The following is a 68,352-nucleotide window of genomic DNA, read 5'->3' as shown; positions in this document are numbered from 1 at the left end:
ATTGCAGGAATTGATTCGCACATTTGAAAGTTAGTTTGACGACATCCTTTTCTTAGAATTAGAGTGGCAGTGAGGGAATAAAAAGCCATCTGTTGTAGTGGATCCGCGAAATAGTGACAATTTTTAAACACTTCCAGAGTTTGAAAACGCAACAGTTAGACACCGACGTAGGTCCAACATGATTCTATTGGTGCATGATAATAGAGAGTATTTAGTGTAAGGAGGTTAGATGTAGCGTCGTCACCGGTCTTTGTCGTGGTTGTTAAGGGTTGATAGGAGTTATGTACCATGCCTGTACTCTGAAAGCTTTCTGCACTCCAAATACATTGCAAACAGGTTGGAAAGAGATGTAAAAATGTGTCCTAACCGCTTCAATGACGAGAATGCTGATGAGCGACGCCAACATCAGATACAGCCGGATTGGGAAACGGCCAAGAACGGAACGGTGTGGTTGCTCAGCAGTAACAGGTGACGCCGACAATGGAGCTACGTCACGGCCTATTGTGTCCCCAAAGCTGTTGACATCACAGAACGATTACGTCAACAATCACTTGACGTCATCAGCAAATCAGGCTGTCAGCACGGAACACGGCAGGCGGGCTTGTTGCTGCCGTCAGACACGCCTGGTTTACACAGGCCATTACTGACAAGATATGGACTCGAGTTCGACTCAGGTAAACCAGACCCTCTATTCCCTGCTTGAAATACAGTTTAGAGTCGCATCTGAACAAGACATACACGCTATAAACTGGCATGAGCGTGTATCCAGGGCTTGGTCATGCGTCTGTCGGTGGTGAATCGCGCTTGTTGCGCATTTGTCCTATTGTGAAAACATGTTGACAAATTCGACGTGGATATCTGTTTATAAGCCCAGTCTGAAACATTGTTGTTACCGGCAGGGCAGGGCATGCTTACCCTTTCGCGAACACCTGGTGTCATCATTGATTTGTAGTCATCCATTCATATAATTTTCACCACTAGTTTGCCATTTACGCTCAATGGAATGTGTTTCGGCGAATAATTGAGACTGATTGTTCTCTGGCGTTGACGTTATATATTTACACGTTTGTCCAACTATTTGCGCTTATGAAATCATGCATCATGTGATAATATTAATATAAAGTGATTACAGCAGCAGATGTGAGGAATATCTGTCTGAACAACTATGTACACAAGCTTGGTATGTTGTCACTATTGCAGGAATTGATACGCACATTTGAAAGTTAGTTTGACGACATCCTTTTCTTAGAATTAGAGTGGCAGTGAGGGAATATAAAGCCAACTGTTGTAGTGGATCCGCGAAATAGTGACAATTTTTAAACACTTCCAGAGTTTGAAAACGCAACAGTTAGACACCGACGTAGGTCCAACATGATTCTATTGGTGCATGATAATAGAGAGTATTTAGTGTAAGGAGGTTAGATGTAGCGTCGTCACCGGTCTTTGCCGTGGTTGTTAAGGGTTGATAGGAGTTATGTACCATGCCTGTACTCTGAAAGCTTTCTGCACTCCAAATACATTGCAAACAGGTTGGAAAGAGATGTAAAAATGTGTCCTAACCGCTTCAATGACGAGAATGCTGATGAGCGACGCCAACATCAGATACAGCCGGATTGGGAAACGACCAAGAACGGAACGGTGTGGTTGCTCAGCAGTAACAGGTGACGCCGACAATGGAGCTACGTCACGGCCTATTGTGTCCCCAAAGCTGTTGACATCACAGAACGATTACGTCAACAATCACTTGACGTCATCATCAAATCTGGCTGTCAGCACGGAACACGGCAGGCGGGCTTGTTGCTGCCGTCAGACACGCCTGGTTTACACAGGCCAATACTGACGAGATATGGACTCGAGTTCGACTCAGGTAAACCAGACCCTCTATTCCCTGCTTGAAATACAGTCTAGAGTCGCATCTGAACAAGACATACACGCTATAAACTGGCATGAGTGTGTATCCAGGGCTTGGTCATGCGTCTGTCGGTGGTGAATCGCGCTTGTTGCGCATTTGTCCTATTGTGAAAACATGTTGACAAATTCGGAGTGGATATCTGTTTATAAGCACAGTCTGAAACATTGTTGTTACCGGTAGGGCAGGGCATGCTTACCCTTTCGCGAACACCTGGTGTCATCATTGATTTTTAGTCATCCATTCATATAATTTTCACCACTAGTTTGCCATTTACGCTCAATGGAATGTGTTTCGGCGGATAATTGAGACTGATTGTTCTCTGGCGTTGACGTTATATATTTACACGTTTGTCCAACTATTTGCGCTTATGAAATCATGCATCATGTGATAATATTAATATAAAGTGATTACAGCAGCAGATGTGAGGAATATCTGTCTGAACAACTATGTACACAAGCTTGGTATGTTGTCACTATTGCAGGAATTGATACGCACATTTGAAAGTTAGTTTGACGACATCCTTTTCTTAGAATTAGAGTGGCAGTGAGGGAATATAAAGCCATCTGTTGTAGTGGATCCGCGAAATAGTGACAATTTTTAAACACCTCCAGAGTTTGAAAACGCAACAGTTAGACACCGACGTAGGTCCAACATGATTCTATTGGTGCATGATAATAGAGAGTATTTAGTGTAAGGAGGTTAGATGTAGCGTCGTCACCGGTCTTTGCCGTAATTGTTAAGGGTTGATAGGAGTTATGTACCATGCCTGTACTCTGAAAGCTTTCTGCACTCCAAATACATTGCAAACAGGTTGGAAAGAGATGTAAAAATGTGTCCTAACCGCTTCAATGACGAGAATGCTGATGAGCGACGCCAACATCAGATACAGACGGATTGGGAAACGGCCAAGAACGGAACGGTGTGGTTGCTCAGCAGTAACAGGTGACGCCGACAAATGGAGCTACGTCACGGCCTATTGTGTCCCCAAAGCTGTTGACATCACAGAACGATTACGTCAACAATCACTTGACGTCATCATCAAATCTGGCTGTCAGCACGGAACACGGCAGGCGGGCTTGTTGCTGCCGTCAGACACGCCTGGTTTACACAGGCCAATACTGACGAGATATGGACTCGAGTTCGACTCAGGTAAACCAGACCCTCTATTCCCTGCTTGAAATACAGTTTAGAGTCGCATCTGAACAAGACATACACGCTATAAACTGGCATGAGCGTGTATCCAGGGCTTGGTCATGCGTCTGTCGGTGGTGAATCGCGCTTGTTGCGCATTTGTCCTATTGTGAAAACATGTTGACAAATTCGGAGTGGATATCTGTTTATAAGCCCAGTCTGAAACATTGTTGTTACCGGTAGGGCAGGGCATGCTTACCCTTTCGCGAACACCTGGTGTCATCATTGATTTTTAGTCATCCATTCATATAATTTTCACCACTAGTTTGCCATTTACGCTCAATGGAATGTGTTTCGGCGGATAATTGAGACTGATTGTTCTCCGGCGTTGACGTTATATATTTACACGTTTGTCCAACTATTTGCGCTTATGAAATCATGCATCATGTGATAATATTAATATAAAGTGATTACAGCAGCAGATGTGAGGAATATCTGTCTGAACAACTATGTACACAAGCTTGGTATGTTGTCACTATTGCAGGAATTGATACGCACATTTGAAAGTTAGTTTGACGACATCCTTTTCTTAGAATTAGAGTGGCAGTGAGGGAATAAAAAGCCATCTGTTGTAGTGGATCCGCGAAATAGTGACAATTTTTAAACACTTCCAGAGTTTGAAAACGCAACAGTTAGACACCGACGTAGGTCCAACATGATTCTATTGGTGCATGATAATAGAGAGTATTTAGTGTAAGGAGGTTAGATGTAGCGTCGTCACCGGTCTTTGCCGTAATTGTTAAGGGTTGATAGGAGTTATGTACCATGCCTGTACTCTGAAAGCTTTCTGCACTCCAAATACATTGCAAACAGGTTGGAAAGAGATGTAAAAATGTGTCCTAACCGCTTCAATGACGAGAATGCTGATGAGCGACGCCAACATCAGATACAGACGGATTGGGAAACGGCCAAGAACGGAACGGTGTGGTTGCTCAGCAGTAACAGGTGACGCCGACAATGGAGCTACGTCACGGCCTATTGTGTCCCCAAAGCTGTTGACATCACAGAACGATTACGTCAACAATCACTTGACGTCATCATCAAATCTGGCTGTCAGCACGGAACACGGCAGGCAGGCTTGTTGTTGCCGTCAGACACGCCTTGGTTTACACAGGCCAATACTGACGAGATATGGACTCGAGTTCGACTCAGGTAAACCAGACCCCCTATTCCCTGCTTGAAATACAGTCTAGAGTCGCATCTGAACAAGACATACACGCTATAAACTGGCATGAGCGTGTATCCAGGGCTTGGTCATGCGTCTGTCGGTGGTGAATCGCGCTTGTTGCGCATTTGTCCTATTGTGAAAACATGTTGACAAATTCGGAGTGGATATCTGTTTATAAGCACAGTCTGAAACATTGTTGTTACCGGTAGGGCAGGGCATGCTTACCCTTTCGCGAACACCTGGTGTCATCATTGATTTTTAGTCATCCATTCATATAATTTTCACCACTAGTTTGCCATTTACGCTCAATGGAATGTGTTTGGGCGGATAATTGAGACTGATTGTTCTCTGGCGTTGACGTTATATATTTACACGTTTGTCCAACTATTTGCGCTTATGAAATCATGCATCATGTGATAATATTAATATAAAGTGATTACAGCAGCAGATGTGAGGAATATCTGTCTGAACAACTATGTACACAAGCTTGGTATGTTGTCACTATTGCAGGAATTGATACGCACATTTGAAAGTTAGTTTGACGACATCCTTTTCTTAGAATTAGAGTGGCAGTGAGGGAATATAAAGCCATCTGTTGTAGTGGATCCGCGAAATAGTGACAATTTTTAAACACTTCCAGAGTTTGAAAACGCAACAGTTAGACACCGACGTAGGTCCAACATGATTCTATTGGTGCATGATAATGGAGAGTATTTAGTGTAAGGAGGTTAGATGTAGCGTCGTCACCGGTCTTTGCCGTAATTGTTAAGGGTTGATAGGAGTTATGTACCATGCCTGTACTCTGAAAGCTTTCTGCACTCCAAATACATTGCAAACAGGTTGGAAAGAGATGTAAAAATGTGTCCTAACCGCTTCAATGACGAGAATGCTGATGAGCGACGCCAACATCAGATACAGCCGGATTGGGAAACGGCCAAGAACGGAACGGTGTGGTTGCTCAGCAGTAACAGGTGACGCCGACAATGGAGCTACGTCACGGCCTATTGTGTCCCCAAAACTGTTGACATCACAGAACGATTACGTCAACAATCACTTGACGTCATCATCAAATCTGGCTGTCAGCACGGAACACGGCAGGCAGGCTTGTTTTTGCCGTCAGACACGCCTTGGTTTACACAGGCCAATACTGACGAGATATGGACTCGAGTTCGACTCAGGTAAACCAGACCCTCTATTCCCTGCTTGAAATACAGTCTAGAGTCGCATCTGAACAAGACATACACGCTATAAACTGGCATGAGTGTGTATCCAGGGCTTGGTCATGCGTCTGTCGGTGGTGAATCGCGCTTGTTGCGCATTTGTCCTATTGTGAAAACATGTTGACAAATTCGGAGTGGATATCTGTTTATAAGCCCAGTCTGAAACATTGTTGTTACCGGTAGGGCAGGGCATGCTTACCCTTTCGCGAACACCTGGTGTCATCATTGATTTTTAGTCATCCATTCATATAATTTTCACCACTAGTTTGCCATTTACGCTCAATGGAATGTGTTTCGGCGGATAATTGAGACTGATTGTTCTCTGGCGTTGACGTTATATATTTACACGTTTGTCCAACTATTTGCGCTTATGAAATCATGCATCATGTGATAATATTAATATAAAGTGATTACAGCAGCAGATGTGAGGAATATCTGTCTGAACAACTATGTACACAAGCTTGGTATGTTGTCACTATTGCAGGAATTGATACGCACATTTGAAAGTTAGTTTGACGACATCCTTTTCTTAGAATTAGAGTGGCAGTGAGGGAATATAAAGCCATCTGTTGTAGTGGATCCGCGAAATAGTGACAATTTTTAAACACCTCCAGAGTTTGAAAACGCAACAGTTAGACACCGACGTAGGTCCAACATGATTCTATTGGTGCATGATAATAGAGAGTATTTAGTGTAAGGAGGTTAGATGTAGCGTCGTCACCGGTCTTTGCCGTAATTGTTAAGGGTTGATAGGAGTTATGTACCATGCCTGTACTCTGAAAGCTTTCTGCACTCCAAATACATTGCAAACAGGTTGGAAAGAGATGTAAAAATGTGTCCTAACCGCTTCAATGACGAGAATGCTGATGAGCGACGCCAACATCAGATACAGACGGATTGGGAAACGGCCAAGAACGGAACGGTGTGGTTGCTCAGCAGTAACAGGTGACGCCGACAATGGAGCTACGTCACGGCCTATTGTGTCCCCAAAGCTGTTGACATCACAGAACGATTACGTCAACAATCACTTGACGTCATCATCAAATCTGGCTGTCAGCACGGAACACGGCAGGCAGGCTTGTTGCTGCCGTCAGACACGCCTGGTTTACACAGGCCAATACTGACGAGATATGGACTCGAGTTCGACTCAGGTAAACCAGCCCCTCTATTCCCTGCTTGAAATACAGTTTAGAGTCGCATCTGAACAAGACATACACGCTATAAACTGGCATGAGTGTGTATCCAGGGCTTGGTCATGCGTCTGTCGGTGGTGAATCGCGCTTGTTGCGCATTTGTCCTATTGTGAAAACATGTTGACAAATTCGGAGTGGATATCTGTTTATAAGCCCAGTCTGAAACATTGTTGTTACCGGTAGGGCAGGGCATGCTTACCCTTTCGCGAACACCTGGTGTCATCATTGATTTTTAGTCATCCATTCATATAATTTTCACCACTAGTTTGCCATTTACGCTCAATGGAATGTGTTTCGGCGGATAATTGAGACTGATTGTTCTCCGGCGTTGACGTTATATATTTACACGTTTGTCCAACTATTTGCGCTTATGAAATCATGCATCATGTGATAATATTAATATAAAGTGATTACAGCAGCAGATGTGAGGAATATCTGTCTGAACAACTATGTACACAAGCTTGGTATGTTGTCACTATTGCAGGAATTGATACGCACATTTGAAAGTTAGTTTGACGACATCCTTTTCTTAGAATTAGAGTGGCAGTGAGGGAATAAAAAGCCATCTGTTGTAGTGGATCCGCGAAATAGTGACAATTTTTAAACACTTCCAGAGTTTGAAAACGCAACAGTTAGACACCGACGTAGGTCCAACATGATTCTATTGGTGCATGATAATAGAGAGTATTTAGTGTAAGGAGGTTAGATGTAGCGTCGTCACCGGTCTTTGCCGTAATTGTTAAGGGTTGATAGGAGTTATGTACCATGCCTGTACTCTGAAAGCTTTCTGCACTCCAAATACATTGCAAACAGGTTGGAAAGAGATGTAAAAATGTGTCCTAACCGCTTCAATGACGAGAATGCTGATGAGCGACGCCAACATCAGATACAGACGGATTGGGAAACGGCCAAGAACGGAACGGTGTGGTTGCTCAGCAGTAACAGGTGACGCCGACAATGGAGCTACGTCACGGCCTATTGTGTCCCCAAAGCTGTTGACATCACAGAACGATTACGTCAACAATCACTTGACGTCATCATCAAATCTGGCTGTCAGCACGGAACACGGCAGGCAGGCTTGTTGTTGCCGTCAGACACGCCTTGGTTTACACAGGCCAATACTGACGAGATATGGACTCGAGTTCGACTCAGGTAAACCAGACCCCCTATTCCCTGCTTGAAATACAGTCTAGAGTCGCATCTGAACAAGACATACACGCTATAAACTGGCATGAGCGTGTATCCAGGGCTTGGTCATGCGTCTGTCGGTGGTGAATCGCGCTTGTTGCGCATTTGTCCTATTGTGAAAACATGTTGACAAATTCGGAGTGGATATCTGTTTATAAGCACAGTCTGAAACATTGTTGTTACCGGTAGGGCAGGGCATGCTTACCCTTTCGCGAACACCTGGTGTCATCATTGATTTTTAGTCATCCATTCATATAATTTTCACCACTAGTTTGCCATTTACGCTCAATGGAATGTGTTTCGGCGGATAATTGAGACTGATTGTTCTCTGGCGTTGACGTTATATATTTACACGTTTGTCCAACTATTTGCGCTTATGAAATCATGCATCATGTGATAATATTAATATAAAGTGATTACAGCAGCAGATGTGAGGAATATCTGTCTGAACAACTATGTACACAAGCTTGGTATGTTGTCACTATTGCAGGAATTGATACGCACATTTGAAAGTTAGTTTGACGACATCCTTTTCTTAGAATTAGAGTGGCAGTGAGGGAATATAAAGCCATCTGTTGTAGTGGATCCGCGAAATAGTGACAATTTTTAAACACTTCCAGAGTTTGAAAACGCAACAGTTAGACACCAACGTAGGTCCAACATGATTCTATTGGTGCATGATAATGGAGAGTATTTAGTGTAAGGAGGTTAGATGTAGCGTCGTCACCGGTCTTTGCCGTAATTGTTAAGGGTTGATAGGAGTTATGTACCATGCCTGTACTCTGAAAGCTTTCTGCACTCCAAATACATTGCAAACAGGTTGGAAAGAGATGTAAAAATGTGTCCTAACCGCTTCAATGACGAGAATGCTGATGAGCGACGCCAACATCAGATACAGCCGGATTGGGAAACGGCCAAGAACGGAACGGTGTGGTTGCTCAGCAGTAACAGGTGACGCCGACAATGGAGCTACGTCACGGCCTATTGTGTCCCCAAAACTGTTGACATCACAGAACGATTACGTCAACAATCACTTGACGTCATCATCAAATCTGGCTGTCAGCACGGAACACGGCAGGCAGGCTTGTTTTTGCCGTCAGACACGCCTTGGTTTACACAGGCCAATACTGACGAGATATGGACTCGAGTTCGACTCAGGTAAACCAGACCCTCTATTCCCTGCTTGAAATACAGTCTAGAGTCGCATCTGAACAAGACATACACGCTATAAACTGGCATGAGCGTGTATCCAGGGCTTGGTCATGCGTCTGTCGGTGGTGAATCGCGCTTGTTGCGCATTTGTCCTATTGTGAAAACATGTTGACAAATTCGGAGTGGATATCTGTTTATAAGCCCAGTCTGAAACATTGTTGTTACCGGTAGGGTAGGGCATGCTTACCCTTTCGCGAACACCTGGTGTCATCATTGATTTTTAGTCATCCATTCATATAATTTTCACCACTAGTTTGCCATTTACGCTCAATGGAATGTGTTTGGGCGGATAATTGAGACTGATTGTTCTCTGGCGTTGACGTTATATATTTACACGTTTGTCCAACTATTTGCGCTTATGAAATCATGCATCATGTGATAATATTAATATAAAGTGATTACAGCAGCAGATGTGAGGAATATCTGTCTGAACAACTATGTACACAAGCTTGGTATGTTGTCACTATTGCAGGAATTGATACGCACATTTGAAAGTTAGTTTGACGACATCCTTTTCTTAGAATTAGAGTGGCAGTGAGGGAATATAAAGCCATCTGTTGTAGTGGATCCGCGAAATAGTGACGATTTTTAAACACTTCCAGAGTTTGAAAACGCAACAGTTAGACACCGACGTAGGTCCAACATGATTCTATTGGTGCATGATAATAGAGAGTATTTAGTGTAAGGAGGTTAGATGTAGCGTCGTCACCGGTCTTTGCCGTAATTGTTAAGGGTTGATAGGAGTTATGTACCATGCCTGTACTCTGAAAGCTTTCTGCACTCCAAATACATTGCAAACAGGTTGGAAAGAGATGTAAAAATGTGTCCTAACCGCTTCAATGACGAGAATGCTGATGAGCGACGCCAACATCAGATACAGACGGATTGGGAAACGGCCAAGAACGGAACGGTGTGGTTGCTCAGCAGTAACAGGTGACGCCGACAATGGAGCTACGTCACGGCCTATTGTGTCCCCAAAGCTGTTGACATCACAGAACGATTACGTCAACAATCACTTGACGTCATCAGCAAATCAGGCTGTCAGCACGGAACACGGCAGGCGGGCTTGTTGCTGCCGTCAGACACGCCTGGTTTACACAGGCCAATACTGACGAGATATGGACTCGAGTTCGACTCAGGTAAACCAGACCCTCTATTCCCTGCTTGAAATACAGTTTAGAGTCGCATCTGAACAAGACATACACGCTATAAACTGGCATGAGCGTGTATCCAGGGCTTGGTCATGCGTCTGTCGGTGGTGAATCGCGCTTGTTGCGCATTTGTCCTATTGTGAAAACATGTTGACAAATTCGGAGTGGATATCTGTTTATAAGCCCAGTCTGAAACATTGTTGTTACCGGTAGGGCAGGGCATGCTTACCCTTTTTCGAACACCTGGTGTCATCATTGATTTTTAGTCATCCATTCATATAATTTTCACCACTAGTTTGCCATTTACGCTCAATGGAATGTGTTTCGGCGGATAATTGAGACTGATTGTTCTCCGGCGTTGACGTTATATATTTACACGTTTGTCCAACTATTTGCGCTTATGAAATCATGCATCATGTGATAATATTAATATAAAGTGATTACAGCAGCAGATGTGAGGAATATCTGTCTGAACAACTATGTACACAAGCTTGGTATGTTGTCACTATTGCAGGAATTGATACGCACATTTGAAAGTTAGTTTGACGACATCCTTTTCTTAGAATTAGAGTGGCAGTGAGGGAATAAAAAGCCATCTGTTGTAGTGGATCCGCGAAATAGTGACAATTTTTAAACACTTCCAGAGTTTGAAAACGCAACAGTTAGACACCGACGTAGGTCCAACATGATTCTATTGGTGCATGATAATAGAGAGTATTTAGTGTAAGGAGGTTAGATGTAGCGTCGTCACCGGTCTTTGCCGTAATTGTTAAGGGTTGATAGGAGTTATGTACCATGCCTGTACTCTGAAAGCTTTCTGCACTCCAAATACATTGCAAACAGGTTGGAAAGAGATGTAAAAATGTGTCCTAACCGCTTCAATGACGAGAATGCTGATGAGCGACGCCAACATCAGATACAGACGGATTGGGAAACGGCCAAGAACGGAACGGTGTGGTTGCTCAGCAGTAACAGGTGACGCCGACAATGGAGCTACGTCACGGCCTATTGTGTCCCCAAAGCTGTTGACATCACAGAACGATTACGTCAACAATCACTTGACGTCATCATCAAATCTGGCTGTCAGCACGGAACACGGCAGGCAGGCTTGTTGTTGCCGTCAGACACGCCTTGGTTTACACAGGCCAATACTGACGAGATATGGACTCGAGTTCGACTCAGGTAAACCAGACCCCCTATTCCCTGCTTGAAATACAGTCTAGAGTCGCATCTGAACAAGACATACACGCTATAAACTGGCATGAGCGTGTATCCAGGGCTTGGTCATGCGTCTGTCGGTGGTGAATCGCGCTTGTTGCGCATTTGTCCTATTGTGAAAACATGTTGACAAATTCGGAGTGGATATCTGTTTATAAGCACAGTCTGAAACATTGTTGTTACCGGTAGGGCAGGGCATGCTTACCCTTTCGCGAACACCTGGTGTCATCATTGATTTTTAGTCATCCATTCATATAATTTTCACCACTAGTTTGCCATTTACGCTCAATGGAATGTGTTTCGGCGGATAATTGAGACTGATTGTTCTCTGGCGTTGACGTTATATATTTACACGTTTGTCCAACTATTTGCGCTTATGAAATCATGCATCATGTGATAATATTAATATAAAGTGATTACAGCAGCAGATGTGAGGAATATCTGTCTGAACAACTATGTACACAAGCTTGGTATGTTGTCACTATTGCAGGAATTGATACGCACATTTGAAAGTTAGTTTGACGACATCCTTTTCTTAGAATTAGAGTGGCAGTGAGGGAATATAAAGCCATCTGTTGTAGTGGATCCGCGAAATAGTGACAATTTTTAAACACTTCCAGAGTTTGAAAACGCAACAGTTAGACACCGACGTAGGTCCAACATGATTCTATTGGTGCATGATAATGGAGAGTATTTAGTGTAAGGAGGTTAGATGTAGCGTCGTCACCGGTCTTTGCCGTAATTGTTAAGGGTTGATAGGAGTTATGTACCATGCCTGTACTCTGAAAGCTTTCTGCACTCCAAATACATTGCAAACAGGTTGGAAAGAGATGTAAAAATGTGTCCTAACCGCTTCAATGACGAGAATGCTGATGAGCGACGCCAACATCAGATACAGCCGGATTGGGAAACGGCCAAGAACGGAACGGTGTGGTTGCTCAGCAGTAACAGGTGACGCCGACAATGGAGCTACGTCACGGCCTATTGTGTCCCCAAAACTGTTGACATCACAGAACGATTACGTCAACAATCACTTGACGTCATCATCAAATCTGGCTGTCAGCACGGAACACGGCAGGCAGGCTTGTTTTTGCCGTCAGACACGCCTTGGTTTACACAGGCCAATACTGACGAGATATGGACTCGAGTTCGACTCAGGTAAACCAGACCCCCTATTCCCTGCTTGAAATACAGTCTAGAGTCGCATCTGAACAAGACATACACGCTATAAACTGGCATGAGCGTGTATCCAGGGCTTGGTCATGCGTCTGTCGGTGGTGAATCGCGCTTGTTGCGCATTTGTCCTATTGTGAAAACATGTTGACAAATTCGGAGTGGATATCTGTTTATAAGCACAGTCTGAAACATTGTTGTTACCGGTAGGGCAGGGCATGCTTACCCTTTCGCGAACACCTGGTGTCATCATTGATTTTTAGTCATCCATTCATATAATTTTCACCACTAGTTTGCCATTTACGCTCAATGGAATGTGTTTCGGCGGATAATTGAGACTGATTGTTCTCTGGCGTTGACGTTATATATTTACACGTTTGTCCAACTATTTGCGCTTATGAAATCATGCATCATGTGATAATATTAATATAAAGTGATTACAGCAGCAGATGTGAGGAATATCTGTCTGAACAACTATGTACACAAGCTTGGTATGTTGTCACTATTGCAGGAATTGATACGCACATTTGAAAGTTAGTTTGACGACATCCTTTTCTTAGAATTAGAGTGGCAGTGAGGGAATATAAAGCCATCTGTTGTAGTGGATCCGCGAAATAGTGACAATTTTTAAACACTTCCAGAGTTTGAAAACGCAACAGTTAGACACCGACGTAGGTCCAACATGATTCTATTGGTGCATGATAATAGAGAGTATTTAGTGTAAGGAGGTTAGATGTAGCGTCGTCACCGGTCTTTGCCGTAATTGTTAAGGGTTGATAGGAGTTATGTACCATGCCTGTACTCTGAAAGCTTTCTGCACTCCAAATACATTGCAAACAGGTTGGAAAGAGATGTAAAAATGTGTCCTAACCGCTTCAATGACGAGAATGCTGATGAGCGACGCCAACATCAGATACAGCCGGATTGGGAAACGGCCAAGAACGGAACGGTGTGGTTGCTCAGCAGTAACAGGTGACGCCGACAATGGAGCTACGTCACGGCCTATTGTGTCCCCAAAACTGTTGACATCACAGAACGATTACGTCAACAATCACTTGACGTCATCATCAAATCTGGCTGTCAGCACGGAACACGGCAGGCAGGCTTGTTTTTGCCGTCAGACACGCCTTGGTTTACACAGGCCAATACTGACGAGATATGGACTCGAGTTCGACTCAGGTAAACCAGACCCTCTATTCCCTGCTTGAAATACAGTCTAGAGTCGCATCTGAACAAGACATACACGCTATAAACTGGCATGAGCGTGTATCCAGGGCTTGGTCATGCGTCTGTCGGTGGTGAATCGCGCTTGTTGCGCATTTGTCCTATTGTGAAAACATGTTGACAAATTCGGAGTGGATATCTGTTTATAAGCCCAGTCTGAAACATTGTTGTTACCGGTAGGGCAGGGCATGCTTACCCTTTCGCGAACACCTGGTGTCATCATTGATTTTTAGTCATCCATTCATATAATTTTCACCACTAGTTTGCCATTTACGCTCAATGGAATGTGTTTGGGCGGATAATTGAGACTGATTGTTCTCTGGCGTTGACGTTATATATTTACACGTTTGTCCAACTATTTGCGCTTATGAAATCATGCATCATGTGATAATATTAATATAAAGTGATTACAGCAGCAGATGTGAGGAATATCTGTCTGAACAACTATGTACACAAGCTTGGTATGTTGTCACTATTGCAGGAATTGATACGCACATTTGAAAGTTAGTTTGACGACATCCTTTTCTTAGAATTAGAGTGGCAGTGAGGGAATATAAAGCCATCTGTTGTAGTGGATCCGCGAAATAGTGACGATTTTTAAACACTTCCAGAGTTTGAAAACGCAACAGTTAGACACCGACGTAGGTCCAACATGATTCTATTGGTGCATGATAATAGAGAGTATTTAGTGTAAGGAGGTTAGATGTAGCGTCGTCACCGGTCTTTGCCGTAATTGTTAAGGGTTGATAGGAGTTATGTACCATGCCTGTACTCTGAAAGCTTTCTGCACTCCAAATACATTGCAAACAGGTTGGAAAGAGATGTAAAAATGTGTCCTAACCGCTTCAATGACGAGAATGCTGATGAGCGACGCCAACATCAGATACAGCCGGATTGGGAAACGGCCAAGAACGGAACGGTGTGGTTGCTCAGCAGTAACAGGTGACGCCGACAATGGAGCTACGTCACGGCCTATTGTGTCCCCAAAGCTGTTGACATCACAGAACGATTACGTCAACAATCACTTGACGTCATCATCAAATCAGGCTGTCAGCACGGAACACGGCAGGCAGGCTTGTTGCTGCCGTCAGACACGCCTGGTTTACACAGGCCAATACTGACGAGATATGGACTCGAGTTCGACTCAGGTAAACCAGACCCTCTATTCCCTGCTTGAAATACAGTCTAGAGTCGCATCTGAACAAGACATACACGCTATAAACTGGCATGAGCGTGTATCCAGGGCTTGGTCATGCGTCTGTCGGTGGTGAATCGCGCTTGTTGCGCATTTGTCCTATTGTGAAAACATGTTGACAAATTCGGAGTGGATATCTGTTTATAAGCCCAGTCTGAAACATTGTTGTTACCGGTAGGGCAGGGCATGCTTACCCTTTCGCGAACACCTGGTGTCATCATTGATTTTTAGTCATCCATTCATATAATTTTCACCACTAGTTTGCCATTTACGCTCAATGGAATGTGTTTCGGCGGATAATTGAGACTGATTGTTCTCTGGCGTTGACGTTATATATTTACACGTTTGTCCAACTATTTGCGCTTATGAAATCATGCATCATGTGATAATATTAATATAAAGTGATTACAGCAGCAGATGTGAGGAATATCTGTCTGAACAACTATGTACACAAGCTTGGTATGTTGTCACTATTGCAGGAATTGATACGCACATTTGAAAGTTAGTTTGACGACATCCTTTTCTTAGAATTAGAGTGGCAGTGAGGGAATATAAAGCCAAATGTTGTAGTTGATCCGCGAAATAGTGACAATTTTTAAACACTTCCAGAGTTTGAAAACGCAACAGTTAGACACCGACGTAGGTCCAACATGATTCTATTGGTGCATGATAATAGAGAGTATTTAGTGTAAGGAGGTTAGATGTAGCGTCGTCACCGGTCTTTGCCGTAATTGTTAAGGGTTGATAGGAGTTATGTACCATGCCTGTACTCTGAAAGCTTTCTGCACTCCAAATACATTGCAAACAGGTTGGAAAGAGATGTAAAAATGTGTCCTAACCGCTTCAATGACGAGAATGCTGATGAGCGACGCCAACATCAGATACAGCCGGATTGGGAAACGGCCAAGAACGGAACGGTGTGGTTGCTCAGCAGTAACAGGTGACGCCGACAATGGAGCTACGTCACGGCCTATTGTGTCCCCAAAGCTGTTGACATCACAGAACGATTACGTCAACAATCACTTGACGTCATCATCAAATCTGGCTGTCAGCACGGAACACGGCAGGCGGGCTTGTTGCTGCCGTCAGACACGCCTGGTTTACACAGGCCAATACTGACGAGATATGGACTCGAGTTCGACTCAGGTAAACCAGACCCTCTATTCCCTGCTTGAAATACAGTCTAGAGTCGCATTTGAACAAGACATACACGCTATAAACTGGCATGAGCGTGTATCCAGGGCTTGGTCATGCGTCTGTCGGTGGTGAATCGCGCTTGTTGCGCATTTGTCCTATTGTGAAAACATGTTGACAAATTCGGAGTGGATATCTGTTTATAAGCCCAGTCTGAAACATTGTTGTTACCGGTAGGGCAGGGCATGCTTACCCTTTCGCGAACACCTGGTGTCATCATTGATTTTTAGTCATCCATTCATATAATTTTCACCACTAGTTTGCCATTTACGCTCAATGGAATGTGTTTGGGCGGATAATTGAGACTGATTGTTCTCCGGCGTTGACGTTATATATTTACACGTTTGTCCAACTATTTGCGCTTATGAAATCATGCATCATGTGATAATATTAATATAAAGTGATTACAGCAGCAGATGTGAGGAATATCTGTCTGAACAACTATGTACACAAGCTTGGTATGTTGTCACTATTGCAGGAATTGATACGCACATTTGAAAGTTAGTTTGACGACATCCTTTTCTTAGAATTAGAGTGGCAGTGAGGGAATATAAAGCCATCTGTTGTAGTGGATCCGCGAAATAGTGACAATTTTTAAACACTTCCAGAGTTTGAAAACGCAACAGTTAGACACCGACGTAGGTCCAACATGATTCTATTGGTGCATGATAATAGAGAGTATTTAGTGTAAGGAGGTTAGATGTAGCGTCGTCACCGGTCTTTGTCGTGGTTGTTAAGGGTTGATAGGAGTTATGTACCATGCCTGTACTCTGAAAGCTTTCTGCACTCCAAATACATTGCAAACAGGTTGGAAAGAGATGTAAAAATGTGTCCTAACCGCTTCAATGACGAGAATGCTGATGAGCGACGCCAACATCAGATACAGCCGGATTGGGAAACGGCCAAGAACGGAACGGTGTGGTTGCTCAGCAGTAACAGGTGACGCCGACAATGGAGCTACGTCACGGCCTATTGTGTCCCCAAAGCTGTTGACATCACAGAACGATTACGTCAACAATCACTTGACGTCATCATCAAATCTGGCTGTCAGCACGGAACACGGCAGGCGGGCTTGTTGCTGCCGTCAGACACGCCTGGTTTACACAGGCCATTACTGACGAGATATGGACTCGAGTTCGACTCAGGTAAACCAGACCCTCTATTCCCTGCTTGAAATACAGTCTAGAGTCGCATTTGAACAAGACATACACGCTATAAACTGGCATGAGCGTGTATCCAGGGCTTGGTCATGCGTCTGTCGGTGGTGAATCGCGCTTGTTGCGCATTTGTCCTATTGTGAAAACATGTTGACAAATTCGGAGTGGATATCTGTTTATAAGCCCAGTCTGAAACATTGTTGTTACCGGTAGGGCAGGGCATGCTTACCCTTTCGCGAACACCTGGTGTCATCATTGATTTTTAGTCATCCATTCATATAATTTTCACCACTAGTTTGCCATTTACGCTCAATGGAATGTGTTTGGGCGGATAATTGAGACTGATTGTTCTCTGGCGTTGACGTTATATATTTACACGTTTGTCCAACTATTTGCGCTTATGAAATCATGCATCATGTGATAATATTAATATAAAGTGATTACAGCAGCAGATGTGAGGAATATCTGTCTGAACAACTATGTACACAAGCTTGGTATGTTGTCACTATTGCAGGAATTGATACGCACATTTGAAAGTTAGTTTGACGACATCCTTTTCTTAGAATTAGAGTGGCAGTGAGGGAATATAAAGCCATCTGTTGTAGTGGATCCGCGAAATAGTGACAATTTTTAAACACTTCCAGAGTTTGAAAACGCAACAGTTAGACACCGACGTAGGTCCAACATGATTCTATTGGTGCATGATAATAGAGAGTATTTAGTGTAAGGAGGTTAGATGTAGCCTCGTCACCGGTCTTTGCCGTAATTGTTAAGGGTTGATAGGAGTTATGTACCATGCCTGTACTCTGAAAGCTTTCTGCACTCCAAATACATTGCAAACAGGTTGGAAAGAGATGTAAAAATGTGTCCTAACCGCTTCAGTGACGAGAATGCTGATGAGCGACGCCAACATCAGATACAGCCGGATTGGGAAACGGCCAAGAACGGAACGGTGTGGTTGCTCAGCAGTAACAGGTGACGCCGACAATGGAGCTACGTCACGGCCTATTGTGTCCCCAAAGCTGTTGACATCACAGAACGATTACGTCAACAATCACTTGACGTCATCATCAAATCTGGCTGTCAGCACGGAACACGGCAGGCAGGCTTGTTGTTGCCGTCAGACACGCCTTGGTTTACACAGGCCAATACTGACGAGATATGGACTCGAGTTCGACTCAGGTAAACCAGACCCTCTATTCCCTGCTTGAAATACAGTCTAGAGTCGCATCTGAACAAGACATACACGCTATAAACTGGCATGAGCGTGTATCCAGGGCTTGGTCATGCGTCTGTCGGTGGTGAATCGCGCTTGTTGCGCATTTGTCCTATTGTGAAAACATGTTGACAAATTCGGAGTGGATATCTGTTTATAAGCCCAGTCTGAAACATTGTTGTTACCGGTAGGGCAGGGCATGCTTACCCTTTCGCGAACACCTGGTGTCATCATTGATTTTTAGTCATCCATTCATATAATTTTCACCACTAGTTTGCCATTTACGCTCAATGGAATGTGTTTCGGCGGATAATTGAGACTGATTGTTCTCTGGCGTTGACGTTATATATTTACACGTTTGTCCAACTATTTGCGCTTATGAAATCATGCATCATGTGATAATATTAATATAAAGTGATTACAGCAGCAGATGTGAGGAATATCTGTCTGAACAACTATGTACACAAGCTTGGTATGTTGTCACTATTGCAGGAATTGATACGCACATTTGAAAGTTAGTTTGACGACATCCTTTTCTTAGAATTAGAGTGGCAGTGAGGGAATATAAAGCCAAATGTTGTAGTTGATCCGCGAAATAGTGACAATTTTTAAACACTTCCAGAGTTTGAAAACGCAACAGTTAGACACCGACGTAGGTCCAACATGATTCTATTGGTGCATGATAATAGAGAGTATTTAGTGTAAGGAGGTTAGATGTAGCGTCGTCACCGGTCTTTGCCGTAATTGTTAAGGGTTGATAGGAGTTATGTACCATGCCTGTACTCTGAAAGCTTTCTGCACTCCAAATACATTGCAAACAGGTTGGAAAGAGATGTAAAAATGTGTCCTAACCGCTTCAATGACGAGAATGCTGATGAGCGACGCCAACATCAGATACAGCCGGATTGGGAAACGGCCAAGAACGGAACGGTGTGGTTGCTCAGCAGTAACAGGTGACGCCGACAATGGAGCTACGTCACGGCCTATTGTGTCCCCAAAGCTGTTGACATCACAGAACGATTACGTCAACAATCACTTGACGTCATCATCAAATCAGGCTGTCAGCACGGAACACGGCAGGCGGGCTTGTTGCTGCCGTCAGACACGCCTGGTTTACACAGGCCAATACTGACGAGATATGGACTCGAGTTCGACTCAGGTAAACCAGACCCTCTATTCCCTGCTTGAAATACAGTCTAGAGTCGCATCTGAACAAGACATACACGCTATAAACTGGCATGAGCGTGTATCCAGGGCTTGGTCATGCGTCTGTCGGTGGTGAATCGCGCTTGTTGCGCATTTGTCCTATTGTGAAAACATGTTGACAAATTCGGAGTGGATATCTGTTTATAAGCCCAGTCTGAAACATTGTTGTTACCGGTAGGGCAGGGCATGCTTACCCTTTCGCGAACACCTGGTGTCATCATTGATTTTTAGTCATCCATTCATATAATTTTCACCACTAGTTTGCCATTTACGCTCAATGGAATGTGTTTCGGCGGATAATTGAGACTGATTGTTCTCTGGCGTTGACGTTATATATTTACACGTTTGTCCAACTATTTGCGCTTATGAAATCATGCATCATGTGATAATATTAATATAAAGTGATTACAGCAGCAGATGTGAGGAATATCTGTCTGAACAACTATGTACACAAGCTTGGTATGTTGTCACTATTGCAGGAATTGATACGCACATTTGAAAGTTAGTTTGACGACATCCTTTTCTTAGAATTAGAGTGGCAGTGAGGGAATATAAAGCCAAATGTTGTAGTTGATCCGCGAAATAGTGACAATTTTTAAACACTTCCAGAGTTTGAAAACGCAACAGTTAGACACCGACGTAGGTCCAACATGATTCTATTGGTGCATGATAATAGAGAGTATTTAGTGTAAGGAGGTTAGATGTAGCGTCGTCACCGGTCTTTGCCGTAATTGTTAAGGGTTGATAGGAGTTATGTACCATGCCTGTACTCTGAAAGCTTTCTGCACTCCAAATACATTGCAAACAGGTTGGAAAGAGATGTAAAAATGTGTCCTAACCGCTTCAATGACGAGAATGCTGATGAGCGACGCCAACATCAGATACAGCCGGATTGGGAAACGGCCAAGAACGGAACGGTGTGGTTGCTCAGCAGTAACAGGTGACGCCGACAATGGAGCTACGTCACGGCCTATTGTGTCCCCAAAGCTGTTGACATCACAGAACGATTACGTCAACAATCACTTGACGTCATCATCAAATCTGGCTGTCAGCACGGAACACGGCAGGCGGGCTTGTTGCTGCCGTCAGACACGCCTGGTTTACACAGGCCAATACTGACGAGATATGGACTCGAGTTCGACTCAGGTAAACCAGACCCTCTATTCCCTGCTTGAAATACAGTCTAGAGTCGCATTTGAACAAGACATACACGCTATAAACTGGCATGAGTGTGTATCCAGGGCTTGGTCATGCGTCTGTCGGTGGTGAATCGCGCTTGTTGCGCATTTGTCCTATTGTGAAAACATGTTGACAAATTCGGAGTGGATATCTGTTTATAAGCCCAGTCTGAAACATTGTTGTTACCGGTAGGGCAGGGCATGCTTACCCTTTCGCGAACACCTGGTGTCATCATTGATTTTTAGTCATCCATTCATATAATTTTCACCACTAGTTTGCCATTTACGCTCAATGGAATGTGTTTCGGCGGATAATTGAGACTGATTGTTCTCTGGCGTTGACGTTATATATTTACACGTTTGTCCAACTATTTGCGCTTATGAAATCATGCATCATGTGATAATATTAATATAAAGTGATTACAGCAGCAGATGTGAGGAATATCTGTCTGAACAACTATGTACACAAGCTTGGTATGTTGTCACTATTGCAGGAATTGATACGCACATTTGAAAGTTAGTTTGACGACATCCTTTTCTTAGAATTAGAGTGGCAGTGAGGGAATATAAAGCCATCTGTTGTAGTGGATCCGCGAAATAGTGACAATTTTTAAACACTTCCAGAGTTTGAAAACGCAACAGTTAGACACCGACGTAGGTCCAACATGATTCTATTGGTGCATGATAATAGAGAGTATTTAGTGTAAGGAGGTTAGATGTAGCCTCGTCACCGGTCTTTGCCGTAATTGTTAAGGGTTGATAGGAGTTATGTACCATGCCTGTACTCTGAAAGCTTTCTGCACTCCAAATACATTGCAAACAGGTTGGAAAGAGATGTAAAAATGTGTCCTAACCGCTTCAGTGACGAGAATGCTGATGAGCGACGCCAACATCAGATACAGCCGGATTGGGAAACGGCCAAGAACGGAACGGTGTGGTTGCTCAGCAGTAACAGGTGACGCCGACAATGGAGCTACGTCACGGCCTATTGTGTCCCCAAAGCTGTTGACATCACAGAACGATTATGTCAACAATCACTTGACGTCATCATCAAATCTGGCTGTCAGCACGGAACACGGCAGGCAGGCTTGTTGTTGCCGTCAGACACGCCTTGGTTTACACAGGCCAATACTGACGAGATATGGACTCGAGTTCGACTCAGGTAAACCAGACCCTCTATTCCCTGCTTGAAATACAGTCTAGAGTCGCATCTGAACAAGACATACACGCTATAAACTGGCATGAGCGTGTATCCAGGGCTTGGTCATGCGTCTGTCGGTGGTGAATCGCGCTTGTTGCGCATTTGTCCTATTGTGAAAACATGTTGACAAATTCGGAGTGGATATCTGTTTATAAGCCCAGTCTGAAACATTGTTGTTACCGGTAGGGCAGGGCATGCTTACCCTTTCGCGAACACCTGGTGTCATCATTGATTTTTAGTCATCCATTCATATAATTTTCACCACTAGTTTGCCATTTACGCTCAATGGAATGTGTTTGGGCGGATAATTGAGACTGATTGTTCTCTGGCGTTGACGTTATATATTTACACGTTTGTCCAACTATTTGCGCTTATGAAATCATGCATCATGTGATAATATTAATATAAAGTGATTACAGCAGCAGATGTGAGGAATATCTGTCTGAACAACTATGTACACAAGCTTGGTATGTTGTCACTATTGCAGGAATTGATACGCACATTTGAAAGTTAGTTTGACGACATCCTTTTCTTAGAATTAGAGTGGCAGTGAGGGAATATAAAGCCATCTGTTGTAGTGGATCCGCGAAATAGTGACAATTTTTAAACACTTCCAGAGTTTGAAAACGCAACAGTTAGACACCGACGTAGGTCCAACATGATTCTATTGGTGCATGATAATAGAGAGTATTTAGTGTAAGGAGGTTAGATGTAGCGTCGTCACCGGTCTTTGCCGTAATTGTTAAGGGTTGATAGGAGTTATGTACCATGCCTGTACTCTGAAAGCTTTCTGCACTCCAAATACATTGCAAACAGGTTGGAAAGAGATGTAAAAATGTGTCCTAACCGCTTCAATGACGAGAATGCTGATGAGCGACGCCAACATCAGATACAGCCGGATTGGGAAACGGCCAAGAACGGAACGGTGTGGTTGCTCAGCAGTAACAGGTGACGCCGACAATGGAGCTACGTCACGGCCTATTGTGTCCCCAAAGCTGTTGACATCACAGAACGATTACGTCAACAATCACTTGACGTCATCATCAAATCTGGCTGTCAGCACGGAACACGGCAGGCGGGCTTGTTGTTGCCGTCAGACACGCCTTGGTTTACACAGGCCAATACTGACGAGATATGGACTCGAGTTCGACTCAGGTAAACCAGACCCTCTATTCCCTGCTTGAAATACAGTCTAGAGTCGCATCTGAACAAGACATACACGCTATAAACTGGCATGAGCGTGTATCCAGGGCTTGGTCATGCGTCTGTCGGTGGTGAATCGCGCTTGTTGCGCATTTGTCCTATTGTGAAAACATGTTGACAAATTCGGAGTGGATATCTGTTTATAAGCCCAGTCTGAAACATTGTTGTTACCGGTAGGGCAGGGCATGCTTACCCTTTCGCGAACACCTGGTGTCATCATTGATTTTTAGTCATCCATTCATATAATTTTCACCACTAGTTTGCCATTTACGCTCAATGGAATGTGTTTCGGCGGATAATTGAGACTGATTGTTCTCTGGCGTTGACGTTATATATTTACACGTTTGTCCAACTATTTGCGCTTATGAAATCATGCATCATGTGATAATATTAATATAAAGTGATTACAGCAGCAGATGTGAGGAATATCTGTCTGAACAACTATGTACACAAGCTTGGTATGTTGTCACTATTGCAGGAATTGATACGCACATTTGAAAGTTAGTTTGACGACATCCTTTTCTTAGAATTAGAGTGGCAGTGAGGGAATATAAAGCCATCTGTTGTAGTGGATCCGCGAAATAGTGACAATTTTTAAACACTTCCAGAGTTTGAAAACGCAACAGTTAGACACCGACGTAGGTCCAACATGATTCTATTGGTGCATGATAATAGAGAGTATTTAGTGTAAGGAGGTTAGATGTAGCGTCGTCACCGGTCTTTGCCGTAATTGTTAAGGGTTGATAGGAGTTATGTACCATGCCTGTACTCTGAAAGCTTTCTGCACTCCAAATACATTGCAAACAGGTTGGAAAGAGATGTAAAAATAAGTCCTAACCGCTTCAATGACGAGAATGCTGATGAGCGACGCCAACATCAGATACAGACGGATTGGGAAACGGCCAAGAACGGAACGGTGTGGTTGCTCAGCAGTAACAGGTGACGCCGACAATGGAGCTACGTCACGGCCTATTGTGTCCCCAAAGCTGTTGACATCACAGAACGATTACGTCAACAATCACTTGACGTCATCAGCAAATCAGGCTGTCAGCACGGAACACGGCAGGCGGGCTTGTTGCTGCCGTCAGACACGCCTGGTTTACACAGGCCAATACTGACGAGATATGGACTCGAGTTCGACTCAGGTAAACCAGACCCTCTATTCCCTGCTTGAAATACAGTTTAGAGTCGCATCTGAACAAGACATACACGCTATAAACTGGCATGAGCGTGTATCCAGGGCTTGGTCATGCGTCTGTCGGTGGTGAATCGCGCTTGTTGCGCATTTGTCCTATTGTGAAAACATGTTGACAAATTCGGAGTGGATATCTGTTTATAAGCCCAGTCTGAAACATTGTTGTTACCGGTAGGGCAGGGCATGCTTACCCTTTCGCGAACACCTGGTGACATCCTTGATTTTTAGTCATCCATTCATATAATTTTCACCACTAGTTTGCCATTTACGCTCAATGGAATGTGTTTGGGCGGATAATTGAGACTGATTGTTCTCTGGCGTTGACGTTATATATTTACACGTTTGTCCAACTATTTGCGCTTATGAAATCATGCATCATGTGATAATATTAATATAAAGTGATTACAGCAGCAGATGTGAGGAATATCTGTCTGAACAACTATGCACACAAGCTTGGTATGTTGTCACTATTGCAGGAATTGATACGCACATTTGAAAGTTAGTTTGACGACATCCTTTTCTTAGAATTAGAGTGGCAGTGAGGGAATATAAAGCCATCTGTTGTAGTGGATCCGCGAAATAGTGACAATTTTTAAACACTTCCAGAGTTTGAAAACGCAACAGTTAGACACCGACGTAGGTCCAACATGATTCTATTGGTGCATGATAATAGAGAGTATTTAGTGTAAGGAGGTTAGATGTAGCGTCGTCACCGGTCTTTGCCGTGGTTGTTAAGGGTTGATAGGAGTTATGTACCATGCCTGTACTCTGAAAGCTTTCTGCACTCCAAATACATTGCAAACAGGTTGGAAAGAGATGTAAAAATGTGTCCTAACCGCTTCAATGACGAGAATGCTGATGAGCGACGCCAACATCAGATACAGACGGATTGGGAAACGGCCAAGAACGGAACGGTGTGGTTGCTCAGCAGTAACAGGTGACGCCGACAATGGAGCTACGTCACGGCCTATTGTGTCCCCAAAGCTGTTGACATCACAGAACGATTACGTCAACAATCACTTGACGTCATCATCAAATCAGGCTGTCAGCACGGAACACGGCAGGCGGGCTTGTTGCTGCCGTCAGACACGCCTGGTTTACACAGGCCATTACTGACGAGATATGGACTCGAGTTCGACTCAGGTAAACCAGACCCTCTATTCCCTGCTTGAAATACAGTTTAGAGTCGCATCTGAACAAGACATACACGCTATAAACTGACATGAGCGTGTATCCAGGGCTTGGTCATGCGTCTGTCGGTGGTGAATCGCGCTTGTTGCGCATTTGTCCTATTGTGAAAACATGTTGACAAATTCGGAGTGGATATCTGTTTATAAGCCCAGTCTGAAACATTGTTGTTACCGGTAGGGCAGGGCATGCTTACCCTTTCGCGAACACCTGGTGTCATCATTGATTTTTAGTCATCCATTCATATAATTTTCACCACTAGTTTGCCATTTACGCTCAATGGAATGTGTTTCGGCGGATAATTGAGACTGATTGTTCTCTGGCGTTGACGTTATATATTTACACGTTTGTCCAACTATTTGCGCTTATGAAATCATGCATCATGTGATAATATTAATATAAAGTGATTACAGCAGCAGATGTGAGGAATATCTGTCTGAACAACTATGTACACAAGCTTGGTATGTTGTCACTATTGCAGGAATTGATACGCACTTTTGAAAGTTAGTTTGACGACATCCTTTTCTTAGAATTAGAGTTGCAGTGAGGGAATATAAAGCCATCTGTTGTAGTGGATCCGCGAAATAGTGACAATTTTTAAACACTTCCAGAGTGGAGCTACGTCATGGCCTATTGTGTCCCCAAAGCTGTTGACATCACAGAACGATTACGTCAACAATCACTTGACGCCATCATCAAATCAGGCTGTCAGCACGGAACACGGCAGGCGGGCTTGTTGCTGCCGTCAGACACGCCTTGGTTTACACAGGCCAATACTGACGAGATATGGACTCGAGTTCGACTCAGGTAAACCAGACCCTCTATTCCCTGCTTGAAATACAATTTCGAGTCGCATCTGAAGAAGACATACACGCTATAAACTGGCATGAGCGTGTATCCAGGGCTTGGTCATGCGTCTGTCGGTGGTGAATCGCGCTTGTTGCGCATTTGTCCTATTGTGAAAACATGTTGACAAATTCGGAGTCAATATCTGTTTGAAAGCCCAGTCTGAAACATTGTTGTTACCGGTAGGGCAGGGCATGCTTACCCTTTCGCGAACACCTGGTGTCATCATTGATTTTTAGTCATCCATTCATATAATTTTACGCTCAAAGGTACGTGTTTCGGCGGATAATTGAGACTGATTGTTCTCTGGCGTTGACGTTATATATTTACACGTTTGTCCAACTATTTGCGCTTATGAAATCATGCATCATGTGATAATATTAATATAAAGTGATTACAGCAGCAGATGTGAGGAATATCTGTCTGAACAACTATGTACACAAGCTTGGTATGTTGTCACTATTGCAGGAATTGATACGCACATTTGAAAGTTAGTTTGACGACATCCTTTTCTTAGAATTAGAGTGGCAGTGAGGGAATATAAAGCCATCTGTTGTAGTGGATCCGCGAAATAGTGACAATTTTTAAACACTTCCAGAGTTTGAAAACGCAACAGTTAGACACCGACGTAGGTCCAACATGATTCTATTGGTGCATGATAATAGAGAGTATTTAGTGTAAGGAGGTTAGATGTAGCGTCGTCACCGGTCTTTGCCGTAATTGTTAAGGGTTGATAGGAGTTATGTACCATGCCTGTACTCTGAAAGCTTTCTGCACTCCAAATACATTGCAAACAGGTTGGAAAGAGATGTAAAAATGTGTCCTAACCGCTTCAATGACGAGAATGCTGATGAGCGACGCCAACATCAGATACAGACGGATTGGGAAACGGCCAAGAACGGAACGGTGTGGTTGCTCAGCAGTAACAGGTGACGCCGACAATGGAGCTACGTCACGGCCTATTGTGTCCCCAAAGCTGTTGACATCACAGAACGATTACGTCAACAATCACTTGACGTCATCATCAAATCTGGCTGTCAGCACGGAACACGGCAGGCGGGCTTGTTGTTGCCGTCAGACACGCCTGGTTTACACAGGCCAATACTGACGAGATATGGACTCGAGTTCGACTCGGGTAAACCAGACCCTCGATTCCCTGCTTGAAATACAGTTTAGAGTCGCATCTGAACAAGACATACACGCTATAAACTGGCATGAGCGTGTATCCAGGGCTTGGTCATGCGTCTGTCGGTGGTGAATCGCGCTTGTTGCGCATTTGTCCTATTGTGAAAACATGTTGACAAATTCGGAGTGGATATCTGTTTATAAGCCCAGTCTGAAACATTGTTGTTACCGGTAGGGCAGGGCATGCTTACCCTTTCGCGAACACCTGGTGACATCATTGATTTTTAGTCATCCATTCATATAATTTTCACCACTAGTTTGCCATTTACGCTCAATGGAATGTGTTTCGGCGGATAATTGAGACTGATTGTTCTCTGGCGTTGACGTTATATATTTACACGTTTGTCCAACTATTTGCGCTTATGAAATCATGCATCATGTGATAATATTAATATAAAGTGATTACAGCAGCAGATGTGAGGAATATCTGTCTGAACAACTATGTACACAAGCTTGGTATGTTGTCACTATTGCAGGAATTGATACGCACATTTGAAAGTTAGTTTGACGACATCCTTTTCTTAGAATTAGAGTGGCAGTGAGGGAATATAAAGCCATCTGTTGTAGTGGATCCGCGAAATAGTGACAATTTTTAAACACTTCCAGAGTTTGAAAACGCAACAGTTAGACACCGACGTAGGTCCAACATGATTCTATTGGTGCATGATAATAGAGAGTATTTAGTGTAAGGAGGTTAGATGTAGCGTCGTCACCGGTCTTTGTCGTGGTTGTTAAGGGTTGATAGGAGTTATGTACCATGCCTGTACTCTGAAAGCTTTCTGCACTCCAAATACATTGCAAACAGGTTGGAAAAAGATGCAAAAATGATATCCTAAACGCTCCCAGAGGGGGAATCCATGCAGTCAGAGCATGACATGTAAGTCATAGAGCAGGATATCCTGTTGGTTGGCAGGTATGGGATAGCGGGAACTATTTTCCCTCTTGTACAAGAAAGCTATAGTCCTCGCCACTTGAAATAAAATCATGACATACTGCGATGTTTAATTAATGAGTGAGGGAGTATGGTTTAATGCCGCTTTTAGAAATATTCCAGGAACTTCACAGCTCGGGATACCAGAAATGGGCTTCACACAGTGTACCCAAGTGGGAAATTGAACTCGTGTTTTCGGCGTGATGAGTGAACACTTTAACCACTAGGCTACCCTACTGCCCCGAGTAATTAGCGAAGATAGCTGCATAGACAATTATTTAAATGTACACTTTGCAATTTTGTGTCACTGCTGTAAGTAATGTGCCTTATCACCGGAATGGTTTGTTTTCACTTTATAAGTATTAGCACATAAGCAGCTTTCTTCATTAATGAATCATTGCGATATTTCGTTATTCACTTTCAAGTGGGGAGGACCAGAATGTTGTAATTTTCCAACAGCTTTGATGCAGCAAATTCATTCCATTGAAGGACTTCAATTATATCCACTACTAATGCCTCAAAATTGAGGCTCAAATTCTTGAATACATCAACAAGAAAAGAATAATTCTAAACCATTTTATTATCTTATTTTTAAGGTGAACAAAGACTCTGTAAGTGACCATGCATAAGTGAATACCCCTAAATAATCGTAACATAAATATCCGGTATGGAACCGGGAAATAGCCAGAGAAATGTCCAAATAGCACAATGAGGGGGATACAAGGGGAGGTTGTATGTACACTACACCCAACAGCAGCATATATACAGGAAACTATACAATTGCATCTTAATAACATCTTATATCACCTACAAAACAGATCGAAAAACCTTTGATTATAACGCAACTTGCCAAAACGTAAAATGAAAATTCCAATCCAGGTATGGAACCTATGAGGTTCGCAACAGCAGCTCCTGAGAACAGTCAACAAGGGCCAAGGCACAGTGCAGTCAGATTATCAGCCTCTACGATGTCCTCAGGAAACAGCAGCGATGACACGACGATCGTCACAGATGGTTGTCAAAGATGGCCGCCTTGGGCAGAATGAGCGTAAACTGGGCTAGGGATGCTCGTCTACTCCTCTACGACAGTTTCTTCAACCTCAAGCAAGAACTCAATTACCTCCTCCTCCATATTATCCTCATGGCTGTAGATCTCGTCTGTGTCTACGCCTGGAACGTGGGATATAGTGATTAGGGGTGAGAAAGCATGCAGTTCTATTGGTCTTGCTTCAAGAATACTGATGTGACATCCTATCACCTTCAAGGTGAAAAGTGACCTACCAATTTGAGAATATAAAAATGTTTCCTTTTAAATTCCCCAATATGCAAGTAATGATAGTGTTTCTTATTCAGGGCATTATTAGGATATGAAAAAATCCAATGACTCAAGACTTCATATTATCCCTGACCACACCTGAGGCAAAGAAATCAATAGTTTCTGTAACACCCTTAAATGCAGTTTTAGTTAAGCTTTCAGCAAAACAAACATCACACCAAATTCCTTTTACATCAGCATGACGAAACCTCAATATTGAAAATTGGAAATGCTGCCTTAGTTAGTGATAAGTTTTGCAAATACTTGCAAACCAGCAGGTTTTATAAACATTCACATATAAAGTCATTCTTATAATGTTGGACTCTTATGTACGATATGATATTGAACCCACCATCCCTGAGAGCTAGTCGCAAGTCCTTCTTGCCCTCATACTCCTCGGTTCTCTTGGCGCGGTACCGCTGGAAGTCTTCCATCATGGCGTGGCGCTTCTCCAGGAGCTCCTGCAGGAGGTAGTACATGTGTCAGTGTAGTGAAGGGGTCCTACTGTAGTCTTAGGTGTCATAATGCATTCATACTATCACTGGTGCCATACTGTAGTCTCTGTTGTCATAATAGTCATAGGCACTTTTCCAGTCATAACATTTTAACAGGTAACTATGCATGCAAACACAAGAGGAATCTTTGATAATGAAATATGTGACCTCACAGCATGGCATGATAGGACACATTGCTTTTTAACAATCAACAGTTATGTGCCTTTCTTCTGCTGCTGTCACAGCAGGCAGCACAGTTATATGACTTCATTTCAGACTGATGTACTTCTATACGTACCTTTGAAGCAGATTGTTTCTTGGAAATGTCCTCATTTTCAAACTGCTGAGAAAACTTCTTCATATTCTTCTTGACGTCCTGTCATAGATAAACAGAAAACAATTGTAACAACCTGAAACTTATAGTTACAAATAAAAAATCAACCACTCTAGTTTCAGATTCAGTCTTCCCAGAAATAATTTCATCAGGCTCTGTTTGTACATTAGCAATGATTAGGAAGAAAGACTATAAACAAGTTTGATCAACAAACAGGACAAAGATCCAGACGGAAACACTACCAAAGCATGCAACACATAAGATTATTAGACAAAATCTTCCATTATATTGTAGCCAGTGACAACTCAGGGAGTTAATTATAGGAACAAGATGTTTTCAACAACATAGATTCAGCCAATTGGCCAATAGCCTTGAACAGTGTTTTATCACTTGAGGCAAAGGCGGCTATGGCCTCTTGAAGTAATTGAGTATACTATGCAATGGCTACTATTGCCATTTGGCTTCCTGTGTTTACCTTAATCATCTTCTCTGTCAACAGAGACGGTGGCCTTGGTCTCCATAGCAACTGACAGAACCTCTCCATTGGCTGCTTGACCAGCAGATTCCCTTGGAAGTTCCACAGCCAGTACGCATTGTCCACCTGTAGGAAATACACACTCAATGTCAACCAGGTATTCCCTTGCTGGACACTAAATTGAAGGATCCTGAAGAAAGGTCTTGATACACCTTTCCCAACGACAACACTCCTTGTAGTCAGTCACAATTCAAATCAATGATGAAATAAGTCAGGTGACCTGTGAATATCCAGGGTAGAATAGGTTTTCAGCAACCCATTGTTGCCGTAAAAGGCGACTATGCTTGTCTAACAGGATGTCAGGCTTGCTGACTTGGTTGATGCATGTTATCGTATCCCAATTGCATGGATCGATGCTCTTGATGTCAATTATTGGATTGTCTGGTCCAGACTCAATTATTTACTGACTGTCGTCATATAGCTGAAATATTGCCGAGTGTGGCGTTAAACAACAAACATCAACAGTCAGGTGAGCTAAAAAACATGTACACTTTCTCCTCGTCAAGACTGGCGATACATAAATCAAGAAACAAAAAACACATGTCTAATGGTCCAGTGATGGTACCGACCTTGTGTCCCCACCAGCTGACAGCGGATGTAACATAGCGACCCGTGGGATCCCACTCGATGTCTGTGGCCATGAAGTGCTCTGTCTGCGTCATCACAGTCATGTCTGATGTGTCCACGAACTCAAGAACACCATTCATGCTGAAACGAGGACATTCACTCAAAATTTGCTCGGAGCAAGGTCATATTACGACTGGGACACATCACGCAGTACACAGAATCAAACTAGGGTTTGGGAGCTAATGCCTTAACCACTAGGCCACACAACCAATCAAATGAATACATAATACAAACATGAACTATCACATTTTCATGTTATCTATGACATCAGCAGAAAGTGCACCTACCTTGCAGTTTTAGAGAGGTTATTTGTGCAAAGCAGTGAGTGAGTGAGTATGGTTTTACGCCACTTTTAGCAATATTCCAGCAATATCACGGCGGGGGACACCAGAAATGGGCTTCACACATTGTACCCATGTCAGGAATCGAACCCGGGTCTTCGGCGTGACGAGCCAACGCTTTAACCACTAGGCTACCCAACTGCCCCTTGTGCAAAAACAGATTGAAATGGTCGACATGGTATTTCTGGTAATGTAACAACGGTCAAAAAACTCTCAGAAAACTGTCTTAGCAGTGAAACTCAATACAGGTGTCACAGGAGCAAGTCAAGCCCTTCCGACCTTTGTTCCGCAGGAGAATGAACTTACCTCCTCAGACCAGCCAGTATGATAAACTGCCCAGTTGGACTCCAGAACAAATGGTTGGCAACTCGCTTCTCTAGTGTTTCTGAAAAGCAAGACATTAATCAAATTCAGGGTGTTTTACTGGTATGTCCTTGTGATAATTAATGTCTGACTTTCCAAACAGTCAAAGATACTAGGGCTGGGACGAGTCAAAATTTACTACCCAGGTACCAAGCCCCTATTACCCTACCCTCCACGGATACCCGCTGTAGGACTCAAGAGTTAGGTACAAAATGTCCGATTGGGAATTGTTTTACCGGAGACTATAAAACGTTCTGATCATGAATACACTAAAGTTGACTGAAGCTTTATCATCACTCAAACATATAAAAGTCAGAAGGAGTGTGTGCATCGTCAGAAAGAAATGTAAACAATTGCAACTTGTAGTGTAACCATAGAGTTTCATTATATTGTTTTAAACAATGTATTATGTGACTAACCCCACTACTGAGTACCCGTTCCAGTCCTATAAGATAGATACAAAGATCTTGACTGATCCCACCTCAACTCTAAATTTTAATAGGCAATGTTGTTTTTGTTTTTTCTGGCTGAAGCCTTATTCACCCCAAACGAAGTAATGACCCCAAAAGATTACCATCAGAAACATGCACATAATTTCTTCAGGGAATTGGAAGAGAAAACCAAATTCTAGCTTGACGTCTCAAGCCTTTTCATTTGAAACAAAAAACAATATTTTGAGTTTTGCTACTCACTGAGGTGTTCAACTTTTCCCCCTCGTAGCAGCGTGTAGAAAGAAACGCATATTCTGGGAGATTCACCATGGATGAAGGCAAACTTGTTACCATTAGGCTCCCAGGCAAAGGCATGGACTATCTCTGGAATGGACAGAATCATAAATTACTAACAATGTTGCATCCCCTTCCTGCATCTGATGCTGCAGATTGGGCTATAAGACATCAGGAACAAGTACACGTTTACAATGGGTTAAGTGGCACACATTCAGACCTTTGGGTAGGAATTGAAAACAATCAGTGGGCTGTCTCGAAGATTTTCCACTGTTCAGCAATATTGAGAATTCATCACAGTGACTGGCCTAAATATGTGCTTCAGATATTTCATCATCAACCTTTGAAATTCTCGCTAGACTGATATTACTAAACTTTCCTGAGAACAGGTAAAAATCCAAAGATGTAGTCCTCATTGATTAGTACCATTTGATTTGTTGTTTAACGCAGCACTCCGCAATATTCCAGCTATATGACAGCAGTCTGTAAATCATCAGTTCTGGACCAGACAATACAGTGATTGACATGAGCATCGATCCACGCAATTAGAATACGATGACATGCATCAACCAAGTCATCAAGCCTGACAACCCGCTCCCATTAACTGCCTCTTATGACAAGCATAGTCGCCTTTTATGGCAAGTATGGGTTGCTCGAGACCTCTTCTATACTTGATCTTCACAGGTGTAGTACCATTTGAGGGCTATAACTCTGAACCTGTTCTTTCAAGTTTCAACTTTGCTACAAACTGAACTGATGAAAACTGACAGAAAATGTAAACATTGTAACGTTTCTTTTCTTGTTCAAGCAGGACCAGCTACACATTCTGAGGACGAGTGAAACAAGGTTTCCATTAGACATGCTAGCATGACTACTCCTTTGGACTAGTACTTAAAAAAACCCCTGAATTTCTGGCTGACCACCCCTGTGGGGAATTGTTAGTGTTTGGTGTGAGGACTATACACTATAACACTATACTATAACACTATAACACTATACACTATAACACTATACACTATAACACTATACACTATACCAAGTGCTAGCCCACTGGTCTGGCACTTGGAAAGCAAATGTAGCAATGCTGTGCATCCCCCTATTGCTGTGCATCTCCTCATGCTGTGCATCCCCCTAATGCCGTGCATCTCCTCATGCTGTGCATCCCCCTAATGCTGTGCATCCCCCTAATGCCGTGCATCTCCTCATGCTGTGCATCCCCCTAATGCTGTGCATCTCCCTACTGTTGTGTCCCCTATTACTGGGTAAACTTACCCTTTTGTTCCACCTTGTCAACTGGAATCTGCTTTTCTCTGATCCTGAACAACTCAAAGTTGTAATAAATGCCCTAAAAAAACATAAAAGAACTGAAAGATTATTTTATGAACTGCAATTTTATTGAAAAAAGGTTTGCAATGATGCTAAGGGAGATAACCCCTTCACAAATCACAGTTGCATCACCAAACACACAATAGGATTCAATTAAGGCATGGCATACCGAGATAAACAAGTATTTGTCACAAAGTGACGAAATTTCCCCCGCCTGTATATACACCATAGTACCAAATATGAAGACAATCCTGCGATTAGTTCTTGAGATATCGCGGCAACACCGTTTTCCAACTCCAAAAGAAGATTTGCCTGCTGTGACCTTGAAAATGGGGTTAAGGTCACCAAAACCGACTGGTGTCTGCTGAGTCTGTATATACACCATAGTTCCAAATATGAAAACAATCCAGTGTTTAGTTCTTGAGATATCACGGCAACACCGATTTCCAACTCCAAAAGCAGATTTGCCTGCTGTGACCTTGAAAATGGGGTCAAGGTCACCATAACCGACTGGTGTCTGCGGAGTCTGTATATACACCATAGTTTCAAATATGAAGACAATCCAGTGTTTAGTTCTTGAGATATCGCGGCAACACCGTTTTCAAACTCCAAAAGCAGATTTGCCTGCTGTGACCTTGAAAATGAGGTCAAGGTCACCCAAACCGACTGGTGTCTGCATATACATCATAGTTCCAAATATGAAGACAATCCAGCGATTAGTTCATGAGATATCGCGGCAACACTGTTTTCCAACTCCAAAAGCAGATTTGCCTGCTGTGACCTTGAAAATGGGAGCAAGGTCACCATAACCGACTGGTGTCTGCGGAGTCTGTATATACATCATAGTTCCAAATATGAAGACAATCCAGTGTTTAGTTTTTGAGATATCGCGGCAACAAACAGGTGGGACATACGTACGTACAGACGTACGTACGGACGGTTGTGAATACTATATCCCCCGCTTCGCGCTTTCGCGCAGCGGGGGACAATAACCACCTTAGATTCTGTCAGGGTACAATGACACACAAGTCACAAAGCTTCACCTCACTATCCGTTTAAGTCACCTCTTATAATTCGCCCCTTTGGGACCTGGGGTTTGACGTTCTGAGTGGGTGAGTGAGTGAGTGAGGTTTTACGCCGCTTTTAGCAATATTCCAGCAATATCACGGCGGGGGACACCAGAAATGGGCTTCACACATTGTACCCATGTCGGGAATCGAACCCGGGTCTTCGGCGTGACGAGCTAACGCTTTAACCACTAGGCTACCCGACCGCCCCTTGACGTTCTGAATTTCCAGTTGCTTATTATCTGTTCGTAAAACAATAAAACAAACAAATAATAAGCAACTGGAAATTCAGAATGTCAAACCCCAGGTCCCTATGGGGTGAAGGTATAATGGCACAACAATATCCACTATCCAGCCAATGGTATATGAAAGGAGACACTCATGTGTGTTGTAAAAATATCAAACCATCAGAGTTCTGATCCTTTCATTAGCAAAGACCAAGAGTTTTCTGGACTAACTATAGTATTTAAAAGACGCTGCCCCTCCATACTCACGCTGTATTTGACTTGGTCCTTGTCTTCCACCTTCCTGGCCTTGGAGTACCGGTCCACCTTGACACATAGGAAGTCCCCGTTCTTCTGCCAGTGCATCTTACAGCTGGCCACATTAAACAGGTTCTTGACGCACAGCTCGTTGCGGGTGGGGATGTCGATCACTGTCACACGAGCTGGAACATTCTCGTGCTCAGGAACCCAGTAAGCGATTATGTTGTCGCTAGGGGACCACGAGAAGTCTCTGCCAAAAGGACAAAACATAACTTATTAACCCCTAACAAAAATACACTGATGGTAGAGTTGCAATGATTGTCAAGGTACAATGTTTGGACTCTCAGCTGAGCCAAGACCAACATGCATTTACTATACTACTCAACATGCTCAAAAAAGGTTGAAGATCACCCAATTCTTTCCAATTACAATAAGTAATCAGTCATGTCTTGACAGATTAACATACGTAACATGGAGGAAGAAGCAGGTGGTCCTTAACTTATTTGAGTAGTATAGATCGGGCTTAAGACTACGAAGACAAGTTGACATGGATTTCAACTATTTCAATGCGACATATGGGTACTGATACCAGCACCTTTATTCAGCAAGTGATACTTGAAATTGAAATATGTACACTTTTAGGATAAAGGTATGTGCATCTGTAAACATACATAAGTTGATATCTGCAAGTAAATTGATACTTTAGCTTCTAAAACGCCATTACAAGATATCAACTAAAACTAGTGGGTTAAGATGGAGGCTGCTACTCGGCTCAACTTGGGCAGGTCATGTTGGAAGTCCCAACAATAAGAGTGACAATATTACTGATGATATAGAGAAACAACTTCGTAACAAACCTGACAGAGTCGATCTTAAAACTCTTCTTGTCCAGCAAACCAAATGACTGCAAAAATAGATAGTAGTAAATAATTATTGATTAATTTACAACCATAATACTTGGGATCATGAGGGAACTTTCTGTTAATCATAATCTCCAATGTTATTTCTTGCGGCAAACTTGTTTGCTGTATTTTATTACTTGTTAAGTAAACATGTATACGGCAAGGTGAGAGAATTGGATGTAAACAGTGTACAAGCATGACCAGGAAGTGGGACATTTGGGTGTAAGGACAGTGTACATGACCAGGAAGTGGGACATTTGGGTGTAAGGACAGTGTACATGACCAGGAAATGGGACATTTGGGTGTAAGTATAGTGTACATGACCAGGAAGTTGGACATTTGGGTGAAAGGACAGTGTACATGACCAGGAAGTGGGACATTTGGGTGTAAGGACAGTGTACATGACCAGAAAGTGGGACATTTGGGTGTAAGGACAGTGTACATCACCAGGAAGAACTTACAGGTGTTTCATAGACGCTGATTGTGTCCTGGCCGATCCTGGCAAAGTAGGCGCCATCAAAGTTCCACCTGGACAGGAATCGAACATTAGTTTCACAGACAAACATCAAAAACATGTACAGAATAGAATTCCTACTTGATTCTTATCCTGTTTCAGAAACACAACCCAAGTTCAATGTCTAGTTCATCTCTGGTTTCCAAATACATCCAAAAAGGTTTCAACCATTTGTTAAATCATAATTGTCATTCACACTTCCACACAATGTGTAGATCTGAATATGCAAACTACCTTTGTTTGGGCATCTTGTTTTGACACAAGTACAAAGAGGAGTATTAAAAGATGATTTGGAGACAACAGTTGACTTTCATTCTAACAGTAGTCGTGAAGATCTGGGTTAGAATAGGTCTTCAGCAACCCATGCTTCCCGTAAACGGCGACTATGCTTGTTGTAAAAGGCGACCAACGGGATTGGGTGGTCAGGCTCGCTGACTTAGTTTGATGCATGTCATCGTATCCCAATTGCATGGATTGATGCTCATGATGTCAAACTGTGGGTTGTCTGGTCCAGGCTCGATTATTTACATACCGCCGTCATATAGCAGGAATATTGCCGAGTGCGGCGTTAAACAACAAACAAAGTAGTCTGTGATGATTGAAGCTGGAGACTCACTTGAAGATGGGCCAGGTGCCTTGACTCTCACAGTGGAAGCCTCGCTTCTTCTGTCCGGTCCTGATGTCCCATATGATGATGGCCTGGGGGTCCTCGTGACTGTCCTGCAGTGGGCTGAACGTCACCAGGTACCTGCACACCAACAGAAACCCAACTTACCATTACTTGTTGAAATATCTGACTGATTTGTCAGTATATCTTACAAAACCAGTGGGCCGGTATGTACGGATATCATGACACCATATTGTTTGATGTGACGCACATTACAAATGCCTATGTTCTCTCTTTGAGTTTCCATACAGAAAGTCTGATGGTGGTCACAAGATAGATGAAAGATGTAAGTTTTACACACAAATACTTCCTTTAAAATAACTCCTGTAACGCTTTCCATGTATCACAAGCATGCTGTACAAGCCTCATCACATCCCACTCCAATCAGGAACATCTGACCAACTTCTACATCTGTCTTGGTAATCCTTATCAGTGTCCAGAACTCAGCTCTAAAGTTTACATGAAAGTGAGTATTTTCTTGCGCACCATATATGATTGCAGAGAAGCTGGATTTTGAGGACCAAGGTCCACAAAGCAATCTCAGTGCAAAGAAGATCACAACTCCCTCACTTTTACATAGACTTACAATAGTCTTAGCGATAAGATCGCTTTGTGCAAGTGTGCCCAGAAAGAGATTCGAGGAAATGTGGGGTGTGTGTGTGTGGTCGACCTATGTAAAGGTTACACTTTCATGTAACTATTCTTATTTTCATAGCGCACATTTGAGTATAATTAAACAATGTTGATTTTCCACAGCTCGATCTGACAAATAAAACTTGTTGTGTATGGTTTTGTCAATTTTTCCTGTTTGGTTCAATACAATAACAGAACGGGCCTGTTCCAAAAAGTGATCGTAGTGCTATGTTACCTACAGTACAGGAATGACGAACACATTAGCACAACGATCGTTTTGTGGAACAAGGCCAAGTACCAACTTCTTTTCAAGTCCAAGAATTCTTCAGGTGCAATCTGACTCACATTAAAACTTAATATTTCGGGGATGTGGTGTGATTTCTTCTCTATGCATGACGAGACAACAAGGTTTCAATTCATGTATCACAATCACATGTAACCATGGTACCAGTACTGACCTTTCACAAGGAGAAAAATCGATGAGCTGGACACCCGGATGACTAAATCTCATGATCTGTTCAAACTTCTCTCCTCCCCAAAGAGCAATTCCTTTCTGATGGAAAGTGGCCAAGTAATTCCCTTGCGGTGACCATCTTGCATATGTCTCAGTCCATCTCTATAGAAAGATCCCATGGTTATCAACGTACAGCAAGCATGTGTAACATTTTGTATGTTGACATTGAGTTTAATTGAGTGAGCGAGTATGGTTTTCCACCGCTTTTAGCAATAGTCCAGCAATATCACGGCGGGGTACACCAGAAATGGGCTTTACACATTGTACCCATGTCGGGAATCGAACCCGCATCTTTGATGTGACAAGCAAACGCTCTAACCACTAGGCTACCTGACCGCCCCTGACACTGATTTAAGCCGAGAGTGCAGATACTAATACCGTTTAATACTACAATAGCAACATTACTGCGAGATGCAAGGGTGCATGGGGAACTGAACAAGTGAATCATCAGCAAAAGCTCAAACGAGAAGTCAAACCAATTGTTTGTCCAAAAAGCTGACGATTTAAAGAATACCAGTAAGGACAACATGGAGAAATTCTGTAAAAGTCACAGTCATCAAATGAGCCAGTCAACTTACAGCTCTTTCCTCAATCAAATTTGGCTCAGCCCCAGAGTTGAGGAATATGGCAGTTTTCTCTCCTCCCTCATAGATAACACTGTACTGGTCACGACAGTCTTTGTCCTGCAGCCAGTAGCGAAGGTTGCCCTGGAAACAGAACACAGATCATGACTCTGAAGACTGGAAAGCAATTGTCTGCATGAGAACAATACAAAAAGATCTATTGGTTACTAGGCAACATAATTTCAAAATTTCAAACAACATTTCCTATTCAACGTGAAAAAGTAAGACACAACACCCCACTGCCCCTGACTGCCTCGGAACCAAGAATATGTTTAATAACCTTTTCATCTTACAACTTCTGGCACAAGTAGCATATAACATTATTGTTGATTTCAAACATTCTGTTTTCCCAGCTCAAGATTACAAGCATGTGAGGCCAACTTCCAGATCAAACTTACAGGATCATGATATGCCTTTGGTTCCGGCATCACCCATTCCTCAGGGACATTTTCATATCTGCAAAACAAACAAAGTGAACACAATGACAAAAACATTGCTACAATATCACTGATTACTTGGACCAGAAATCCTTACTGTCTCAACTTAACTGACTCCCTTTGTAAGTTCACAATAACATGTTACCCATCATCAAGTTTTATCAGTCTAAATCCTCAATCATCTTCCACCATCTGAAGCCTCACATGACCTCTGACCTTAATACTGAACAATATGGCTAGCTATTGAGTGAGTTGGGTTTAATGGCGCTTTTAACATTATTCCAGTTATATCACGCTGTCAGCTCAATGTGGGAGGAAAGCCCAAAGTGATGCAGGTCTCAGATGTTTACCACTTCTGTAAAACCCATGCGCACAGGTATGGTGCTGACAAACCTTGAAACATAATTGGGGCGAAACAGGATTTAAACCCACCATCAACGGTTTCTGGCATGTCCAAGGGACGCAACACTGCACAGCGAATCGCTGTGCCTTAGACGACTGGGCCACCCGTGCCCCAGGCTAGCTATTGAATTTGACATATAGAAATTGTAAGTATGAAATTCATCAATATTTATTCTTGGTCTGAAAACAGACAAGTTTTGTCAAAAACTGTAATATTCGACCTTATTAAAGCATAAATGTTCACATGATGACAGTATTGTTTTACCCGTACTGGTCTACGAGACCTAACAAGGAAAGGTGAATTTTCAAACCTGAAATACAAAAGTGTGCCGGCCTCATCTTAAATCCTAACCATGGCAATGTTGATTCAAACTTTTCAACACTGTCAGCTACCTTTACACACCTGTCAAAGTCCGAGAAGAGATTGACAGAAAATGTGTGCAATCTGTCCAACTTGTAACCATTAGTCATTTTCACAGCTTCTTGCGCATGCAGGGGGGACGTGTACTCCAGGAAGATGTAGCTGAAAGTATCATGTCAACATTAATACATATCTACCTCAAAACTGTTACCATGGTTACTATTGAACAAACACATACTACATATCAGCATGATCATGTGATAAACTCATGACGATTTCATTTATGTGTTTTAAAATAAACTATGTCCCTACGCAAGTTAAGGCCAGCATAAGCCAATAATAACTGGTTAGTTAACTTTCTGACTTCTTGACTATGTAACATTCTGGAAATCTTCTAATAAATTTGTTTAAAAAATCCTTCTTCCATTCACAGAAAAATATATAAATTAAAAAAATATTTGAGTATTCCATTAAGTTGTATGATGTAGTGACCATAAAAGTGAGTGAGGGAGTGAGTTGAGTTTAACGCCGCTTTTTACAGTATTCCAGTTATATTGAGCGTGTCAGCTTAACAGACGTTTACCACTTTGGTGAAACCCACAAGCATGGGTATGTTGCTGACAAACCTAGAAACATAATCAGGGCGAGCCAGGATTCGTACCCACAATCATAGGTTTCTGGCGTGCCCAAGGGACGCAACTCTGCACAGCGAATTGCGGTGCCTTAGACGACTGGGCCACCCGTGCCCCCCACTAACCATAACAGGCTTCAGCGTGTTCTGTGGCCAAAGTCGCAGAACTGATACGCATCAATTTCACAATGTTTTAGCTGTAAATCATCATGTGTTAACATTTAAGTGGCAATATTTAATATCCTTCCTTTGTTTGGTTTGTGGTCAACCTCCTTCATAAAGTATTAGTATTGATAGTCTCTACAAATACTGGCTTATTACTTTGTCACAGGATGCTACAACTGTTAGACTCATCATACCCTTTTGTCTTGCCATCTTTTTCCGGGTAAAATTCATTGACAACATTGCCAAATTTGGAGAAGAGCTTCCTGATAACATTCTGCAGTTTTTCTAGTCGTTCTGGTCCAACTTCTGGAACATTGTCCACCACAATCACAGAGTCGATTCCATCCGTCGGCTTGGGCCTGGACTTCAACAAGTCAGGGTATAATTCTGGATTGGAAAGTTTTTTTTGTTATTACAAAAGTGCAGAAATCTTCCAGTGTCAACATGGTCAATAAAGCACAAACAGTAATGCAGGATAAGTATACAAATGTAAAAAATATTTAGATTTTACTAATATGTTGTTGCTAGTACCTAACTCATCATAATGAAACCACATTCCTATGCACAACCCAATGATTCATGAAGGGTACTTAATAACGTTCATAGGTAAGTAAGCCTTTCACCATGGTTCTCCACACCACACCACCCCGACTCACAGATTATAAAAATTACAATGCCTGGCTAGAAGTATTAAGAAATCATTTTTGTCGTGTTTGTAAAGTATGATATGAGAATCAAGCGGGAACCTTTATAGCTTTTAAGTATTAGATATGCCACAAAGCGACACTGAGAGATGTCGCAAACTGGATATAAAGGCAGCATCCTTAAAATAACACCTGAAAGCGTTAGGGTGAGGTTGACCTAACCTTGGCAAAATTTGCAAGAGGAATTAGGGGCGGAAATCTTTCCATCCCAAAGGGGATTAAAGGTTTAACTGAGGCATAGTGGGTGTGTAAACTAACCTCTTCATAAACAAGGCACTTGTAAAGACCACAAATTCTTTTTGTGAATAAGACATTGAGACAATGTACATGCACATCATAACAGTTTGCTTATATTATTTAAGATTAAACACCTACCCTACAACAAATAACATACAGAATCAAAGAAATAAGAGATCAATGAAGGTGGCACCACAGCCAGAACCAGTTAGTATAAAAGGTAAACTGCAGCATCCTGTAGACAATAGTATCTTTTATAATACCACCCAACCCATTGTTATCCTGATTAATCTCATTGAGGAAAGGGTGATAACTGACTGTGAAAGTTGTTCTACCCTTGCCGAACACGACTGGAATTTCTGGGCTCACCAGTGGCTAATATGAGTTATGTCCCTTCTATCTCCATCCTAGTGACCAATCATTACCTCCCATATCACTTGCATTAGCTTCAAGCGAAATGGCTGTGCCCAGTGAAGATGATCTGATGATAATCAAGATCTTTATTGTAAAATAACGGATCTTACTTTGCGGAGTGCAAGTATGTGACCTTTTTTCAATCTCTTTGATTATAAACATGAAAAGATTTGGAAAATATCTGTTAACGCTAAGCTGACAGTACACATGCTTTACAAATCCTTCAATTGACCGAAATCTGTTTGGCAGTGGGAACAGGATGTCGGTTTTGTTACAAGATTTTTATTGAACTAGTTAGTCCAGCCAATATAAAGCTCCATAATTCCAAAATAGTTTGGTACGAGTGAAAACTGGACTATTATTATAGTCAGTTAACTCCCTTGCCTCTATCTAGACTATGCAACTGGTATTGGCCTAAAGTGTAGACAAAACCAATTTTAGGTATTGCTGCACCATCCAAAACAGCTGTCAACTTGGTAAGGAGCATTTCTTTTTCAAGTCTGTGGTTTAATGACAATACGATTATAACACAGGTACCAAAGACGCCTAAACTGATCCACGGACTCTCGCCCATCAAGTAATTGTTCTAGCAATAAAGTATAGCATACCTGTCAACTCTCATGCATCTCGCATGAGTCTCACGCATTTATCACCTATGTCACGCTCACACGCAAGGTTGGGAAATTCTCACGCATTCATACAAAATGTAAATAAAATATAATTTTTCAGAATACAAGCTCTTTAAGGCCATTAAAATGGTCTTAAATTATTGAAAACCAGTTTTCGCCGGGAGGGGGGTTAGCCCTGGACCCAGAGGGACTTGCAGCCCCTGCACCCGGGCTTCTCACTCATTTAAACATCCAGGGGGTTGACAGCTATGGTATAGGCCTTCATGTGTCGCAAAATGCACCTCATAGCCTACATATCGACATATGCTTCTTAAAACTTGTCAAGGAAGTGAACCCTTGCAACATGACAGCTGTTTAGTATGCAGATATTTTAAAATGCCAAAGCGTGATCGAAATCGTTAAGTTTCGACATCTACCTCATCCAATGTATTGTAAAATAAAATTATTTCATCCAAAACCATGTGGACTTGTGCCAACATGTGACACATATGGAGTGGAAAATGTTGTTGGGCGTGAGTTCGCAGTCCTCATGCACAATTCAAAAAGACACACCTTCATCGGTAACATTATCAACGTAATCTTCTGGATCGCTGAAATCAGGCTCATCTTCGTAGACATGGTCATAATCGTTATCGTTTTGAGATTCTGATCTCCGTTTTCCCTCCATCTCACTGTGCCCGGCCGCCATCTTGAAAACCTCGTGGTCTTGCCGGCTAGAATGCGCATGTCATCAATACGAAAATATTGTGTATGTGTGTTTAAATATCAAATACAAAATATTTTTACATTTAAAACAATCAATTTAAAAAGAAACAAAGTCAATGTTGAAATTTTAAATCGATTTTAAAGCATGAAAAATTACGAAGGGAGGTAACTCGACCCAACACTTGTACTGGCAACGCAAAGTCCTATTTTGTTGTCATGAGGTCGATCCTGTATGAATATTTAAGATCAGTTATTTTATGTGTCAGTTTATTCAATCCTTATACGTTTACATGTAAAATTCAGATATATTTGTTTACTTGCAACAACACGTTTTTATCGGTCTTGATTATTACTTTCCCTTATCTTCGACTAAAAGCATCACGACCAACAGAAAGGAACTGGTCTTTCATTGGTGTGGGTTGGGTGGGGTGCGGATGGAGGTGAGATTGGTCTTAGGACTGTATCATATTTTGCCGACACCACTCCCACAACAGGGTAGTTCGAGCGGACTCAGTACACCATGCCTACACATGTATATTCTTATAGGAAACGAAACTGACCAGTCACAAAAAAGCACCAGTCTAAAAAAATAAGTTTAGTTTGTTTAAGTTAAGATTTTAAATATACTATACATCTTTGAACTTTGTTATAAAGGTCAGTCTTACATGCCATAGGTCCGATTAAAGACCAATACACTTGAAATTTAAAAAGAAGAAGCAATCTGTTTTGAAAAGAATATGCTAACAAAAAATTACAATACGAGAAATATTTACAGCTACCTCTGCCTCTAAGTACACACACACATACGCACACGGACGTACGCACGCCCCCCTCCCCCCCCCCCCCCCCCCCCCCTCCCCCCCCCACAGATATCTTTGAAGCCGTTGTTTAAAGGCCAATAATGAAATAAATAATAAATATAGTATGTTGTTCCCGCTGTACAGGACTATGGACAATTGAAGAAGGCTGGTATTGATCGATACTTATTTATAAACCGATCGACCACTTGGCACCAGCTATAGGTGAAGAAGGCAGCAAAGGATGGTCAGACGACCAGCTTGTTATGTTTAATGTTGTTCATGTGCCGAATATGGGGGGATTTAAAGCAATACAGATGTCGTGTTGGCGGAAGGGAATGTGACCACTGGTGTGTGACCAGACACGACTCTCCCCGATACTAAGTGTGACGGGACCCTCTTTTAACGTTTGTAGGTCAGTCGTTTATAATAAAGCATGGCTGCTATGCGCAGACGCGTCAAGTGGGACCACAGTGTAATATCAGATAACACAGGTTAGATAACGGAAGAGAATGTATCGACATATCTACACAACTGACGGATACACCTGGAACCACCCCCGGTTCTGTTTTGGCCGATTGGCTTATACGAATCGATTCGAGGTGTATGCCACTGTGAAGACATTTGACGAGCAGACGACATAAATGCGGAAGTACTCAGGCCGTTGTGTAAACTTGTGAAATTTGAAAACCGATGTGGCAATGGCAACTCTCCCAGCAGACCTCCGCAAATCAAGAGGCAGTATTATTCCTCAAGAACAGGGTCCAGGACATCAAGACCGTCAGGGAAGTAAGCTTGTTCCTAGACCGTTGAGCGACTCGAAGCAATTCCATGCCTACTTCTGTCAGGATAATCTCGATTCCATTTGGACGAGAAAGCTCATTGATGAATTGGAAGGGAGTCATGGCTTTAAATGTGCCGAGTACCACAGGGACTTGGTGGTAGGAGAAAGGGTTCTAGATTTAATGACTATGTTCATTTTCACATCGGATAGAATCGTCTTTATTCTATCTGAGAATTTTCTCAAGTCGAATTATGCCATGTATCAACTTCAGCTGGCCGTGCAGTATGACATTGACCACGACACAAACAACATAGTGGCACTCCACGTGGACGAGTGTAGAGTGCCGTCAGAGCTGTTGACATTTCAGATCATTGACACAAAGTCTGACGGATGGAAGGACAAATTTATGGACTATTTGAAGAAACCGGGTAAGTCAGAAACACTACGCTTCATCTACCACACGTTTTTATGTGTCGTTATGTGTACACTAAATACATGCACCAATGTAATCATGTCTACTTGTTGCGTTTTCTGGAAGTGTTTTATAATTGTCACAATTTTGCAGAGCTACTACAACAGATGGCTTTATATTCCCTTACTGCGACTCTAATTCTTAGAAAAGGATGTCGTTAAACTAAGTTCCAAATGTGTGTATCAGTTCCTGCATTAGTCACAACATACCAAGCATCTGTACATAGATGTTCAGACAGATATTCCTCACATCTGCTGCTGTAATCACTTTATATTGATATTATCACATGATGCATGATTTCATAAGCGCAAATAGTTGGACAAACGTGTAAATATAAAACGTCAACGCCAGAGAACAACCAGTCTCAATTATCCACCGAAACACATTCCATTGAGCGTAAAAGGCAAATAGTGGTGAAAATTATATGAATGGATGACTGAAAATCAGTGAAGACACCCTGTGCACACGTTAAACCGTGTCATCATTTTTTTTCATTTTCGTTGTAGTCAGAAAATGATTTCCAATATTCTGATAATGACTTCATGTAAGCCATGGCATGATAGGCATTATATATTGAACCTATCTCTAGGGTCACATAGCAAACACTATAACTAGTATACATGTATATAGGCACTTGTTGAAACAGCAGCTCGTCAGCGGTTCCCTTGTCATCATCCAAACATCGGAATTTTACTGTTGAATGATGGAATCAGAATGAATAAACATGTAGCATGTACAGACTGTGGTGTGTATAAATGCTACTTTTAATTAAAAAAAAGGACCGCCTCCGTGGTCTAGTGGTAGAGCATCCGCCCATACATAGTACGTAACTATTTCCATTCGAATGTACATGGTTAAATATATGTACACCAGGTCATATTATAATATAGGGTTACAAATGTTTCATCCAAGTAACAAGGGTTGAAAAAAGCCAAAACGTAAGCGGAAAACCGAATACCATTTGTCATTTTTTAAGCTTGATCACAAACTGGTTTATGTCATTTTGTCAAATCTAAGATGTAACTGAAAAAGTAATTTGAGTACATTTTCGGTAATTGTTTGAATTATCAGAAACTTATTTAAATTATTTTATTAGAAACGTTTAGTTCCAGAGGATGACCTTGAACTTGTGTCAATGTTTTGAGATGTTTCAGTTTGTAGTTCTCGAGTTTGTGAAGAAAAGGAGACTATATCCTTATTGAACTATTTTTGAAATATTCATAATACAAATGGAGATATTACACTTGGAAGAAAAATCTGAAATGTTGGATCAATACGAGTCATTCATAAGTTAAAAGCTCACCACCATTGTCTTTTCAAAATGGACATTAGGGCTTGGTCCGCAGTTATTCCTTGATAATATGCAGATATCAAATACACTGTGATCCCAAACATGTCTTTGAAGTGAGTTATATTAATGGGCTGCCCCAGAAAGCATTGTGCAACTTTATTACAGTCTTTAGCTTCTATTCAAGTGAAATCGACACTTCTCAATACTCTTCACGAGAACATCACCCGTGTTGGTTTAAACGATGAATAGAAACAAATGTATGATTAGCGGGATACACAAATTGCAACGTAAATCATTTGCCCCGTACGTAGATATGTGGGTATGTGATATTCTGTTGCAACATACGGTTTATATTTTATAATTACCCAGATTTTTTAATACGAGCCATTATCACATTCAACAGTTTGACGTGTACACCTGTACAGGATGATAAGGGCATACACGTGGACTGTGAACAGCGAACCAGGAAGTACAATTGCCACATTCAAAGTGTCAGATAGTTGGATGGACTTCAACCTGTGCAGTTTGCAGGAGACAAGCGTGGGTCATCGTGGGTTTTAGAAAGTGATAGGGCTGATTCTCGTACTGGCAAACAACAGTCTTATCCGTATCATTTACTCCAGAAACGCTTACAGTATCTGAAGTGCAGTCATCCAGGGCCGGGGCACGTTTGACGGGATAGGAAGAATGACTTTTTATACATGCTCTCTGTGTTGTAGTTGAAAGCATAACGTGACGCCCATCCTAAATATACACACCCCACCCTCCCTACCCCACCCCACCCTCAACCTCCACCCCACCCCCCCAACCCCCATTATGAAGTTGAATCACCAATACTGCCACTACTGCTTTAGGCGGGGAAGGTGGGGTCGGGTGAGGTGAAATTGGGTTTAACGTCGCGTTCGACATTATTGCACTTATAGTGAAGTGAATCAACGTGTGTGTGTGGCTGCTTGTACTAGTTCAGACCGATTTTATAGTGCGAGCCCACTGAGATACCATGCCATAGTTTTCCTTATTCACTAAATAACTTCATAACATAATGAAGTTGCATCAAGATTGCACATGTCATCTTCCCGAAGCTAGAGAGTTAACTGACATAACTGTGCAAGTCGATGTCGTGAAATGGAACAATAGCGAACTTCGCCATGGGACAAGTTATTACACTTTTGCAACAAAACTTAATTTTGAAAAAATCTGGAATAATAGGTGGATCTTTGTAAAACGCCCTGCTGTTAGAACCCCTGTCCGCGTTCGAAAATACGTGGCAATAGCAAAATGAACAAGGCATGTAGGTGAGCTTTATATGCACTGCATATCATCAGCAACTTAAGACATGTATTTTATTTTCTAGCACCGAAGATGCCAAACCAAATATGCACGAACGGAAGTGAGTATGCTTTTTTATTAGTCCTTTATCACATACAATGTTAAATGAATTACATTGTCATAAATATCGAGAACTTATACTACAACTCTCTTGTTGTATGGGAAGGACCAGTTAATAATCAATGTTTTTCTTTTTCTTCAATACACCCGCATGTTTTCTATGAATATCAAAACGTGTTCTTCTGTTTATCCTTGATGATTGTGTTTCAAGCACATGTGAGTGTGCAGGACCTGTGCATGACCCAGAGATCAGTGATGTCCGACCCGCCCACACTCAGGCCAACCTTACAAATCCCAGAATATATCAGGATGCAGATAAAGGTATGTCGTCAAAAAGAACACAGCCATGCGCTATATTTCAACCATATATTTTAGGTATATCAACCGTGAACTATGCAAAATACATCCGGCGACTAACGGGATCGGGTGGTCAGGCTCGCTGACTTGGTTGATGCATGTCGTCGTATCCCAAATGCGTGGATCGATGCTCATGATGTCAATCACCAGATGGTCTAGTCCAGACTGGATTATTTACAGACCGCCGTCATGTAGCTGGAATATTGCTGAGTGCGGCGTTAAACAACAACAACAAAAAAACAAAAAACAACAACTATACACTAACCATGCGATATACATCAACCAAGTGTTTATATCAATCATTTGAAACACATCAACTATTTGATATACACTATCAACCATGTGAAATGCATCAACCATATTTTATAGATCAACCACGAGATATACGTCAACCATACCATACGTGATATACACTAACCATGAGACATATATCAACCATTTCCGAAAAAACCCATGTGTAATACATCAACCATATGGTATGCATCAACCATTTCCTTACTACCAACCACGTGAAATACATCAACCGTATGATATGCATCAACTATTTCCTAACATCAACCATGTGAAATACACCAACCATGTGATATAGATCACCAACCATGTGAAATACATCAACCATGTGATATACATCAACCATATGATATTCATCAACCATTTCCTATCATCAACCATGTAAAATACATCAACCGTATGGTATGCATCAACCATTTCCTAACACCAACCATGTAAAATACATCAACCATATGCATCAACCATTTCCTAACACCAACCATGTGAAATACACCAACCATGTGAAATACATAAACCATATGATATGCATCAACCATTCCCTAACATCAACCATGTGAAATACATCAACCATGTGAAATACATAAACCGTATGATATGCATCAACCATTTCCTAACATCAACCATGTGAAATACATCAACCATATGATAAGCATCAACCATTCCCTAACACCAACCATGTGAAATACATCAACCATGTGAAATACATAAACCGTATGATATGCATCAACCATTTCCTAACATCAACCATGTGAAATACATCAACCATATGATAGCATCAACCATTCCCTAACACCAACCATGTGAAATACATAAACCGTATGATATGCATCAACCATTTCCTAACACCAACCATGTGAAATACATCAACCATATGATATGCATCAACCATTCCCTAACACCAACCATGTGAAATACATCAACCATGTGAAATACATAAACCGTATGATATGCATCAACCATTTCCTAACATCAACCATGTGAAATACATCAACAATATGATATGCATCTACCATTTCCTAACAATAACTATGTGCAATACATCAACCATGTGATATACACCAACGATGTCCCCTACACAACGACTCTTTGATAAACATCAAGGTTTCTTCGACCATCATCCTTGAACAATAGCTCAACATTGTGTTACTATGCGATATACATATATATCATATACTACACATCTGATACAAGACGGATACAAAAACCGTCATATGTTTGTATCTCCTTAATATACGCGCACGCGCGCGCGCGTGCGTGCGTGTGTGTGTGTGTATTTTGGTCATATCTGACACACATACTGAATTGTGTTTTGATGAAGTATCGTATCACGTGTACGGTTATTTTGTTTTATTGACATGTATTGCACGACTATATGGCATAAGGGGCGTTGGGGTAGCCTAGTAGTTAAAGCGTTCTCTCTTCACACCGAAAACCGTGTTCGATTCCCTACTATAATGTGTGAAGCCCATTTCTGGTGTCCCCTGTCGTGATATTGCTGGAATATTGCTAAAAGCGGCATAAAACCAAACTCACTCACTATATGCCATAAGTTTGTGCGGGATGTTTCAATTGTTGCTTTGTCCAGCTGCTGGTGCACAATGTATCTGTATTCTGTTTTACTTCAGATATGGCACAAGAGTAAATCTATGGATGACAATCACCTCAGAAAAGCAGTATTATTGGAAGTGAGTTTTATCGTGATATCAATGAATATCAGAAATGTTCTGATAACACCAGCAGTGACGACAGTGTTATATTTTTTGTTAAAATATAGGTATCGCTGCAAATGAAACAAACGAACATAATCCTATAATAATCACGCGCATATGTCGGTATACTAGAAAAAAAACCGGCTTCAAATGAGGACAATATCAAGCCAATCTCATAAGATAACGACCTGTGAAGATCCGGGGTAGAATAGGTCTTAAGAAACCCATGCTTGCTGTAAAAGGCGACTATGCTTGTCGTAAGAGGCAACTAACGGGATCGGGTGGTCAGGCTCGCTGACTTGGTCATCGTATCCCAATTGCGTGGATCAATGCTCATGATATCAATCACTGGATTGTCTGGTCCAGACTCGGTTATTTACAAACCGTCGTCATATAGTTGGAATATTGCTGAGTGCGGCGTTAAACAACAAACAAACAAAACATGTACCTACAACCTATCCCTATAGCACACGGGAGGACAACTCTGCAGTCTTCCTTCATAACATGGACGCAACCACTTTGGAGAAGCACCATTGTGATTAGATATGTAAACAACTTTGTTGGAAGTGCAAGTGTGCCAAACAGCTGGACGTGTACCTTTAACATGTTGGGATATTCGTAACTCATGTTAAATTGAATACATTACCTTTCTTTGTTTTTTGTTTGAGAAGGTTACATGGGGATGAGTAATAGTTGGAAAAATCTTTTTCTCACACATATATTTATAGTGATATGCTTACATACGAAATACGTTAATAATTGTGAACTATCACTTTTTACACTGAACATCTTAATGTTATTCGGCACGCTCTTACTTGCCCTAGAGCGCTTGCGCTCCTCGCCTGCAGCCGCTAGGAGGCGAAGGACAGGGTACTAGTCTAGTTCTTTCCGACCTATTTCCCCATACAGCATTCCGCTCCAGTGCAACTTTGACCTAAATCCATGCAGGGGGTTGATCTGTCGAGAGGGACGGGGACAGGTATATAGCATATCGCTATGCGGGAAATGTTGACCCATTTCCGTGTAGCGAAGTATGCCTGTCGAGAGGGTGGGGACAGGCCTATAGCATATGCTATACCGGAAACGTTGACCCAGTTTCCATGTAGCAAGATATTAGCACTTTTAGACAATGTGAATAATAATTATTTACGTGTCAGGCTACAGGAGTAAACATATTACCATTAGGGAGGTAACTATCATAGAGAAGTATGGTTTATGGTGAATGTGGTCGCATGCCCTTGTATATATATCACTACTTGAAAATCATAAGATACTGGTTAAAATTACCAAAAATGCCAGTAAGTAGATTGCCAAAAAAATGTTATAATATGATGCTATTGTATGAAAAGAATGGAGATCAAAATTGGGCATACAATGTTAAATGTCTACTGTATAAATGTGGGTATGGTTACATCTGGGAAAACCAATGTTTCTTAGAGAATCATGCCATGTTCATATCGAAAATAAGGCAGACGCTTTTTGACATGTACTTTAAAACATGGAGATCTACTGTAGATGTTTCTAGCAAATGCGAATATTATAGATATTTTAAAATGCAAATATGCGCAGAAAAATATTTAACTGATGTAAATATAAGAAAATGCAGAATATCATTAACACAATTTAGATGCAGCTCACACAGGTTAATGGTTGAAGTTGGCAGGCACAACAAAATACCCAAATGTTTAAGATTATGTAAACAATGTTCTTTAAATGTTGTCGAAGATGAATTTCATTTTCTACTTGTATGTTGTAAATATGATAATTTAAGGAAAAAATATATTGAACAGAAATACTATGTACATCCAAATAAATACAAGTTTATCTCTTTAATTTCACATGTGAGCAAAACGGCTATACAAAATCTCTCTCTCTTTATATATCATGCCATGTTATTAAGAAATGAATCCTTGTAACATTCCTAACCGCTTCCACATTGTCATGTATTCTGTACTATGGGCCTGTGGCCTTACCGTTATATATGAATAAACTGATTGATTGATTGATTGATAGAGAAGTATGGTTAGTGGGTTTCAATTCTAACAATATCTGTATCAGTCTCCAGTTTCTACTTTATTATGAAATAATATATTACAAAAATGTAGCTATTACCCTGAACAGATTAATTATGAAAAAATATTAATAGCTTTACCACTGTTGATATATCAATGCCAACAGTATCATGTATAACACTATGATTATGCCAACTTAATACCCCTTGTTCCTTGCAAAACAATAACAAATGTTTCAGGAAGGCATTGTTGTGAACACATATTATAGGTACTTACATCAATAGCTAGGTGGGCATGCTACAACATTGCTTTGCGCCGTGTTGATCCTCTGGGTCAAAGTTAACATCTTGTAACTATAATGTGGGAATTGCGACAGTCGTTTGTTGTGCTTCCTATGGTTTGTAAAAAAAGACAGGGAGTTTATGTCTTGACCTGGTACTGTACAATGCTGACACCATATATCTTGTTTTTCAGTCTTCTCACAGAATGATTCAGCTGGTTCCGACTTCGGACCTAAAACATCCACCAACAGGCGGGCCAAACTCACTGGAAGCTGACGATAGGCTCGCTGTTGAGTACCATGCAGATCAGGTGACCAAATCACAGGCTACATTGTTGCATGCCCTCAACATACACGTAAAGGGGAAATTCGTGTACGAGGCGAGAGAGTCACGGCTGACTGACAATGAGGATGAACTGAACGTTGAAGAAGGAGACGTGTTAGAAATGTTACACGATGAACCCACTCATGGTAATATGTACAAGTGTAAAAATGCTCATGGACATGTTGGATTTGTACCTAATTCGCTAATGTTGCCATCTTCCTATTTGCTCCCCTCTCGAATTGTAAAACAGTTCAAACAAGCAATATCAGCTTCTGAAAATGAAATGTTCAGAAAGGAAATTGAGCAACTTGGAATTTCCTACTTCGTTGCCAGGAGCTGCGTCGAAAAAACCCGTGGAGATATTATAAATTTATCTGTTAAAAATGGGGATGTCTTGCTACAACAAACAACACCAAACGCAGGTCGTGCGATCTTCAAGAATTGTCGTAATGAAACAGGCTACCTGCCTGTGTCGTTTGTGGATTGTGTAAATGTCCCGAAGCCTCCTTTAGCATCTCGAGTATCGGATCTGTCCAATACTTCAATTGGTAGTGAGGGTTATGCATCAGAGGCAAGCGATGTGTCTTCGTCCACCGCGTAACAGTGTCAACACCAGGTTATCATGGCACAGAGGTATATCTACTCTCCATGGTGTCTAACACCAGGTTATCATGGCACAGAGCTATATCTACTCTCTATGGTGTCTAACACCAGGTTATCATGGCACAGAGCTATATCTACTCTCCATGGTGTCTAACACCAGGTTATCATGGCACAGAGCTATATCTACTCTCCATGGTGTCTAACACCAGGTTATCATGGCACAGAGGTATATCTACTCTCCATGGTGTCTAACACCAGGTTATCATGACACAGAGGTATATCTACTCTCCATGGTGTCTAACACCAGGTTATCATGGCACAGAGCTATATCTACTCTCCATGGTGTCTAACACCAGGTTATCATGGCACAGAGTTGTCTCTACTCTCCATTGGGTTCTTTACACCAGGTTATCCTGGCACAGAGCTATATCTACTATCCATGGCGTCTAACACCAGGTTATCATGACACAGAGCTATATCTACTCTCCATGGTGTCTAACACCAGGTTATCATGGCACAGAGTTGTCTCTACCTTCCATTGGGTTCTTTACACCAGGTTATCCTGGCACAGAGCTATATCTACTCTCCATGGTGTCTTACACCAGGTTAACCTGGCACAGAGGTATATCTACTCTCCATGGTGTCTAACACCAGGTTATCATGGCACAGAGCTATATCTACTCTCCATGGTGTCTAACACCAGGTTATCATGGCACAGAGCTATATCTACTCTCCATGGTGTCTAACACCAGGTTATCATGGCACAGAGCTATATCTACTCTCCAGGGTGTCTAACACCAGGTTATCATGACACAGAGGTATTTCTATTCTCCATGGTGTCTAACACCAGGTTATCATGACACAGAGGTATATCTACTCTCCATGGTGTCTAACACCAGGTTATCATGGCACAGAGCTATATCTACTCTCCATGGTGTCTAACACCAGGTTATCATGGCACAGAGCTATATCTACTCTCCATAGTGTCTAACACCAGGTTATCATGGCACAGAGCTATATCTACTCTCCATGGTGTCTAACACCAGGTTATCATGGCACAGAGTTATATCTACTCTCCATGGTGTCTAACACAAGGTTATCATGACACAGAGCTATATCTACTCTCAATGGTGTCTAACACCAGGTTATCATGGCACAGAGGTATATCTACTCTCCATGGTGTCTAACACCAGGTTATCATGGCACAGAGCTATATCTACTCTCCATGATGTTTAGCCCGGTACATGGCTGCTTGCATGACGCATGGTTATCATGGCCAAAGTCGACCAGTCAGTAAATGTAGGGACGTTAGTTGATTACAAGACAAGCTCACTAATACAAGAGAAATAAACACTGAAATTGAAATAAATGATTAAATATTAAGTATATCGTTACAAAGAAACCGTAAAAGCCGATTAACGGGATCGGGTGGTCAGACTCGATGACATGGTTGATGCTCATGATGTCAATCACTGGATCGTCTGGCCATGACTCGATTATTTACAGATCGCCGTCATATGGCTGGAATATTGCTGATTGTGGCGTTAAACAACAAACAAACAAGCAAAAAAAAAGCTGAACATAAACACGCTCTACAGGTCCAGGCAGCTGTTTCACCTTGTTACCGGATAAAGATTGTGTGATTCCTGAGCAGACAGTGAGGGCGCATTATTCCATGATCTCTTGCTCTGTGTGTTCCTGGGGCATAGACTATTTGAACAATATGTTGCGTTTTTGCGTAAAATTGGTAAGTTTGAACCAGTCCAATAGACCATGGGATCGATTGTGTTTGTACATAAAATAAAATAATAATAATGCATTTCTTCATTGTGTCACATATACAATAGCCTGTAGACTTCACACTACAAGGGATATGCGCATATTCCAGAGACTGTTTTTACATGTTCACACATTGTATATAGTAATTTTTCAAAAATCCAATTTGAATAGAAAAGAGTTTCAATCTCGAGCAGGGCGTCCACCTACATTTGGTGTACCTAATTTGTTGTTTAACGCCACACGCAGTAATATTTCAGCTATATGAGTACAAATAAGAGCGCAGGAGCCTAAGTAGTTGGTGGCGCCGTCCTGGAACCGCTCCTGGCTTCTGATGAGTCGGTTTGATCACGTGACCTCTGATGACGTCATCAGGTCACGTGACCGGCGCAGGGCATTGTGGGTCATGCGTGACGTCACTTCCGGTTCCGGTGGTGCGTGCGCATCCGATTCCGGTGGCAGGCGCATACAAGATGGCGGCATGTCCGTTTCCGGGAGGCGTGCGCGCCTCCAAGATGGCGGCACCTCCGAGGGGCCATCTCCCCATCCAAGATGGCGATGCCGGGAAGGCGGGAAGGTGGGAAGGAGGAAGGCGGGAAGGCGGGAGGGAGGGAGGAGGACGAGGAGGGAGGGAGGTAGAGGAGGGAGGAGGAGGAGGTGGGTTCTTTATTTGGGTTTGAGGGTAGTCAACGCAAAGGATGAAAAGCATTCTTTCGGGAGAGATAGGTGGCCCTAAAAAGTGTTTTTTGGACGAATTTGACAGTATCAACTCTGTTTGGATCAACGCTTGTGGATTTTACCACGCTAACCAGTGCAGACTTCCCAGGTGGGCTCAAGACAAACATTGCAAACCTATTCGCCGAGCAGACGATATACTCTGACAGTGTTGTCATTACCGATGTGGCATTTGCAACTCTCCAAGCAGACCTCCGTAAAACAAGAGGCAGTGTTATTCCTCAAGGAAAGGGGACAGGACATCAACACTGTCAGCGCAGTAAGCATGTTACTAGACCGTTGAAGGACTCGAAGCAATTCCATGCCTACTTTTGTCAGGATAATGTCATTAAATGTGCCGATTACCACAGGGTAGGAGAAAGGGTTCTAGATTTAATGACAATGTTCATTTACACATCGGATAGAATCGTCTTTATTCTATCTAAGATTAAATACCAATACACTTTAAATTTAAAAAGAAGAAGCAATGTTTTGAAAAAAAAATGTGCTAGCAAAAAATTACAATACGATAAATAATTACACGATGACAGCTACCTCTGCCTCTTAGCACACACACACACACACACACACACACACACACACACACACACACTGAAGTCTGGTATTGTTTACTACGTGATCGATTATTAATAAAACAATCGACCACTTGGCACCAGCTATAGGTGAAGAAGGCAGCCAAGGATGGTCAGACGACCAGCTTGTTATGTTTAATGTTGTTCATGTGCCGAATATGGGGGGATTTAAAGCAATACAGATGTCGTGTTGGCGGAAGGGAATGTGACCACTGGTGTGTGACCAGACACGACTCTCCTCGATACTAAGTGTGACGGGACCCCCTATAAACGTTTGTAGGTCAGTCGTTTATAATATAGCATGGCTGCTATGCGCAGACGCGTCAAGTGGGACCACAGTGTAATATCAGATAACACAGGTTAGATGAAGTGAATTTATCGACATATCTACACAACTGACGGATACACCTGGAACCACCCCCGGTTCTGATTTGACCGATTGGCTTATACGAATCGATTCGAGGTGTATGCCACTGTGAAGATATCTGACGAGCAGACGACATGAATGCGGAAGTACTCAGGCCGTTGTGATAACTTGTGAAATTTGAAAATCGATGTGGCAATGGCAACTCTCCCAGCAGACCTCCGCAAATCAAGAGACAGTGTTATTCCTCAAGAACAGGGTCCAGGACATCAAGACCGTCAGCGCAGTAAGCATGTTCCTAGACCGTTGAGCGACTCGAAGCAATTCCATGCCTACTTCTGTCAGGATAATCTCGATTCCATTTGGACGAGAAAGCTCATTGATGAATTGGAAGGGAGTCATGGCTTTAAATGTGCCGAGTATCACAGGGACTTGGTGGTAGGAGAAAGGGTTTTAGATTTAATGACTATGTTCATTTTCACATCGGATAGAATCGTCTTTATTCTATCTGAGAATTTTCTCAAGTCGAATTATGCCATGTATCAACTTCAGCTGGCCGTGCAGTATGACATTGACCACGACACAAACAACATAGTGGCACTCCACGTGGACGAGTGTAGAGTGCCGTCAGAGCTGTTGACATTTCAGATCATTGACACAAAGTCTCGTGGGTGGAAGGACATATTTATGGACTATTTGAAGAAACCGAGTAAGTCAGAAACAAGATGGTTCATACCATACGTTATTATCTATCGTTATGTGTAGGACTGCCAGTTATTAACTGTATTATATATATACAATCATTGTACAGGCAGACACGGTACAATACTCCTATCAACACTTAAAAACAACCACGAAGACCGGTGACAACGCTACATCTACCCCCCTTACACTTAATATACTCTATTATCATGCATCAATGTACTGAGTCACGTTGGACCTACGTCGGTGTCTACCTGTTGCGTTTTCAAACTCTGAAAGTGTTTAAAAATTGTCACTATTTCGCGGATCCACTACAACAGATGGCTTTATATTCCCTCACTGCCACTCTAATTCTAAGAAAAGGATGTCGTCAAACTAACTTTCAAATGTGCGTATCAATTCCTGCAATAGTGACAACATACCAAGCTTGTGTACAAAGTTGTTCAGACAGATATTCCTTACATCTGCTGCTGTAATCACTTTATATTAATATTATCACATGATGCATGATTTCATAAGCGCAAATAGTTGGACAAACGTGTAAATATATAACGTCAACGCCAGAGAACAATCAGTCTCAATTATCCACCGAAACACATTCCATTTAGCGTAAAATGCAAACTAGCTGTGTACACGTGAAACCCTGTCATCATAATTTTCATTTTCGTTGTAGTCAGAAAATGTTTTCCAATATTCTGATAATGACTTCATGTAAGCCATGACATGATAAGCATTATTGAACCATATCTACAGGGTCACATAGCAAACACTTGGATAATCTTAAGAGCTGTCTTAATCTGACTGAATTAATAGAACTTCTACATGTTGATATAGATAGGCCTTTGTCTAGCTTCGTAGACTATTTACTGAATTCCGCCAGCTGCATGAAGAAAGCCTTATGCTCTAAGAATGGCTACATGATTAACAGACGTTATAGCATTGAATGTATGCAGGCAAAACGTGCTACGAGGCGAACACTACGGAAATTTAGAAGTAACAAGTCTGCTGATAACAGAAAGAGTTACTGTTCCTTAAGAAATCGATATAAGTACGAAATCAGGTTATATAAGAACAAGATACGACACAATAGAATTGGACAGCTATGTAATGCAATGGGTTATGCTAAGAAATTTTGGAAAGAGGTTCGACCCATTAACATGAGAAACATCCCTGCTTGTAGCATTTCAAAAGCTGAATGGGCAATTCATTTTAAAGAAGTATTTTCAACAAATGACGTATTTGATCATACGCTTTTTGATGACATATATGATCCTATAAATGAAGATGATTTCTTTTCTGAAATAGATCGGGAAAAACCTTGAATCTGATATTCAACGTCATGAGATACTGACAGCAATTCAGTCACTTAAAAAACGCAAATCCTTGGGATTGGATAATATTCTTGCTGAAATGCTGCAATCATCAAGGGAGATAATTTTGCCCTATCTTACAGAATTGTTTAATATGATTTTTCGTTCAGGCGTATTTCCAAGTTCGTGGACGAAGGGCATTGTTATACCTATTCATAAGAAAGGAGATGCTAGCAATGCAGATAATTATAGAGGTATAACATTAAACAATATTTCGGGGAAAGTATTTTCGAGTATATTAAACAACAGACTAACGTTATGGGCCAATATGAGGGATAGAATTCCAGAATATCAGGCCGGGTTTAGAAAACACTATTCGACTACAGATCAATTGTTTACATTAAATGCAATTATAGAAAAATATTTGATGAAACGTGGGAGAGAACTGTATGTAGCTTTTGTTGATTTCCGGAAGGCTTTTGATTCTGTGAATTGTCATAAACTGTGGGTGTGCCTTAAAAGAGCTGGATTACGGGGCAAAATGTACCTGATTCTTAAAAGTATGTACTCTAATGTCAGGGCGTGTGTGCGCTGTAAAGGTGATTTCACTGACTTTTTTGATTGTCCGCTTGGCTTGAAACAAGGATGCGTATTAAGTCCCATTCTATTTCCATTCTTTATTAACGAATTGTGTAAAGAAATAATGAATAGTGGCAAACACGGGGTCCAATTATGTCCGGATATTTTAGAATTGTTCTTATTATTGTTTGCTGATGATGTTATTCTTATATCACATTCAGCCTCGGGTCTTCAGAACCAATTAAACATTTTGAATGATTACGCTGATGATTGGAAGTTAGCTGTAAACTTAGAAAAGACAAACATAGTCGTTTTTAGAAGAGGTGGCCCATTAGCTTCAGTCGAAAAATGGTTATATAAGGGTTCGAGAGTTAAAGTTGTTAGTAAGTATAAATACCTAGGTGTTCTGTTTACCAACACTTTAAGTATGGGTAATCTTGTTAAGGATTTATCTGTAAAGGGTAAAAAAGCCATGGTCATGTTATTGTCAACTTTATCTAAACTCCAGCCTTTATCCCCAAGTATATTCTTTAAAATGTTTGACACACAGATACAACCAATACTTTTGTATGACTCTGAATTATGGGGTTTTAAACATTTTAATACAATCGAAAAAGTACATCTTCTTGCTTGTAATTTTTTTTTAATGATTGGTGTCAACTCCCCTAATAATATTGTTTACGGAGAGTGCGGTAGATATCCTTTGTACGTTAATTCATATATTCGTTGTATCAGATATTGGCTAAAAATACTTACTATGCACAAACAGCGACTGCCAAGGAAAGCTTACACTATGTTATACAACTATGATAATCTGGGTTACAACACTTGGGCATCAAATATTCGGGGACTTTTGTTCTCAAATGGCTTTGGCTATGCTTGGATTTATCAAGGAGTTGGTAACACCTGTATGTTTGTAAATATGTTCAAAGAAAGAATTGTAAATACCTTTTATCAAACATGGATGTCTAATTTAAATGCAAGTAGCAGATATGATGTGTATAGATCATTCAAATCCTTACTGGAGCCTGAAAAATATTTAAGTGTTCTTTGTAATTTAAATCTTCGTTCAACATTCTTGCGTTTTCGTATGGGACTGAGTGATATAAGAGTTAATACCGGAAGAAGACAAAATACGTTAAAATCTATGCGTTTGTGTCCATTATGTGATATGGGTGTTGAGGACGAATTTCATGTACTTTTTATCTGTGAGTTTTACCAAGATATCCGAAAACGTTTTGTACCTGCTAAATACCTTAAACAGCAATGTACCACATCCCTTATATCACTTATGTCTAATCAATCTTCTGGGGTAATCGAAACTGGACTTTTATAGTCAGTTCTCAACCCCAGGAGACAAGGACACTCCTAGCAGTGGTCAGTGGTCAGTGGTCAGTGGTCACATGACCCAGGGCACTGACCGGTCATGAAATTGGTTGTGATAACGAGTAGAATTGCTGAACTATCTACTTTCAAAACTGTGCGACACGTACGAGGCGATGTCGTGAAATGGAACACTAGCGAACTTCGCCATGGGACAAGTTTTTGCACTTTTGCAGCAAAACTTAATTTTGTAAAAATCTGGAATAATAGGTGGATCTTTGTAAACGCCCTACTGTTAGAACCTGTGTCCGCGCTTGTAAATACGTGGCAATAACGATGTGAACAAGGCATGTAGATGAGCTATATATTCAATGCATATCATCAGCAAATTAAGACATGTATATCTTTTCTAGCACCGCAGATGCCAAACGAAATATGCACGAACGGAAGTGAGTATACTTTTTTAATAGTCCTTTATCATATACAATATCTAAATGAATTAAATTGTAAATACTGAGACCTGACACCGCAACTCTCGTGATGAGGAGTCAGTTATATGGGAGCGACCAGCTAATATTCACACAGTTTCTTCAATACATGCAGTATGTTTTCTTTGAACATCAAAAACGTGCTCTTCCATTAACCTTATCGAGAACTTATACTACAACTCTCTTGTTGTATGGGAAGGACCAGTTAATAATCAATGTTTTTTTCTTCTTCTTCAATACACCCGCATGTTTTCTATGAATATCAAAACGTGTTCTTCTGTTTATCCTTGATGATTGTGTTTCAAGCACATGTGAGTGTGCAGGACCTGTGCAGGACCCAGAGATCAGTGATGTCCGACCCGCCCACACTCAGGCCAACCTTACAAATCCCAGAATATATCAGGATGCAGATAAAGGTATGTCGTCAAAAAGAACTTATACTATACACAGCCATGCGCTATATTTCAACCATATATTTTAGGTATATCAACCGTCAACTATGCAAAATACATCCGGCGACTAACGGGATCGGGTGGTCAGCCTCGCTGACTTGGTTGGTGCATGTCATCGATCCCAAATGCGTGGATCGATGCTCATGATGTCAATTGCTGGATTGTCTAGTCCAGACTGGATTATTTGCAGACTGGAATATTGCTGTGTGCGGCGTTAAACAACAAACAAACAAAACAAAAAACACCATTCACTTATCATTTGATATCCATCAACCAAGTGCTAACATCAAGCATTTGAAATGCATCAACCATATGATATGCATCAACCATTTCCTAACATCAACCATATGAAATGCATCAACCATGTGAAACACATCCACCATGTGATATACATCAACCATGTGATATACATCAACCATGTGAAATGCATCAACCATTTCCTTAAATAAACCATGTGATATACATCTACCATCTCCTGACATCAACCATGTGAAATACATCAACCATTTGATATACAGCAACCATGTGAAATACACCACCATGTGATATAGATCAACCATGTGAAATAACTTTTTGATATACATCAACTTTTCTTCGACCATCAACCTTGAACAATAGCTCAACATTGTGTTACTATGCGATATACATCACATACTATACATCTGATGCAAGAATGGCTTATAAAACCGCCATATGCTTGTATCTCCTTCATACGAGCGTGTGTGCTTGTGCGTGTTTTTCTGACACAAACATGCTGAATTGTGTGTTGATGAAGTATCGTATCACGGGTACTGTTATATTGTTATATAGACATGTATTGCACGACTATATGGCATAAGGGGCGTTGGGGTAGCCTTGTGGTTAAAGCGTTCTCTCGTCACGCCGAAGACCCGAGTTCGATTCCCTACTATAATGTGTGAAGCCCATTTCTGGTGTCCCCTGTCGTGATATTGCTGGAATATTGCTAAAAGCGGCGTAAAACCACACTCACTCACTATATGCCATAAGTTTGTGCGGGATGTTTCAATTGTTGCTTTGTCCAGCTGCTGGTGCAGAATGTATCTGTATTCTGTTTTATTACAGATATGGCACAAGAGTAAATTTCTGGATGACAATCACCTCAGAAAAGCAGTATTATTAGAAGTGAGTTTTATCGTGATATCAATGAAAATCAGGAATGTTCTGAAAATACCAGCAGTAACGACAGTGTTATGTTTTGTTAAAATATAGGTATCGCTGCAAATGAATAATAATCACACGCACATGTCGGTATACTGGGAAAAACCGGCTTCAAAAGAGGACCGTGATATCAAGCCAATCTCATAACATAACGACCTGTGAAGATCAGGGGTAGAAAAGGTTTTCAGCAACCCATGCTTGTCGTAAGAGGTGACTAACTTTTGTTTGTTGTTTACCGCCGCACTCAGCAATATTCCAGCTATATGACGGCGGTCTGTAAATAATCGAGTCTGGATCCAGTGATTGACATCATGAGCATCGATCCACGCAATTGGGATCGATGACATGCTTCAACCAAGTCAGCGAGCCTGACCACCCGATCCCTATGTACCTAAAACCTTTCCCTATAACACACGGAAGGGCGACACTGAAATATTCCTCCATAACGTTGACGCAACCACTTTGAAGACGCACCATTTTAATAAGATATGTATACAATCTAGTTAGAAGTGTTAATGTTATTCGGCACGCTCTGTCCTAGACGGGTTAACTTGCCCTAGAGCGCTTGCGCTCCTCGCCTGCAGCCGCTAGGAGGCGAAGGACAGGGTACCAGTCTACCTCTTTCCGACCTATTTCCCCATACAGCATTCCGCTCCAGTGCATCTTTGACCTAAATCCGTGAAGGGGGCTGATCTGTCGAGAGGGACAGGGACAGGTATACAGTATATCGCTATGCGGGAAATGTTGACCCATTTCCGTGTAGCGAAGTATGCCTGTCGAGAGGGTGGGGACAGGCCTATAGCATATGCTATGCCGGAAACGTTGACCCAGTTTCCATGTAGCGAGATATTAGCACTTTTAGACAACGTGAATAATAATTATTCACCTGTCAGGCTACAGGAGTAAACGTATTACCATTAGGGAGGTAACTATCATAGAGAAGTATGGTTAGTGGGTTTCAATTCTAACAATATCTGTATCAGTCTTCTACTTTATTAAGAAATAATATTACTTACTCTGAACAGATTAATTATGAAAAAAATATCAATAACTTTACCACTGTTAATATACCAATGCTGACAGTATCATGTATAACACTATGATTATGCCAACTTTATGTCCCTTGTTCCTTGCAAAACAATAACAAATGTTTCAGGAACACATATTACTAGTTTGGTTTCATAATATGTTTGTTTTCTACTTTCGTGTTACATAAATATTTAAACTGAAATGTGCCATTTATTTGAAGGAACCACAAGCAAATTACAATCTGTTTTACGTTCTTGATTCAACATGAGAGCCTTATGACCATATATGTACTTACATCAATAGCTAGGTAGCCATGCTACAACATTGCTTTGCGCCATGTTGATCCTCTTGGTCAAAGTTAACATTTTGTAACTATAATATGGGAATTGCGACAGTCGTTTGTTGTGCTACCAATGGTTTGTAAATACAGCCAGGGAGTCTATGTCTTGACCTGGGCCCACTTGCACAAAGCGATCTTAGCGCTAAGATGATCTTAACTTCCATACTTTAACATAGGCTTACAATAGTTGTAGCGCTAAGATCGCTTTGTGCAAGTGGGACCTGATACTGTACAGATGTTGATATGTTACAATGCTGACACCATATATCTTGTTTTTCAGTCTTCTCACAGAAGAATTCAGCCGGTTCCGACTTCGGACCTATCTTCGGTTCCATCAACAGACGGGCCTAACTCACTGGAAGCTGACGATAGGCTCGCTGTTGAGTACCATGCAGATCAGGTGACCAAATCACAGGCTACATTGTTGCATGCCCTCAACATACGCGAGAAGGATAAATTCGTGTACGAGGCGAGAGAGTCACGGCTGACAGACAATGGGGGTGAACTGAACATTCAAGAAGGAGACGTGTTAGAAATGTTACACGATGAACCCACTCATGGTAATATGTACAAGTGTAAAAATGCTCAAGGACATGTTGGTTTTGTGCCTACATCGCTGATGTCGCCATCTTTCTATTTGCTCCCCTCTCAAATTGTAAAACAGTTTAAACAAACAATATCACCTTCTGAAAATGAAGGGTTCAGAAAGGAACTTGAACAACTTGGAATTTCCTACTTCGTTGCCAGGAGCTGCGTCGAAAAAACACGTGGAGATATTATCAACTTATCTGTTAAAAATGGTGATGTCCTGCTTCAACTAAAAATACCAAACAAAGGTCTTGCTATTTTCAAAAACTGTCGAAATGAAACAGGGTACCTGCCTGTGTCGCTTGTGGATTGTGTAAATGTCCCGAAGCCTCCTTTAGAATCTCGAGTATCGGATCTGTCCAACATTTCCATTGGTAGTGAGGGTTATGCATCAGAGGCAAGCCATTTGTCTTGGTCCTCTGTGTAACAAGGGGTGGTCGGGTAGCCTTGTGGTTAAAGCGTTTGCTCGTCACGCCGAAGACCCAGGTTCGATTCCCGACATGGGTACAATGTGTGGAGCCCATTGCTGGTGTCCCCCGCCGTGCCTGACCACCCGATCCCCTAAGTCGCCTCTTACGACAATGTTAAGTATAGCGGTTCAAAGAATACGTAAGAGGCGGCTAACGGGATCGGGTGGTCAGGCTCGCTGACTGGCTGATGCATGTCATCGTATCCCAATTGCCTGGATCGATGCTTATGATGCCAATCACTGAATTGTCTGGTCTAGACATGATTATTTACAGACCCCCGTCATATAGCTGGAATATTGCTAAGTGCGACGTTAAAAACAAACAAAGAAGGAAAAAAGCTGAACATTAACTCGCTCTTCAGGTCTACGCAGTTGTTTTTACCTTGTCACTGGTTAAAGGTGATGTGATTCCTAAGCGGACATTGAGGGGGCATAATTCCTTGACCTCTAGTTCTATATGTTCCTGAGGCATAGACTATTTAAACACAATGTTACATATTATTGTTTCTGCGTAAAATAGGTATTGTTGGACCAGTCCAGTAGACCATGGTATCGATTGTGTTTTCACATAAAATAAAAAAAATAATACATTTCTACATTGTGTCATATATACAACAGCCTGTAGACTCCACACTACAAGGGATATGAGCATCTAGTAGTGAGACTGTATTTACATGTTCACAGATTGTATATATTAATTTTTCAAAGAAACCAATTTGGATAGAAAAGAGTTTTAATCTATAGCAGGGCGCCACCCTACACTCAGTGTAGTTAGTTTGTTGCGAAGCGTCGTCATTTGCTTAATTACGCCTGGTTTGTCAAGTTTAAGCTGTACAAAGGATCAAACTTTCTATATACAAATGATATGATTATGCATACGACACATAACAAAAGTTTTCTTAGTTGAGTTCTCTTCCAAAACCTCGTCAAGCCAGATATAAACAACAAACACACAATGTGGCTTTGGCTTCCCCTGCGGCACACGCCGAGGCATTTACTCTGCAATGAAATTTTCTTTTAAAAACAGCAGTAGCATCACTGGCCTTGATCCATATGATCTCAGAACCACGCCAGTTACCGACACTGTAACATCTTACTGTAAGATTCATGCATGTACCAGGTACCATCCATGCTTTGTGGTTCAGAGCCATACTCGTCACTGTGACGACATTTGTCTTGCCAACACCTGACAACAGAAAATGTTCATAACCACAGTGCACAGGACATAAACATAAAATAAA

General features: G+C 41.8%; 4 protein-coding genes and 2 long non-coding RNA genes across 7 annotated transcripts; 5 read left to right on the top strand and 1 right to left on the bottom strand.

Annotated features, from left to right (window-relative positions):
- The first annotated feature begins 15,625 nt into the window (after window positions 1-15,625).
- LOC125377988 lies at window positions 15,626-17,845 on the top strand. Its single transcript, XR_007219953.1, has 2 exons — window positions 15,626-16,191; window positions 17,047-17,845. It is a non-coding gene; the product is annotated as an uncharacterized LOC125377988 (long non-coding RNA).
- Window positions 17,846-25,812: 7,967 nt separating this feature from the next.
- On the top strand, window positions 25,813-27,759 carry LOC125377987. Its single transcript, XM_048392379.1, has 2 exons — window positions 25,813-26,590; window positions 27,427-27,759. The coding sequence occupies exons 1-2, from the start codon at window positions 26,409-26,411 to the stop codon at window positions 27,560-27,562; spliced, it is 318 nt and encodes a 105-aa protein (XP_048248336.1). The 5' UTR covers window positions 25,813-26,408; the 3' UTR covers window positions 27,563-27,759.
- Window positions 27,760-29,307: 1,548 nt separating this feature from the next.
- On the bottom strand, window positions 29,308-44,904 carry LOC124120458 (eukaryotic translation initiation factor 3 subunit B-like). The gene is made up of 18 exons (XM_046483280.2): window positions 44,743-44,904; window positions 42,401-42,593; window positions 41,453-41,572; window positions 40,609-40,666; window positions 40,166-40,294; window positions 39,532-39,689; window positions 38,390-38,521; window positions 37,721-37,787; window positions 37,215-37,261; window positions 36,367-36,607; window positions 34,752-34,824; window positions 33,447-33,569; window positions 32,698-32,776; window positions 31,993-32,131; window positions 31,364-31,489; window positions 30,853-30,930; window positions 30,413-30,521; window positions 29,308-29,915 (listed from the first exon to the last, which is right to left on the bottom strand). Exons 1-18 carry the CDS (start codon window positions 44,876-44,878, stop codon window positions 29,818-29,820), a joined length of 2,106 nt encoding a protein of 701 aa, XP_046339236.1. The 5' UTR covers window positions 44,879-44,904; the 3' UTR covers window positions 29,308-29,817.
- Window positions 44,905-45,922: 1,018 nt separating this feature from the next.
- On the top strand, window positions 45,923-55,211 carry LOC124120475. Its single transcript, XM_046483306.2, has 5 exons — window positions 45,923-46,904; window positions 49,594-49,629; window positions 49,840-49,949; window positions 51,902-51,961; window positions 54,472-55,211. The coding sequence occupies exons 1-5, from the start codon at window positions 46,394-46,396 to the stop codon at window positions 55,201-55,203; spliced, it is 1,449 nt and encodes a 482-aa protein (XP_046339262.2). The 5' UTR covers window positions 45,923-46,393; the 3' UTR covers window positions 55,204-55,211.
- A 4-nt stretch (window positions 55,212-55,215) lies between these two features.
- On the top strand, window positions 55,216-57,024 carry LOC125377986. The gene is made up of 2 exons (XR_007219952.1): window positions 55,216-55,710; window positions 55,860-57,024. It is a non-coding gene; the product is annotated as an uncharacterized LOC125377986 (long non-coding RNA).
- Window positions 57,025-57,661: 637 nt separating this feature from the next.
- LOC124120460 lies at window positions 57,662-67,703 on the top strand. 2 transcript variants are annotated; one of them, XM_046483282.2, is made up of 5 exons: window positions 57,662-59,361; window positions 62,980-63,015; window positions 63,361-63,470; window positions 64,590-64,649; window positions 66,335-67,703. In XM_046483282.2, the coding sequence occupies exons 1-5, from the start codon at window positions 58,851-58,853 to the stop codon at window positions 67,067-67,069; spliced, it is 1,452 nt and encodes a 483-aa protein (XP_046339238.2). In that variant the 5' UTR covers window positions 57,662-58,850; the 3' UTR covers window positions 67,070-67,703. The 2 variants fall into 2 exon arrangements, with proteins under 2 accessions (XP_046339238.2, XP_046339239.2); XM_046483283.2 differs by lacking the exon at window positions 64,590-64,649.
- Window positions 67,704-68,352: the final 649 nt, after the last annotated feature.

The sequence above is a fragment of the Haliotis rufescens genome, unplaced genomic scaffold (genome assembly GCF_023055435.1).
Source record: "Haliotis rufescens isolate VD_foot unplaced genomic scaffold, xgHalRufe1.0.p SCAF_11, whole genome shotgun sequence".
NCBI lineage: Eukaryota > Metazoa > Mollusca > Gastropoda > Lepetellida > Haliotidae > Haliotis > Haliotis rufescens.
This window is presented reverse-complemented; position numbering and strand designations above follow the sequence as displayed.

What these genes read in the sequence shown, in the direction of transcription:
- LOC125377987 (XM_048392379.1), top strand. Translation starts at nt 26,409, where the DNA reads ATGGCCTATTGTGTCCCCAAAGCTGTTGACATCACAGAACGATTACGT. An exon ending in TGGACTCGAGTTCGACTCAG is followed by an intron (nt 26,591 to 27,426) that starts GTAAACCAGACC and finishes CATTGCAAACAG; the next exon opens with GTTGGAAAGAGATGTAAAAA.
- LOC124120458 (XM_046483280.2), bottom strand. Translation starts at nt 44,878, where the DNA reads ATGGCGGCCGGGCACAGTGAGATGGAGGGAAAACGGAGATCAGAATCT. An exon ending in TGATAATGTTACCGATGAAG is followed by an intron (nt 42,594 to 44,742) that starts GTGTGTCTTTTT and finishes TTTCCAATCCAG; the next exon opens with AATTATACCCTGACTTGTTG. An exon ending in ATACTGGCTGGTCTGAGGAG is followed by an intron (nt 32,132 to 32,697) that starts GTAAGTTCATTC and finishes TCCTCGTTTCAG; the next exon opens with CATGAATGGTGTTCTTGAGT.
- LOC124120475 (XM_046483306.2), top strand. Translation starts at nt 46,394, where the DNA reads ATGGCAACTCTCCCAGCAGACCTCCGCAAATCAAGAGGCAGTATTATT. An exon ending in GGACTATTTGAAGAAACCGG is followed by an intron (nt 46,905 to 49,593) that starts GTAAGTCAGAAA and finishes TTTATTTTCTAG; the next exon opens with CACCGAAGATGCCAAACCAA. An exon ending in GAAAAGCAGTATTATTGGAA is followed by an intron (nt 51,962 to 54,471) that starts GTGAGTTTTATC and finishes CTTGTTTTTCAG; the next exon opens with TCTTCTCACAGAATGATTCA.
- LOC124120460 (XM_046483282.2), top strand. Translation starts at nt 58,851, where the DNA reads ATGGCAACTCTCCCAGCAGACCTCCGCAAATCAAGAGACAGTGTTATT. An exon ending in GGACTATTTGAAGAAACCGA is followed by an intron (nt 59,362 to 62,979) that starts GTAAGTCAGAAA and finishes TATCTTTTCTAG; the next exon opens with CACCGCAGATGCCAAACGAA. An exon ending in ATATCAGGATGCAGATAAAG is followed by an intron (nt 63,471 to 64,589) that starts GTATGTCGTCAA and finishes GTTTTATTACAG; the next exon opens with ATATGGCACAAGAGTAAATT.